General features: G+C 34.3%; 1 long non-coding RNA gene across 1 annotated transcript; it reads right to left on the bottom strand.

Annotated features, from left to right (window-relative positions):
- Positions 1-34,034: 34,034 nt before the first annotated feature.
- Positions 34,035-61,471, bottom strand: LOC141545533 (uncharacterized). Its single transcript, XR_012483056.1, has 3 exons — positions 61,387-61,471; positions 34,498-34,558; positions 34,035-34,379 (listed from the first exon to the last, which is right to left on the bottom strand). It is a non-coding gene; the product is annotated as an uncharacterized LOC141545533 (long non-coding RNA).
- Positions 61,472-72,089: the final 10,618 nt, after the last annotated feature.

Below are 72,089 nucleotides of genomic sequence, written 5' to 3'. Positions count from 1 at the left end.
CTGGTCATATTTTGCCTAAAATTAAGTATATTACATACCTTATAAGGGAGAATGGTAACTTGGAAAGGATCCTGATCAATCAGGATCCTGAAGGAAGAAGTAGGGCTAACTGAACCCCATAAAAAGGTGTGACCTTCTGTGTTCCCTTCTGTACAATTGGTGTACATTCATGCTTGGAAGAATGTATTCTTCATTCATTAGTAAGTCTTTGGAGTTCTTGATAAGACATTTTGTTTCTTACATTAAAGAGACATCTCCTACCATCTACTTATTTATATGCTGTCTCTGCTATTAGAATGTGAGCTCCTGGAGGGAAGGATCTGTGATTTGGGGTTTGTTTATTTGGGGATTCTTTAAATTCTAGCACTTATCACTGAGCCTGCACATCAGGCTTTTTTCAGTCACGTTCACTCTTAACCATTCTATTTGGGGTTTTCTTGGCAAAGAAACTAGAGTACTTCATCATTTCCTTCTCCATCTCATTTTACAAATGTGGAAACTGAGGCAAACTGGATTAAATGACGTGCCTAGAGACACACAACTAGTTGGAGGCTGAGGCCAGACTTGAACTTTAGAAGGTGAATCTTGCTGACTGCACTCTATCCACTGCACTATCTAGTAAGTGCATAATAATCACTTATTGATAAAGACGAACAAGTACATATTTCTTATTGGCTGAGTAATTCTGCTAATAAATGCCAGGGAGAGAGCAAGAAGAATTCCCTCTTCTGCTTACCAATTCCAAGGCTCTGTAATAAGTGAAGTGGTTTCCGCTGCAATACTGTTCTCAGCTTGGAGTTCCTTGACCTTGCTGAGCTATATTCGCTGACCCCAAGGATGGCGGGTTTAGCTGTTTGATAGGCCTCCAGGAAAGTGCCACATTTCCATTTCCTCTTTAGAATTAATCAAAGACCTCGTACCAACTTCATAAAAAATCCGTTTGTCTTAGTTTAGCACCCCTTTGCCATATTTATTTTGATTCGATTATCTGCCCTTTGGTTTCTATAACTATCAGCTAAGCTGGGAAAACAGAGAGACCGGGCAAAAATCAGCTAACCTGCAAAAATAATAGTGACTCACTGAAGTGAAATTTTAATTTTGAAATTAAATTTTGATATTGAGAAACTTTCCTTGGCATCTTTCTCTCTGTAACTTCAGAGTTGGGGAAAATCAGATGCACTTCCCTCTAAAACACCTGAGTTGCCCCACACTCTTGACATCAATGCTGCCCTGATTCTTAGATCTACCCTTAGACACAGTGAAGATGAGAACAAGAGTTGCAGAGAGAGCTGTGTACAATGTCGCACTGCCGAATCCTGGGAGCAGTCTGTCACAAGACCAGAATGGGTTTCTGCCTCCGCCACAGTTTCTGGGGCTGTTCCTTTGAGTCAGCTCCAATGTAAAATCATGGGTTACCCTGGAACCCTTCACTTATTTCGTGAGTGCCCCTTTGGGAACCCTTGAGTATCTTCAGTTAAGTTGTGGTACTTTTTTTTTAAGATGCCCATTAAAAGAACCTATTTCTTTCATTATTGATCACTTCCTCTAAGGTTTTGTTTGTTTGTTTGGTTTTGATCCTAACACAGATCCCCAGGACACAATGATCCAGTGACTGTCAGCAATGACTGCTATCAGTTTTTATCCCCCCCCAAAAAAAAGTCTCTCAGACTTCTTACCTAAACTCTTCATTCTTTTGGCAAGTTTTATTTTATTCTGATTTTGAGAATTTGGCATGTTTTCCTTCAGATTACTTGATTTTTTCCTCATATTTACGTGTTCTTTCTCAATGCTACCTTTGAATGATCTCTGCCACTTATCTCCACAGTTTTCAAGATACACCGATAGCGAGGTGACTTTCTCTCTCTCAGAACTTGTCCAATTTTTCCTCAGCACCAACCTTCAGGTCTGCCATTGTTCTTTAAGCCATGGGTATACTTTATAAGGTAACATATGACTAGCTCCACATTGTATTCAAGATGAGATGTAACCTGAACCTTGTAGAGAAACTATTGATTATATTCCAGTCCTCCTACAATAAAACTCAGGAATCTGTCAGTCTCTATTCTTGCAAAAGCAGAGCTGTCTAAAAGGCCTTTATAATTTTTTTCCTTTTCCCCTACAATAACAAGCATATCTTTCTTGGTGGGAATACCCTATAATACTCTCTTCTTTGGGAATACTTATTTTTTCCTTCAATCCCATGATCTACCATCCTCACTTTCCTTCATTAAACTTTCTTTATAAAGTAGTAGCCTTTTTATTTGCTCAAAATAATCCTTGAAGTGAATATTCTTTTGTTAGTTGTTTAATAAGTTTTTTTTTTCTTAGAACTGTTTCTCATAATTGATTTTCATGTGTAGCTATTCAACTGCAATTATTTTTTATAATAATCATTATCTCTTTAACAAATCACCTACTTCTGGGTATTTTGAAGATAAAATACATTATTGATAATTAAATGATATTGTTATCTGCATATATAACTATCTACCTGATTAATTTAATATTTTAACTGGGTTTAGGTAGAGAATCTTGGGACTATTGGATATGCTGGCATTATCCATTGATATTTAATGTTCTAAAGAGATCAAATAGCCCAGATGGATCAGGCATGTATGGAAGAAATGACTCTACAGCTTGAAGGCACCAAAACTTTGATATACAGTGTGTCCAAAGGAGCAAAGGACATGGGAAAAGGCATGGGAAAAGCTCAATTAATATTCAGTAATCAATCACATCTTTGCCATCTTAACAACAATCAAAAGGGTTACAAGGCACATGGATTGATAAAATGCTTATTTTTTGTTAATGATAAAAAACATTTGACAAAGTAGAATAAAATGCCAATGTATAAGTTATATTACAACGGGGTATTTCCATCATCTATAAATTAAGATCATTCAGGATTCTTTGAAATAAATAACAATAGACTTGATCATTTTAATAACCTTCTGGTAATAAACATCAGGATAGGCATAAAACAGTACTATATGTTCACCAAGAGTATTTGCCCTTAAGATAAAAGAGAGCAAATAGTGAATTCAGATTAAAAAAAAAAGATTCCCTTAGATGGGAAAGAAGAAGAGAAACAGGGAGGAGGGTGAAAATTGGGAGGAAAAGGTGAAAGTGGAGACAAAAGTTATACTCCTTTTATATTTACAAAGAACTTTACATTGCTCCCTAATTTATTCCTCACAACAGTCCTTTGAGGTAAGTATTGTTATTATTCCCATTTTACAGATGAGGTAAAAAGTTGAAAAAGGTTAAGTGATTTGTCCATTATCACTGCATAATGATCAAGAACTCAGGTCTTTCTGATTGTAAGTTCAACAGAATGGTCATTGTGTCAGCTGGCTGCCCTAGAGTGGTGAAGTTTTTCAGAGGCTCTCATTTGTGGATAGCATTGTATTAATTGCTTCAAGCCCCAAGAAGATGAAGAACCTCTGAGAAGAGATTACAATCCAAAAGAATGCAACTATTCTATTCACATAGGAAAGCACAATATATGAAGAATATTTATTGCCCATATTTCAATGTGGATCTGAACTGAAGTTCTATATAGGTTGTCCGACAGTATGTGTATCAGACACAGACAATATGGATGGAAAATGAGTTTGGCCCATGGTTTAAAAGGATCAGACGTGTCTGGATTGATCTGGGGAAACTGCAAAGCACTTTTCCTAACCCCAAGTTCCCTTAACAACAAAGGTCCAATGTTTTCAATAAAAACATTTTATTCATATTGTTGTATAGAGGTGAGATTTGAAACACCACTGCATCCAAAGAATTCAACGGAAACATTCACACAGAAGGCCATAGAAAAGTGCGTGATATGCTAAGTTATGAGTAAATTCCAAAGAATAACAAGAGTAAGGATGGCATCAAAGAATTATACGGCAGAAAGGAAAGAAAGATGGATCATAGGACAAAAGTTACAGATGAGAGGAGGATGGGCAGACTAGGACCTCATAATATTAGGAGGAAGCAAGGAAGATCTCTAATTAGCCCATGTCAGCCAGTTGGTTTTATCCCATATAAAGCTAGGTACAGAGGTGGTGGGCTTTTCATTGCTACTCATTTGCTTGTCTCTGCTGTTTAGCACATTTTAAAATAACTGCGCCAATTGGCCAGATACCTGTCTAAAATTAATCGCCAATATAAATCATCTTTTTGTGCATTATATTTGCTTCCCCGTATGTTTAATGTAGAATTTCTTTCAGAAAATAGAGGTATTGTTCTCTGCCATTTAAGGAAACAACAAACAAATGAATAATACTTTCTTTTCTGGGAGTTTTAATCCCAGTAGATTCTTTATGGCTTTCCCCTCAAGCTTAACTGAAGTTATACTTGTGTAATTTTGTGGACTATGGAAATTAGATATGTGGAGAAATGATTCAGACACGCACACAGGGTCCACTGGAAAGAGAGATGGATACCTATGGGGATATGGTTTGGCTTCTACCAAAATCAGGGACAAAATCCATTCTTCTGCCCTGGCAACAAAAGTGATAAGACAACTGAGAGGGCTTCTGATAAATGTCTGCCTTGCTCCCCTTCCCATTCTTTTCCAATCTACAGCCATTGTAGTTGTCTATGGCGATGAGGAAGCATGGTCTCAAATAAAAAAAGGCTATAAAAATTCTTCAGGGAAAGCTTTATTTCACAATTCTTAGAGGAGCTGGTGGGGAAGAAATCAACTCCATATATCTGCAAACGCTCCCTCTGCAAGCTCCAGGTATCTTGGCTCTAGAGAGCTATTTGGAATTTCAAGAGAAAGGAAGGAAGATGAAAAATACACAGAGGCAAGGTTTTTCTGAAGGTGGAAGAAGGATTTCCTGCCTGGGATCTTTCAGACCATAGCCTCAGCAGCTCCTCTTAGGTGAAAGGAACAAAAGCACAGCGGAGAATTTTCTGCTGTCTTGGGACAGATGTTTCATTTTGCTGTGTCACATTAAACATTGCAAACACAGCTGGATGTTACATCCCCCCTCCCCACCATTCTCCCATTCTCCAGTACTCCCTATCTCGGTTCAGTCTTTTCTTTGTTCACTGAACAGAATGTGAAAAAAATATTTGTAAAACACTGAATATAAATCACCTTAGAGAGTCCACTTCCTATTCTAACTTAGGTTCCTTTACTATTTTAACAGAATCCCAAATTGAATCAACAGTTGTGGGGGTTACTGCGGGATTGTGGAAAGGCTGGGGATTCAGTGCGTTTCATCTCTTGGTCCCAGAGATCGATGTTACTTCAAAGTTGCAGCCTTTTGCTGACCTAAGTGAGATTCTGTCAGTTAATGTGCTAACAGAGGGAAATTTGCTTTACACCTCTTCTCCCTCGGTCTGGGGAAGAAATATTCTTGTAGCTTCCTTTTCTAGGCCTACCCACTCACAGGGAAATGAGCAAGTACAAGTTACCAGGTGAGTTTGGGATGCTGAAAAATATGGGCAACCCAAATAATTGAGTACTTAAGTTCTTTTCAACTTCTATCTCTTCATCCACAACAGAAAACTGCACACACACACACACACACACACACACACACACACACACACACACACACTACTTTGAACAAATCTAGACTGATGTGAATAGATGAATTAATCAACCCTTTTTGTTAATCATGATCTTTTTTTTTTGTCACAAATATTTTTCTGGATGGCCCAATTAAATGAGATTCCAAATATATACACACAAGATACAGTGACTAGGACTCAAGAAGACCTGAATTCAAATCCAGCCTCAGACACTTATTTTCTTGAACAAATCACTTAATCTCCATTCCTCAATCTCCTCATCTGTAAAGTAGGGATAATAATAACATGTAGCTTACAGAGTTGTTTTAAAGATCAACTGAGATAATAATTGTAAAATTCTTATCACAATACCTGGCACATGGTGAGTACTGTAAAATTGTTTTTATTATTATCATCATCACTATTATGATATGTAAAGTCCGGGCTAGCTCCCTGAAGGGTTCAGAATCAGCCAGAGTCAGGTTAAGCAAAAGTCCTTGCCCCACATTGGATGCCAAAATGTGAAGCCCAGCCAGCTCAGCTGAAAGAGCATGAGACTCTTAATCTCAGGTCTTGGGTTCAAGCCCCACGGCTAGAGAATTGTCAAGTATCAGACAATCGACTTAGCACCTAGCAATAATCCTAACAATGATATGCATATGTCTCTACATATATACACTTAATATATATATGGAAATGTATTATGTTTGGAAACATATATAGATAGATAGATAGATAGATAGATAGATAGATAGATAGATAGATAGATAGATGGGATGGGGAAAAGAATTCCTTTGATTGATGAAACACCTGACATGCAGCTCACTCTACTGATGAAATACCTGAGTTCATGATCATTATGCAATCATAGACAAGTCATTTAATTTTTTTCAACCTTAGCTTCCTTATCTGTAAAATGGGAATAATAATACCTACCTCACAGGATTGTTGTGAGGAATAAATTATGGGACAATACAAAGCTCTTTGTAAATATCAAAGGAATATACAAAAATCTCTTTTGTCTCCTCTTTCAACTTTTCCTCCCAATTTTCACCCTCCTCCTTGTTTCCCTTCTTCTTTCCCCTCTTAGGGAATCTTTCCTTAATCTGAACTCAATATTTGATCCCTTGCATCTCAAGGGCAAATACTCTTGGTGAACATATAGTACTGCTTTATGCTTATCCTGATATTTATTATCAGAAGGTTATTAAAAGGATCATTTCTATTGCTATTTATTTCAAACAATTCTGAATGATCTTGACTTACAGATGGAAACCCCCCATTGTAATAGAATCTATACAATGGCATTTTATTCTACTTTGTCAAATGTTTTTTTCAATCATTAACAAAAAATAATCATCATATCAATCATGTATCTTGTACCACTTTTAATTGTGGTTAAGATGGTAAAGATATAATTGGTTACTGAATATTAATTGAGTTTTTCCCGTTACTTCTATGTCCTTTGCTCCTTTGGACACACTGAATATCAAAGTTTTTGGTGCCTTCAAGCTGTAGCGTCATTTCTTCTATACATGCCTGATCCATCTGGGCTATTTGATCTCTTTAGAACATTAAATGTCAATGGATAATATGAGCATATCAACTACTCCCAAGATTCTCTGTCCAAACCCAGTCAAAAATATGAAATTAGTCAGGTAAGGATGATCATAGTATAATAGTTATATTTGCAGATAGCAATGCCATTTAAATTGTCAATAATATATTTTACTTTCAAAATTCCCAGAAATAGATGATCTGCTAAAGAGATAATGTTCATTGTAGCAAATAATTACAGTTTAATAGCTACACATGAAAATCAATTATGAGAAAGGTTTAGTACAAGGAAATAAATAGCTTATTAAACAAGTAACAAATGAATATTCATTTAAGGGATTATTTTGAACAAATAAAAAAGCTACTACTTTGTAAAGAAAGTTTAATGAAGGAAAGTGAGGATGATAGACCATGGAATCAAAGGAGAAAATAAGTTCTCACAAAAAGGGGATTATCATAGGGTATTCCCACCAATAGACATGTGCTTGCTATTGTAGGGGAAAAGGAAAAAATATATATATAAAGGCCTTTTAGACAACTCTGCTTTTGCAGGAATAGAGACTGACAAATTCCTGAGTTTTATTGTAAGAGGACTGGAATATAATAAAAAAATAGAACTAGTTAAAAGAGATAAGGAAGGAAACTATATTATGCTAAAGCATACCGTACACATAGGTAATCAAGTAATATCAATACTATATATGTACCAATGTATATATGTACTTGCTTCCAAGTTCCTAAGGGAGAAGTTAAGAGAGCTGCAAGAAGAAACAGACAGCAAAACTATACTAGTAGAGGAATTCAACTTTATTTCATCAGAACTAGATAAAAAAGAAGGTAAGAAAGTAAATAGAATTTTAGAAAAGTTAAAAAAAAATCCAATTCATTCTTTTTAGGATATTCAAAATTGAGAAATTTTCAAAAAGATTTGAACAAGACTTCAGGCACAGAAGTAAACATGTCAATTTAAAGATTATGGAAAAGTTTCAATAGAGAAACTAAAAATAAATTTAGTCCTCAAGATCAATTTATCACGCATCTGCTTCTGTAACAAAACATCAACAAAATGTCCTCTAAAAGAAGGATTTAAATGTGTATGAAACATCAGCTGAATTCCACATGGATGGTACCAGCCAGATGTCACATTTAAAAAAAAAAAAAAAGAATGGCTAGCTGTTTTATATAATTACAGGTAATCCATTAATGAATCTCTCAGTGGAAAAATGTAATTACAATAAAAGTGAATAGGCTAAAGCTAACATTTTCTAAACATGGAATTGAGAAAATATCACAATGCATATGTGATATATGGATTATATATGTTGTATATTATATATAGGTAGGTATACGTATGTATAATTTTATACACATATACTGTTTCAAGCTTTATAAGAACCCTCACAACTTTACATCTATTAGTTTTTGTTTATGGCTTTCCTTTAATGTCAATGGTGTAAGACTTATTTCTCCCTTCAATCTATGAGAAAACTAAGACTCAGAAATGTTTCTCTAATTGATTGCTATATAGTTAGTGAGTGATAGAAGTGGGGCCTGAATCCACTTCTGACTCATGGTACAGTTTCTTATTTCATGTTTATAATGCTTCTTTGCCTAAAAGATTTGCAGAAAATCAGCTACAGATAAAGGCAAGTCATGGCAAGTTTTGGAGCACACACAGTTGTCCTAGAAAAGGTAAATTAAGAGTGGTAATTTATAAATATTTTATAAGGTAGGCGCCGTGGCAACCTCCTATCTCCAAACTTCCCTGAAGTCACAGTTAATTTGTCATCACATGAGAGTAATTTTCTTTCATCCTTTCAGCCTGAAACTTGATCTCAGAGAACTGTTCAACTCCACAGTGGTATGTTAGAGAAACGATTCTTTTCATTCCTACAATATCTCAACCTGTAAGAACTTTCCCAATGCTTAGAGAAGAAAACATTTCCCCATTTTTAAAGCAGGAAGGGGGAAATGGGAACACAGTATCATTATATAAGTCAAGAGTCACACTGTATCCTATCTAAAACTTTTGCTGGTAATTAAGCACAAGAAGTAAAGCCCTGATTTACTGACTTGAGGCTACAGATACTAAAATTCTCACAATTCCTTCATCTCATTTGCCTACATGACATATTCACTTTAACAACCCATACTCACATCTTTTAATCTGCTTGCATCAAAGTCTGCAGAGGGTTACCTAGTATCGGAGTGCTGATGAAGGCTCAGACACAGGAGAACGTGCAGATTATTCAAAAAAAAATTTTTTTTTAAATTTCTGAGCCCCAGTGGCACTGTGGTCGAACAGAAAGACGTAAAAATACTGAGTTCGTGCAGCATCCCACACAAAGATCTTTTAGGTTTTGTAAGGTACTGTAACAGGTCACCGTGCTGATTGCTACAAAGAGATACATAGGGAGGGAAGCTCAGAGCCTTCCCTCAAGGACATACGTAGGAGGATGTATATACAGCATGTTAAAGAACTATCCAAGGTTCAACAATAGTACAAGGCAACAAAGGACATGCCACAAGACATCAGATGATCTTTATAAACATGGAACACGTTCTGCTGTTCTACCACAAGGATATTCTCAAGGTATCTCTTGGGAACTTTAGACTTGATTGTATGACATGGAAAACATTAGCACAGGACCGCCCAGCATGGCGTGCCCCCATCAGAGAAGGTATTGGACTCTGTGGGCAAAGCAAAATTGAATTAGTCCAAAAGAAACACAAGATGTGCAAAGTTACCCAAGATATTCATGTGGACTGTTTGTGTCTGACCCGTGGCAGAGCACTATGAGCTTGTGTTGGTCTAATCAACCACAATCAGACACACTCGAACTCAACTCTAATGTAATGATATAATTTTGGTCCTCTGAAAATGAAGAGCAATAACCAACCAACTCAGAGAAAGTAGAGCTCTGCTGGCATTAGAGTGGACATGGAAGTCTTTATCACTAAAATGGGAGCTGAGTTATATAAAGCCCAATCAGTTTACTTACAACACCTTATGTCCACTCCACTTCTCATTTTTTCATGAGTTTTCACAAGCTGTCCCTCAAGCCAAAAATGAATTCCCTCTTCGCTTCTTCCTTATAGAATCCCCATGTTTCAGCAAATTTCAGCTCAAAAGAATCCTCATATAAGAATCTACCTGGATATACCATCTCCAGTTGTTCATTCTCTTCCCAGAATATTACTGTCATGTATATTTTGTATTTGTTTTTATGATTTACTATTTATACTGTGCTTCACTCCAATAGAAGGTAAGATTCTTGAGAACAAACACTGTTTTACTTTTGTTGTGGTATAATTATAGCTGTCATTCACACAGTACATCAAGGTTTGCAGAGTTCTTTACAAATTGCCTCACTTTCACTACAACACCATGAAGTAGATGCAATTGTTGTACCCATTTTCTAAGAAACTGAAGCAGAAAATAGTTTTACTAATGTTGCACAACTAGTTAAGTGTCTAAAGCAGAATTTGAAAGTACTTCCTGCTAACTTCCAAGTCCAACATTCTATCCAAACGTCCCGGCTGCTTCACACCTCTCACACTGCTTGGTATATAATGAATACGGACAATTAACAATTATTGAACAATTGTTTAAGAGACGGGAAGTGAAACTATTTGGATAAAATAGAGGAATCGTGTAATAATAAAAGCTTGCTGTTATGTCTGACTCTTCATGACCTCATGGAATCTAGTGTTCATGTTTGTTGGTTCTTTTTTTTTTTTTTTTTTTTTATAAAGATAATAGAGTAAATTTCTATTTCCTTTTCCAGTGGATTAAAGGAAACAAAGGTTTAAATGTAACTCTTGCCCTGGGTAACATAGCTAGTCTGGGGCCAGATTTGAACTTAGGTCTTCCTAACTTCAGACCCACCCCTGATCCACTGAGTCACCCAGTTACCATGTAATAATAAAAGCTAAAATCCAATAGTTCTTCTGGGTTGACAAAATGCTTTTTATATAGTATCTCATTTGGTAATAGAGTACCGGGAAGTTGTACTGGAGAAGTAGATTGCTGATATATCATGGAAGGCTTTGAATTCTAACTAAGATGTTGAAGAATTGATAGATTCCCTTGAGCCTGGCAGTGACTTGAATAAAGCAGTGCTGTAGAAAGATTCATTTGACAATGGGTAAAGGATGAGTTGCATGGGTGAGAAATGGAGACCATAGGGAGAAGACGTATCAGCAGCCTATTTCAGAAAAGTGAAAAGTAAGGTCTGTGTGGGACTGTTCGAAACAGAAATACAAAGGAAGGGATCTGGGAGCAGTGTACAAGAAAAGAAATTGAAGGGTGAGATGGGAGAGGTATAGAGAGAAAAGGGAAGAGAAGCAGTAAAAAAAAAAAAAAAAAAAAAACCACAGCTTTAAAATGGAAAGTAGTCTAGCAATGATCAATTTCTTTGATTTATAGATAAGCACAGGGCCTAACATAGAGTAAGCACTTAAATGCTTTTTGTATCTATGAGTAAACAATCCCAGATAGACTAATTGAGAAACAATGTGATATAGTTGATAGAGTACTGCACTTAGAAGTCAAGCTTATTTGGGCTCTGAAATCAAGTACTTATTAGCTGATGGGTACCAAGCCAGTTAACTACTTCAAGCCTCAATTTCCTTATCTTTAAAAATAGGAATTGTTACATTATCTAATTCATGGCACTGCTGTGATAAAATCATTTCTATATCCATCTATATATGTAATTGTCTATATAGTTATATAAACACAAATGATTATGTATTAATCATATGTGATCATTTAAGCTATTTAAATGCTTACAATTGGTATTATTGTTAATACCACGAATATTAGCATGTCTATTGAATGAAAGAATTTAAATACAAATAGTTTTATGACAAGTTCTATTCTATTCTACACTTTTTCTTTTATGTTTAATGTCCAAGGAATTAATAAACAAGGAAATAAAATGATTCTTTTAGTCAATGATTGAAAGTGTGTAAGTAAGTAAAGTCATTTGTAGACTCACTGAATGCATCTTTAGGACAATTCTAGCAGCATATCAGATGTTAAGTAGAAGTAGGAACAGAATTGTTGTCACATTTGCCTTGCCTAGTCCCATATAGGTAATCAGTAACAGAACAAGTCTAAAGACATAGCTTGATCTTGAGGCCATCATTTTTTCCACTGTATTTCATTGTTTTTCAAAATTTAAAGATTTTGAAATTTTCACTCCAGAGACATAATAACACCTTTAATAGAAATAAAAGAGTCAGAGGTCAAGAGAGAAGAAAGATAGAAGCCTGATTCCTGGGCATAAATAATCAATTTGAAAGCATAAAAGTCATCTGTGTAGAAATGACTAAAAGCCAGAGGAAATATGGAGCAAAGTATGTGAAAGCAATCAAAATGGAAGATGTAGATTTCTGAGTCATTTAAAAGGCAATTCCTTTTAAATTGAAAGCAGAGGATTTACAAGTTTACATGTCCATTCAGAACATCAGTGAATTCTATTGACCATCTAATTATCTAATATATATACATTGTTCATTGAAGAAATAGATAATAAAATTGAGGCTCTTATGTCCTTTTATGATTTGACATTGTAATATTCATCTTTCTTCAAATTTCAGGTTAAATCAAAGTTCTACTCAGAACCTGGACCTTATTTATATATATGAAAAGACTTGGATCTGCCACAGAAACTCTATCCAGTTTCATGAGAAACTACAAACTACAAGTAACAATTTCTAATAATATTAATCAATCAATCCATCCAAAAGTGTATATTAAAGAAAACATGGAAACAGTTCCCTTTCTCAAGGAGCCTGCATTCTTTTGGGAAACATAAATGTTTATGAGTATGTGTGTTATGTATTTGTAATATGCATTTATATATTTATATAAATATATATTTATGTGTGGAACATGTATTTGTATACATATCATATTACTATATAATATATATGTATATATTTCATGTTGAGCTAGAAATTTCAGTAACAATGAATCATTTGATTTCTGCAATGTCAGACACACTGAATTGATTCCCAATCAATGACATTACTTTAATGTGTGTGTATTCTTGGAGAAACATATCACATTCTTCCTATCATGTTCACAAGACCTTACTTTTGTATATAAAAACTTATCACTTTAAATCAAGATTTTAAATGCTATTCTCAAAAAAAAAAAGAAGAAACAAACTGGAGAAAACATAATATACAATTGTCTCTTTTAAAAATCCTAAGAATAAAACTAATGAAGGTCAAAATGGGTATATGATTTAGACATAAAGGGTAATATCATAAGCAAATTAGGAGAGGAAATTAGAAGGGAAAAAGGAAAGTAGTGGTGAAAATAACTGATAAAGACTTAATTTTCTCATATATAGAGAGAAATGAGTCAGTTTTATGAGAATATGTCATTCCCCAATTAATAAATGGTCAAAGGATATTAAAAGGCAGTTTTCAGATATAAAAAATACCAAAGCCATCTATAGGCATATAAAATGCTTTAGTAATTATTCATTAAAGAAATGCAAATGAAAACAACACTGATATATCACCTCACCCAGATCAGATTGGCAAATATAACATAAAAATGGCAAATATTGGAGGCAATATGGAAAAAATAGAGACACAAAGGTATTCTTGACAGAATTGTGAATTGATATATCCATTCTGGAGAGCAATTTGGAACTATAAGCAAAGGGCTATAAAACTATATATATCCTTTAATCCATCAATATCATTATGAGCTCTATACCCCCAAAGAGATCAAAGAAAAAGGACAAATCATGGGATGCTCTGTGCAAAAAAGTATTTATAGCAATTTTTTGTGGTGGCAAAGAACTGGAAATGGAGGGGATGTCTAATAATTGGGGGATAGCTGAACAAATTGTGGCATATGATTTTGATGGAATACTGTTGTAGTATAAGAAAGGACAGAAAGATACTTTCAGAAAAAACCTGGGAAGAATTACATGAACATACATGAAGTAAAATGAACAAAACCAGGATATTGCATACACTGTAACATACAATATGATAATATTGTGATTATAAATTGTGAATGACTTAGTTATTCTCAGAAATACAACGATCCAAGACAATTCTGAAGGATTGATGATAAAAAATGCTACCCATTTCCAGAGAAAGTACTCTATCTGAATACAAACTGAAACACACTTCAAAACTTTATTATTCTTTTTTGGGGTCTATGTTTTATTTTGCAAATTGTCTAGCAAAATTATTTTTGTAAGAATGCACATGTATAATCTCCATAAAACTGTGCACTAAAGGAGGGTTGGGAAGAGAAAGCATTTGGAATTCAAATTTTTTTAAATATTAAAAATTTTTGTTTACAGGTAATTGAGGAAAAAATGAAATGAAAAAAAAATGGGGAGAAGGAAATATGTTTAAGAGCTCATTAATTTCTTTAAGTGGATTCTGATAAACATTTTAACATTTATGACAATAACATATTTATAAATGTAAAGTGGTTTTCTTTGTGAAACATATGTGCATATGTGTTTTAATAAATTGTGATAATAAAGGACTTGTGATAATAAAATATAGAGAGAATGGTTTTCTTTTAGAAATGTAAGTATGTGCACATTTTTATTGAATATAAATGGTAAGCTCTAGAATTCATTTCCTTTTATAATATTATGCTATAGAGCACATTGTCAGGGGGAAAAAAAGGAAACTGTTGAACATTTTGAGAAATATATCAAAGACCTAACACAAATATATGATGTAATACTGATAGTGATTCAATTATCCACTCAGACACCGAAACCTTCCCTCGGCCAGAAACAGAGGTACTAATAACTTCTTAATTTACCTTAAAGATAATCAGATCCTAAAAAAATTACTCATGTATATATACTGTCAAAAATTTATAAATAAAATTTTAAAAAATGATAATCAGAGCCTTCGAAAAGGAAAAATTTTGGTTTTAACTCATTCTTATTAATTAGGAGAAACTGGCTGTAAGTGTGGCAATGAAGAGAATCTTGAGAAAAGGTAACCATTCCTTCCTGGAATTTGTAATTTTAAAAAAAGCAGAAATCCTGGCATAGAATAATAACACAGACTCTGAATTTTTAGAATGCAAAGTTCAAAGGGTTCATGTTTTATATTTTAGGAAAATTCAGGCTAGAAAAGGTGACAGATTTCCCAAACTTAAATTCTGAGCACTCAAAGCATAATGATTATAGTAAGAAGGGAAGAATGGACTTATGGATATGGATGCCTAGAGAACTCAACCCAATTTACATTTTTCAAAATCAGTGTACAAAAAATAGAAGAGAGCCTAAATAACAGAAGAAGAATATGATTGTGACACAGTCCTATGAACCAAGTCAAGAATGCTAAAATTCACAATGAACTAACGTTCATGGTAAAACCTAAGAAGAAGAAAAAGAAGATCAATAAAAGGATAGGAATTTCATTTTGTATGAATTGAACCATGATAATTAACAACAAAGAAAAAGCAGACTGTTGGATTTTTTTTATTATCACTGCAAAGTAAATTAATTCTAACGTGTTAATTTCAAGACAGGAGTAAACATTCTTTCTACATATATTTTTAGTCTACTTTGCACAGTGCCTTGTACCTGTAGTAAGTGGACATAAAGGCCTTGACTAGACCAGATATGATGAAGACTTGTTACAAAGTTATACACAGCAAATCAGAATAGCCAGACTAACTTATTATAGAATGTGTAATGAAGAAGATATGAAGAATAAATCCAAACAGCATCTAGATCCACAAACCACAGGAAAGATAAGGACTATGCTGGGAAAAGCACTATTGTCTAGGTCTTGATCTTTGAATATTGCTCTGTACACCAAGACCATGATTTCCAGCAATACTAGGATTCGAGCACAAAGAATATAGAACAGGCAGAGTAATTTTGTTGTTGTTGTTCCTGGCATTGTGAGGTTATTTTTTGGGGGGGAAAGGAGGATGAAAATAATTGGGGGGAAAAAAAAGAAAAAAAAACTTTGCAAGTTATTATTTTAAATGCTTGCTTTTCAAATTCAGAGAGAAAAAGACTCACTTGGAAGGTTTTACATATGCCTTGAAAGATGCTGAAAACTTCAGATTCCATTTTAAGCCGCCTTTCCTTCTCCAGATGAAATCTGTCTTGTGACATTTTCTTTCCCTATAATGTCTGACCATTCCCCTGAGACTTATCAAATACTCTAAAAGAAGCTCTGATCTTCCCACAAAATAGCTGATCTAAGCACTACCACTTTGGTCTCCCATCTGTTGCATCTTTTTGTATTTACTTCCTATCACCCTATGTTAAGACCCCTTCAGCCTAATCTACTGAAGTGATTTCCTACCTGATCTCCCAGCTTCTATTCTGCTCCTTTTCTGATTTCTCCTATAGACTCATAGAAGTGAATTTTCGTAATATATGGGTTGCTGTACATTAAATGAGAACTTCATTTTCTTCTTCAAAAACCATCAATTTATTTAAATTAAACTTAATTTGAAAAGAAATGCCCAGCCCTATATTCAAGTATAACCCCACCAATCCCACAAATAACTCTATAATATTATATTTCATTAATAATCTAGAGAGAACATAGAAGATGAGAATGGAGAAATTTGTTGAGATCATGGAGATGTGGGGTCATATGAGAGCTGACTGCCAGTTTGTAAATTTTATAGAAGAGAGATTAGGCTGTCACACTTGGTCCTGGACAACAGCAGTATAAGCATTTGGCAGCAGTTGAAAAGGAAAAATCAGGATCAATGTAAGAAAATGTTTTAATAATTAGAGCTATTTAAAAGTATAATGAAAAACAATTGCAAGACAGAAATCTGCATGGAAATCCTTAAATTAATGCTAATAAGACTATTTCCAGGTATATTCTAGAAGACATTTTGTTCATTTTTGCAGTAGATGAGATGGTTTCTGCAGCTATTTCTAACTCATCGATACCACTATGGAATATTGTACCCCTCATGAGGAACACTATAAAGAATCTCTACGTTTTCTCTGTCAACATCCTGCTTATTTGATTCATAGAATCCATAGAATTTTTCTAGAAGAAAATAGAGAGCTATGAGTTGGTCCAACTGTCTCATTTTATAGACAAAGAAACAAACATTGAAAGAAGAATTTCTTTTCAAGGTGATAGAGCTAGTTATTTCTTCAATTGGGTCTAAAACAAGTTTCCTGATTCTAATCCAGTATATTTCTCACTACATTATGGTGCCTATAAAAGACATTTATTATAAGGTATAACTGGAGCACAGTTTATTTTACTAAATAAGTTAATGTATTAGCTACCTATTACATTTCAGACATTGTGATAAGAGCTGGAAACACAAATATCACAAAATAAGACAGTTCTTGTCCTCAAGAAACTTGTGCTATAACAAAAGACAATATATAAAAAGGAGTGGAGTAGAATGGCCAGAGTCCAGGTAGTATGATTTAAAAATGGGAAGCCATTAGCTCTTGAAAAAATAAACTACCAGTTTATCTATATGAATTCAAGGTCCCCAGAGAAAAGTCCAGTTCAGGTTAGAAAATAATAAGTAAAATGGCTAGAAAACCCAGGGATCAGTTTGAAAGTAGCCTAGTATTAGGAAAATTAATGATCTTAACCTATACTTAGTGGGACCAAATGTCATTTTAAAAATTAGAAATCATGTTTCTCTTTTAATTTCTAATCATACCAGCTTTTAGATCTTAACCTAGCAAAAATAAATGCAGCATGTCTTTCTACTTCCTATGAAAACAGTGATTTTTAACACAAATGACTCAATGTTCAACAAATGTTCCCATTTAACATTGAATAGAGAAGATATATTTTTCTTTTCATTCATGTCTCTCCAGCCTTTTAACAAAGAGAGAAAATGTGATAGGAATAAAGGTGAAATGAATCCCAAGTGCACTGCAATTCAGATAATTTACATGGAAGGACCTCCATTAATCAGATCCTATAAATCAATAGACCAGCTTTGGTAGCAAAGTTCCTAAGAGGACAAAGTAGATTCACTGTACTTTTAAAAATACAGTTTCATCTTTGTAACCCTAGGGACTACAGTCTACTTACAAGTTCTGAGTAAGCATTTGGTTTAAAAAGTACTGTTAACAGCACAATTTGCTCTTCTGGACTAGAAGTGGCATTTTAAGAACCATATAAATCCAGGCTAATCAATACTGTAATTCATCAGAGCTATGGAACCACACTTCTTACATCTTCTGCATACACAGACACAGAAAAAAAATAAGCATGGTTTTTCCATTGCTGTTATTGTTGTTTGTATTAATGCTACGGGGAGCAGATCAGAACTTGCCAAGCATGGCTACAATTGTGAGGTTACCAACTATGAAACACATTTTCTAAATGACTGTTCTTTACTTGCCCTTTGGAAAATTATAATTTTTAAGAGTAGCTACATTTTTGAGCATTTTTCACTCTGGGTAGAAATCACAGCTCAAAATTAAGTAGTCTAACACATAAGTACATTAGTAGAGTTCCAAATTTATATCCTGTGGTTTGGCTACTTAGGAAGCTTAATGGCATTTTCTTGGCTTTCAGCAAAATACTTTCCTTTATTAAACATAACATTTGGGAAGATATACCTGCTGGTACAATGTTTACAATGGTGACCAAGAAATGAATAAAAATTCCTACAAATTAATAATGGACTTATTCCTCTCTTCCAAGGAAAAGAAATGTTTTCCTTTAGTGGTGGGAAGTAGAATAATGGTTCCTTCACTCATGTATGAGGCAGAGAAACATGATGAAACATTCCAGGCTTTTGTATATTTTTTTTTCCTGTGGTGAATAGAACATTAGTCAATGGAAGGAAGAAAGCTTTAGAATAAAAAGATTTCACCTGTGAATATTCATCTAGGCTACAATGGATTTACTTTAAAATTGGTTTTAAAATTTTGCTATGTTTTCTAAGTGCAATTTTAAAAAAAAAGATTCTGATAATAACATACACTCTATTCAAAAACTTAAGAGAGCAGTTGGTATTTCATTTTGTATAGAGATGCTGCTAAAGGAAACTGAGCAGTGCCTAAGCTTTAAACCTGGTCATTGCATTTACATTTTAGGGACAGAGTTTAGAAGTTAAAGTTCTGTTTGAACAGATGATACTCTATATCTTTAAATGGAAGACTCAAAAGCTCCTGTCTTCTGATTAAAAAATAATAATCTCACAGCTGTAGAAATACTTGTCTTATTTTTGATAATTGCATATGATTTCATAGGTCTATGAATTGCAGGTGAAAAAATATCTCTCCAACACATTTCAACTACCATTCAGATACTTAGGGTTATCTCTTAAAGATTCTTTGTGCATCTAAATTTATTCTACCTCTGGTCCAATGAAAAGTGCACTCTATTTCTAAATTATAGGACCTGTATGCAAATTCTTCCTATGTCCCTTATATGTGGTCTTAGTCATGTCACTTCAGTGATGTCATTGGATCTCACTTATCTTATCCATGAAATGAAAGCCTGAGGTTAGATGATCTCCAAGGTCATTTTCAGATCTCGGAGGCTAAGAACCTATGAACAGAGCAGCAAAGAAAAGACATGGGAATGGAAAACAAGCATTTTTTGGTCCTGATCTCTGAAAAAAGTTCCTTAGATAGCTAAGCGGAAATAATACAAAAACTGCATTTGTGACTAAAACTCAAAGGATTTTTGACAGTGGTGGAAAGCAGACATACACAAAAGTCCAGAACTTCAGCATGCAATTAAGCAGATAAAACAAAGGAATGAGAATTTGCTTCTCTCTAGACATAAAAGGTAAAATTTAAAAGACTAAGTAGCACTTTGACATTAGCAAGAAAGTGATCAGCGAGTATCTGTATATGTATTTGTTTGAAATACTCCTCTATAAAATATTTTTATGCATTTAAAACAGGTAATATGATTTGCTTTAATGGAGGGTTCCACTTCTGGAGAAAAAGAAAAGAAAATCTCTGCTCTCCTTATCTCAGCTGTTCCATCCATGAGGTGACTGATGTTAAGATAGTGACACTGACAAAGAGGGATAGAGGGGTTGGAGACAAATAGTTTTATATCAATTATTGCCAAGAACAATAGAGAAATGCACCTCCTCTGTCTGAGGGAAAAAAAAACCCACATACACGATTCTTTCAGAAGACAGCCATGAGCTATTTTAAGAGTGAAACATAAAAACTGATAAGTTCTATTCTTGTGGCAAAATACTTCGTAATGTGCAGTACATTAGGCACTTAATGTTGACTGACTAGAATGTATGGAAGACTTCAGCAAGAGTGCGGAATAAAATGAAATCAGGCTCACAATGTGATTTGGGTCCAATTTCTCTGGGTATTATATTGTATAACAAGCAAGATGTACTTTCTATTCACCTCAGAAATTCTGGGACCTTGGTTGGGAAGGACCTCAAAGGCCATTTATTCCTCCCTACAAATCAGCAGGAAACCCTGTTTAATATTTCTGGCAAGTGGTCATCCATTCTCCATGTGAAGACCCTCTCTGGACAGGGTCAACTCATCAATATTGCTCATGAAATGGGGTATGTCATACTGAAGAGTGTTCCAGAGGCAGTCTGAAAAGGACACTACAGAATGAGATTGTCAACTCTCATGATCTCAATCTTGGGGTTTTAAAGACTAAAGTTGGGACTGCTAGGTGGCGCAGTGGAGAGAGCACCACCCTTGAATTTAGGAGAACCCGAGTTCAAATCTGGTCTCAGACACTTAACACTTCCTAGCTGGTGACCCTGGGCAAGTCACTTAACCCCAGCCTCAGGAAAAAAAAAGACTAAAGTTAATATAAAATTGAAATTGTTGATGAAGCCCAAGATAACAATTTTTGTGATCTTCTCTGCCATACCATTGACTCATAAAGCTGGCATTTCACTAGATCCCCAGACCTTTTCTCATGAATTGTTGCATGGTGCCATTTTCCCCATCCTCTGAGACTTGTACATATATTTTAAATGTAAATGAAAGGCTTTGTTTTAAGACCTGAACAATCTCACCTTATCAGGTCAGACTCTTTTTACTAACATACTGAATTTTTTTTATCCTTATTTTTCCCATTAAGTCAGTTGTTCTTTCTAGTTTAATATTAAATTGTAATTTATACAAGTGTAATATACAATTATACTACTGATATCTTTATTCAAATCACTGATAAAAACATTGAACAGGACATGATCAAGGCCAGAATTTCATAACTTTATACTATAGACTTCTCTGTCAGTTGATGTCATCCATTTATCAATACTTTTTTCTTCTGGTCAGTCACTTCCATATTCACCCAAGTTTTCTATTATTTAATCCATATGTCTCTATCTTAATAGAAAACTTAGTGAATATGGAAGTGACTGACCAGAAGAAAAAAGTATTGATAAATGGATGACATCAACTGACAGAGAAGTCTATAGTATAAAGTTATGAAACCACCTAATCCGTATCTTGTCAAGTGCATTGATAAAAAGAAATAATAACTGGAATATTTATATGCTCCTGTACGAAGTGAAATAATAACAGAAAAGGCATTAATAGCTATATTCACATATAATAAGAAATGCAATTTCTGCATGCTGGTGCTAAGAACTAGATCATATCACAGTTCAGTTTTTACATGGCATTTCAAGCAATTGGCTAAATAGCCTAATAGTAGAGCTTTGCAACATTATGGGGTTGTTTGATTCTAACAGATCAGAAAAAGTAAAGTTGTAGACCATTTAATTAAACCCTCTCAATTTAAGGGAGCTATAGAAAAGGCAGCCCCACACCAAAATAGCTTGCCCAATATGCGTGTTTTAAGTAGCTGAGCTGGGTTCTTTGACTCAAAAATTTAGTCCCACTACCCACTGTGTCATATTGTCACTCACAATGAAATTATCTTATCCTTAAAGAAGCCACAGAAAATGAAATAAAATAAATTATAAATTAGGAGTATATGCATTGAATGTCAGTATCTAATTTTACTAGGATATTTTAAATATTGTTCTTTCAGATCTGGACAAATATTAAAGCCATATAAATAAAATATAATAAAAATATTAGGAAATCTCCAGATTGGGTACATTAAAAACCTACCTCATTTCAGTAAGCTCTTACAGAGAGATGTTATAGGAAGAAAAAATATGTTTCCCCCCAAAAAAATTTTGGAGGGGGGAATGTTACTTTGTTAGCACAATTTTTATGTTGCATTGGCTCTACCATGTTCATGTCCAGATTCAGTATGACTGTTGATTGAGTATTCATCTCAGCTACCCTGGGCTGAAATTACTCCCAAGGGTTATGACTTGCTAATCTGGAAACTGTTGCTGAGTGGGCCACAAAACATGGAAACGGGGAAGTTTGGTGTTTATTCTGCTGACATTTCAAAAACCCACAACATCAGAGGCTACAGCCTTTCCTCCTACAATAGGAAATAAAAAATAAAAAAATAAAAATAAAAAAAAAAAATAAAAAAAACAGACACGGAATCCAAGAATTGTTTCTTGGAGTTGCATGTCCCCAATGAGCAGAAGGTTCAAAAGGCCTTTCCCTTTGCAGAATTTTCTTTGAACAGATATCATAAATGAAAGATATCAGCCAATAATAAAGTCACCAAAGGGGATACTACCTTTCTTGTAAAGAAAATTATTTGAAAATAGAATTTGTCAAAGCAGCTTAAATTGTAGCTGTGGTACATCATTTATATAATCAAATAAGCACAAGATAATTTGATGAAGTAAAAAAAAATATTAAAAACTTGGGGGGGTCAAGAAAGTATTCTCTAAAAAAGTGGCACTTGACATGAACCTTGAAAGAAGCTTAGGATTTTACATGATAAAGGTTGGAAGGGAGGTTCTTGCAAACATGATGAATGACAGGTTTGAACAACAAAAAAAATGACTACTTTGGTTAGAAATAAATACATGAGAAAATATTAAATGCGTTTGGAAAATAGGATTTTCCTATTTTCTATATTCCCAAATAGCTAAACTGAGAAATTGAGAAAGTGGTATAGAGGCAACAGGAAACCACAAAATATTTTTCAAGTTAAGGTAATAACATAGAGTTGTACCTTACCATTACGTTAGACAGAATAGTACAAAGATAATTCATTGACCTACCTCTTAAGGTGATTCCCATTGCATTAGGAAGACAAAATGATGGTACAAAAAATGAACTAACTTGATAAGTGCTAAATGAGTTTAAGAAAAGGGTTGATTATTCCTTGCGTTTAGTTGTCCCAGAAGAGATAAGACTTCAAATGGACTTCAGAGGAAGACTAAAAATGTGGATGTCAAAAGGGCTTTGGGGGCCAACTAGTTCAATCAATATGTGAACAAGAATCTTTTCGGCAACATAATAATACTAGAAGCTAATATTAATATTGTACTTTAAAATTTGCAAAATATGTAAGTAGATAAGTTTAGTTGATCCTTATATTCCTATAAAGTCGTTTTATTATTCATATTTTACAGATGAGAAATTGGGAGAAATCAATTGATTTTCCCAGAATCTTACAGATAGCTATATGTCTGAGGCCTATTTTTTTCCTTACAACAATCCCAAAATTCTCTCTACTATGCCATCATCTTCAACAAGTAATTATTTAGCCTCTCCTTTAAGACTTTATTTTGCTAATTGAAAAACAGAAAATAAGCTAGTTTTAGCTACTAAGTTCTCCTTCTATGAGACCAAAATTTCTCTCTACAAACGCTTCCCATAGTTTCTAATTCTGCTGTCTTAGGGTAGGTAGAACATATCTAATCTTCCTTTAACCCTTGAAATCCCTAAATACTTTTAAAATATTCTATGATTTCCCATTATTGTCCAAAAAAAGTCTTCTTTTTTCCAGTTGTTTTTTTTTTTTTTAAACTATCTTTCTGTACATGGCTTTATAACATGGCAGTAATGCTAAAATGCAATATCTATAAATTAACATAACATCAGATATAGTCTGGCCATGTTGGAAAATAGTAATATTATTTTCTTTTAATCATAAATTAAATATTAAATTAAAATATTAAATTAAATAAAAATCTTAAACAGATATTTTCTCTTGATGACAACTAAGATTAAATTAGGCTTTTGAATGCTAGGTGACAATACTTGTTCATAATGTTTAGTATACGAAATAACCTATTATTCAATTATCTTGAATTTCAACTCCCTATTTAGTCATTTACTTTCCATTCCAATGTAATTCTCCTTGTTTTTTAATAGAGAGAAAGGGGAAATAAATTTTAAGGCTTTCTTAAAAGTCAACAGAATATTTTAATGAACACAAGAATTGAAGTAAAAAAAATTAATTCCAGTTATGGTTTTCCCATTTATTCATGATAAAATAAATTTATTTGTGTGTATTATATGTATATATATATGTATATATATATATATGCAGATATATATGTATACATATTACTTTAAGGGTATATAAGTATACATATGTATACATACATATAAAGATAGATAGATAAATTTTAGATACCTGTCATCCTTATCTCAGAAAATATTCTTCTTCCTCTCAGTTAAATGTGGTATATTTCCACATTTATCCCTCACAAGCATAAACCAGCCCAAAGGCAAAGTATCTTTAATTAAAATCTGCACTGTAAAAAGAACCTCAAAACATTAAATCATTAGCCTTTTAGTGTATTTAACAGAAATGCTCTACTCCTTTCCCAATTGATAAATAGTCACAGGATATGAACAATTTTCAGATGAAAAAATTAAAGTTATTTTTAGTCATATGAAAAAAATGCTCTAAATCACTATTGCTTAGAGAAATGCAAATTAAAACAACTGTGAAGTACCACTTCAAACCTCTGAGATTGGCTAAGATGACAGGAAAAAAATAATGATAAATGTTGGAGGGGATGTGGGAAAACTGGGACATTAATGCCTTGTTGGTAGAGTTATGAAATGATCAAACCATTCTAAAGTGCAATCAGGAACTATGACCAAAGGGCTGTAAAACTGTGCATACCATTTGACCCAGCAGTGCTTCTACTGGGCTTATTTCCCCCTCCCCCCAAAAAAGAAGGACTCACATGTACAAAAATGTTTGTAGCAGATCTTTTGATGATAACAAAGAACTGGAAGAGGAGTGATGTCCATCATTTAGGGAATGACTAAACAAGTTGTAGTATATGAAGGTAATGAAATATTATTGTTCTATAAAAATGTTGAACAAGCTGATTATAGAAAGGCCTGAAACCATTTATATGAAGTGGTGCTGAGTGAAACAAGCAGAACCAGTAATACATTGTACACAATAACAGCAAGAATGTGCAATGATCAACTGTGAAAGGCCTGGTTCTATTCAGTGCTGCAGTGATTCAAAGCAATCCCAATAGACTTTGGACAGAAAATGCTATATGCATCCAGAAAAAAATCTAAAGAGACTGAATGTAAATCAACACATGTTATGTTTCTGCTTTTTTATCTCTCTTGTGATCTTTTCCTTTGGCTCAGATTTTTCTCTTCTAATATGATTCATAAAGCAATGTGCATTGAACATAAATAAACTTTAAACAATCTGTCAAACAAAAACAAAAAATATATATAGAAGAAAATGTAAAATACCTCGTCAGAAAAACAACTCACATGGAAAAGAGTGAGACCTAAAAACTATTAGACTACCTGAAAACCATGATAAAATAAAGCTTCTATACAACATCTTTCAAAAAAAAATTATCAAGGAAAACTGCCCTGATGTGCTAGAATCAGAAGGTAAAATAGCCATTGAAAGAATCTATTAATCACCACCTGAAATAGACCCCAAAATAAAAACTACAAGGAATACTGTAGCTAAATTTCATAATTACCAGATAAAGGAGAAAATACTGCAAGCAGCCAGAAAGAAATAGTTCAAACATCAAAGAACCACTATCAGGATTACCCAGGATTTAGCAGCTTCTAATTTAAATGTTCAAAGGCCTGCAATATGATATTCTGAATGGCAAAGGAACTTGGACTTGAGCCGAGAAACAACTGCCTTGCAAAACTAAGCATTATTTTTCAAGGTAAAAGATAGATATTCAATGAAAAAAATGCTCTACTCCAACAATACATCATAAAAGCCTTCTAAAATTGTCAGTTTGTGATGTATATGATTCTAGACACAATTCTATAAAATGACTGGACAAACTGATACCTGCTTATAGAAGCCCTCCCTGGAATAAAATAAGAAACACAAAAATAATGCTATAGGTTTAAAGTCAAATGAACATATCTGTAAAAATAGCTGCTAAAATTGTAACTTCATTATTTGTCTCTACTTTGCAACCCCACCACACATTTAAATTTTCTTCATCAAAATATGTGATACATTACTCAATCAACAATGCTTAATTAAAGTATAGAAGCTAACTTGATGAAACTCAGAGACACAATAAGGAGTTGAAGTGGAAGAAAAATTTAAGGGTAGAAATCATGACCTCAAACAAGCAATGACAATAAATCTAAGTAAAATGGATGATCAGGGAAAATTGAATCATAAACAATGAAGTAATATCAAAATCAATCATATAATTATCAAATGACAAGAATCCAAATTCTTAAAAAAATTAAAATTATAGGTGAAAATAAACAATAAAACTAGACTTTAGAGATCAACTTTCTCCTTTTAAAGCTAGATAATTCTAAACATTAAATGAATTAGGAAAAAAGTCAAGAACATGAATATAATATTAGAAAAGTTAGATATAATAGGTTAGATATAATAGGAGAAAACTGAATGGGAATAGAAAGAAGTATACCTTTCTCTCAGTTGTGCATGTCACTTTCACCAAAAGTCATCATGTACTATAGCATAAAAAATCCTCACGACCAAACGCAAATAGGTAGAAATATTGAATGAATCTTTTTTAATCCATAATGCAATAAAATCATGTTTAACAAAATATGGTGAAAACATAGAATGAAAATTAATTGAAAACCAAAGAATGTAATCTTAATGAATGAGTCAAAGATAGTCTATAATTTCATTAAAGAGAATGACAACAATGAAACAACATTTCAAAATTTGTGAGATATTATCAAAGCCTTACTGGAAGGGGCAGAAATTAACTCTCTAACTGGATACAACAGTAAAAGAATGAAAGAGCCAATCAAAAAATTGAGCATGCAACAGCAGCAGCAACAGCAACAACAACAACAACAACAACAACAACAACAAGAATAAACTACCTAGGAAAAGAACAGATTTGAAATACCCAATTAAACACCAAAATAAAATTCAAAGAATTAATAAAAATGGAAAGTTTAAGAAAAAATGAACTAATAAATGAAACGCAGCTGGCTTTATTTTTAAAAATAATAAAATGGATGAACCATTGATTAATTTGATTATAAAAAGAAAAAATCTAAACTATTACTATCAAAATTGAAAACTATGATTAAACCATCCAAAAATATTAAATTAAAGCAATTGTTAGGAGCCACTTTGTCCAATGTTATGCCAGTAAACTGAAAATTTAAGTGAAATGGATGAATACATAGAAAAATATCAACTTCTCAGATTAGCAGAAGAAGAAATAGAATACCTAAATAATCCTATTTTAGGAAAAAAATTGAACAAACCATTAATGGACTCCCTCAGAAAAAATTCTTAGAACCTTAAAATTTTATAAGTGACTTCTACCTAATATTTAAGGAACAATTCATGCTATATAAATTATCTGAATAAATAGGTAAAGAAGCAATCCTACCTAATTTGTTTTATGGCATAATATAGTTTTTATACCTAAACCAAGGAGAACAAAAGCAGAAAAAGAAAACTATAAGCCAATTTCCTTAATGAATATTGATGTGAAAAATTTAAATAAAATAAAATGCCAGCAAGATTACATCACTATATCACGAAGATCACACACACTGACCAAGTGAGATTTATATCATGAATACAGAGCCGGTTCTATATTACAAACAGTATCAGCATTCTTGACCATATGAGTCACAAAAATAACAAAAATCATATAGTTTTAAATCAGTATATGCAGAAGAAGCCTTTGTCAAAATAGAAAACCCATTCCTATTAAAATATTTGAATATGTAAAAATGGACGGAGTCTTCCTTAAAGTGCAACTAATATGTGTCTAATATGAAAAATCATCATTATTTGTTATGAAAATAAGCTAGAAGACTTCTTGATATAATCAGGATATCCACTATCACCACTATTATTCAATATTGTACTAGAAATTCTAACTCTATAATAGTAGTAAGACAAAAAAATTAAAGGAATAAAAATAAGCCATGAGGGGAAAAACGTATTACTGTTTGCAGATGACATCATGATAAATGTAGAGAATCCCAGAAAATTAACAAAATAAAAAAAAAAACAAAACAAAACAAAACAAAACCTACTTGCAATAGTTAACAATTTTACCAAAGTTGTGAGATATAAAATAGTTATGTAAATCATGAACCTTTCTGGATACTTCAAAAATAAAAAGAAGAGATAGAAAGAGAAATTCAATTTAAAATAACTGCAGACAACATACTTGTGGTCTACCTATCAAGACAAATCTAGGAACCATATTAGCACAGTAACATAACATTCTTCATGTAAATCAAGTCAGATCTAAACAAGAGGAGAAATATTGCTTAGGGATAGGCCGAGTCAATATAACAAAAATTACCATTTTACCTTTTATCTTACTTAGTTGGTTTAATACCAAACAAAATATCAAAAATTATTTTATAAAGCTAAAAAATAATAAAATTTATCTGAAATAGCAAAAGATCAAGAATATCAAGGGAATCAATGAAAAGAAAAAGGATAGTAACCTAGTAGTTCCAGATTTCAAACTATATTATTCAGTGATATCATTAAAAACAGTCTGCTTAATTAAAAAAAAAAAAAAGTCTGGTTTTGAGTAAGAAACAGAGGTATATTAGTGGAATAGATTAACAGATTAAATACACAATACATAATTGTAAATGTACATAATAATCTAGTAGGTGACAAACACCAAATCCCAAGATTTAAGGACAAGTAATCACTATCTTACAAAAATTACTGAGAAAACTGAAAGGCAATTTGGCAAAAAAGTAAAGATAGACCGTATCAAACAGTATATCAAGATAAAGTCAAAATGGATAATTTAGACATGAGGGATTATAAATAAGTTAAGTGAAATGGAAAAATGTATCCATAAGGCTTATGGGTAAGAAATTTATGAACAAATAAGAGATAGAGATAATTATTGAAAGCAAAATAGATTGCTTTGTTTAAATTAAAAAGGCTTTTGTACAAACAAAATTAATGTAATTAGAAAGAAAACAAAACTGGGAAACATTTTTTCTTATTAAGTTCATATATATATAAATAAGATAATTTAAAAAATATATTTTCAGCTGATAAGAGGTTAAGGATATGAGCAGGCAAATTTCAAAAGAAGAAATCAAAACTATTAACAGTTGCATGGAAAAAATCCTCTAAATCACTTGTGATTAGAAATTATTCAAACAACTCAGATATCATCTGACATCTATCGGTTTGACTAATGACAAATTCTAGAGAGACTATGGGGAAATTGGGACAGTAATACACCGTGGCTGGAGATCTGAATTAATCCAACTATTTAGGAGAACAATTTGGAACTACACACAAAGGACTATAAAATTCTTCATAGCCTTTGACTAAGCAATACCATTACTAGGTCTGTATCCCAACAAAATTAGAGAGAAATGGGCCCTATTTGTGCAATAGTATTTGACACAACTCTCTTTTGTGTTGACAAAGATTTTAAAATCAAAAGAATAACCATCCATTGAGGAACAGCTAAATAGAAGTTGTCATTTCAGAGCTCCTTACCCTCATCCTGTTAACTCCTCTAAGATGAGATCTCAAATAAAGGTAGTGGGAAAACATGCTGGAAAATTTTAGGGAAATGAGTTACACATTTTGGTCTCAGAAAATTCATTGTGAAATATTCTATGAGAAAATATCATTTCAAAAATGCTGTTAGAGAAATAACTTCTTTTTTAAAAAAATCTGGATGCTATAAGATTATGAATTGGGCTATTAAAAGAATATGATAAAATAGATATTTGAACATAAATAATTAATATGGTCTATTTTGTTTTTACAATATTATAATAATAATTACAGATCTACCAGAATAAAGAATGAGTTTTTACTTGGAAAAATTGCTGTCACTCCCAAAAATTAAGAAAATGCATCGAGTGGTTTTTAAAACATAACTTCAATATATCAATCAGTCAAGTGAGGTATTTGCTCTATGCCTAAAACACCAGAATGAGGCTAGTTTTAATTTATAAATAAAGGATAGTAAAATATAACTTTTAGGGAAATGAAGAAACAAATAGAATACAAGTTTTCTAAATTTTGAATAGTGAAATTTTATTATTTGAGGTAAAAATTCTTGGGACTGAAATGTCCTATTGTTTTAAGTTTTGATTATATTTTTATTCTGTAATATAACAAATAGAATTTATCATATTCTAAAAATTTAATATATGGCTGATAACTTCCTAAAGGGAGAATTAGACAAAACAATTAGACAAAGATATAATGTAAACATTTTCTAATTAAATGGAATCTTAAAATTTGAGAAAGCAACAAAATTAGATTTTTTTATGTCTAAGAACTATAGGCATATGTGTAAGATTGTCTTCTAAATTTATCTGGTATGGAAATTATGGCTTTGAACATGTTTTAGCAATAAGTTCTCAAAATTTTGTTACGGTCATTACATGTAAAATTACTTTAATTATTGTAAATGAAGAGGATTTTTCTATTTTAAAATAGCTTTCTGGTAAGTTTTAAGAGATGGTAGAGTTTATTTTACAAATTAGACCCTCATGAATTTTTCAGATTCTTATATCCAGTATGGGTGTAAGTAAAGCTAGAAACGCTCTAAGTAGTTTTATCTGTAAACCTGACTGATATAATTCCCTCATGAAAATATGAAAAACTATATAGACTTGATTTATACATATGTGATTCATGGGAGATAGAGTTGCCTACTCTCCCATAAATCCAAAAATGGAAAATTAAGGGAATTGAGGGGAAGAGGATATAGAACTGAGTAGACTACCCTGACTCCAATTTGTGATTCAGGACCTCCCTTAGTTTCTATTCAGTTATGGGTCAAGTCCAACTTCTTTCTTGTGAGAAAATTCCATATAAATGTGAGAATTGAGAGAAAATGTTACTGCATTGTTTAATCACAGCCCTATATGTCTAGGAAGCTGGACCACCTCTCCCTATTGTTTAGAGATTATGCTGACCAGAAGCTCAGGCAGATCCAAAGATTACTATAATTTATCTAATTTCATTTTCATCTATTCCAACTATCCTAAACGCTTCTCCCATGCAAACTTTTCACCTGACAGTTCTGTCTTTTTGGGATTGTTCCTCTTCTCTCACTTATAATGGCCTTACTGTTCTACACTGAAAACCATTCTCTTACAAATTATTTTGAAGATCATGGCCTATAGTAGGAAGCCCTTGTTAAAAGAAATATCCATACAATTCAAATTTATTTCAAATTATTTTATGTAAATCATAAGTGACTGAGTTCATTTAGCACATGAACATATACATATATGTTCATATGTGTGTATCTATGTGTATATATACATATGTTTATATGTATATATACACATGTATATGCTTTCTTGCCATTAATGAGAGACTCCCAATCTGAAAACTTCCTCAACAATACAGACCTGTCACTGTTCTGTAATTCTATTCTAATATTCTAATGTTTTCTGGGACACTAAGAACTAAACAACTTGTTTATCGGCATAATACCAGCAGCTACTAGCTATGATTCACTCTAGAAGGCATAGGGCATAAAGGCAAAAACACTGAGTGTGAGTAAAACAGACCTAGAAAAACACTGACATTTGATTGCCAGATAAAGCTTTTCTTCAACCTAGAGAAAATGTAATCCAATAAAATGGGGAAGTTTTCCAATCTATTAAAAATTCACCAAACTCAGTTCATTAAACCTGCTCTTAAATGATCCTGTTTCATGTTGAGTATAGCCGCATCTGGCTCCAATAATAATGTGTCCCCAAGTTATCCAAGCAATTGAGATTTCAAATTGTGGATGCCTAAAGGTTAAAAGGAGAGCTATTAAATCTATGCTAAAAATGGGGGGGGCAGACTCACTTAAATCAAAGAAGAGACTGTCATGGAAGAAAAAAATAATAGATCCATGAAACAGTTGAAAGTTGGATTATTTTATTTGTGATGAAATAGTGTGATTTTTTTTTAAGGTTCCATGGCTTCTACATTCTACAAGAGTGAATAAGGAAGAGAATAAAATGTGCCACGTAAGTTGTTTCTGAATAACCCAGTTACTGACATTCTATAAGAAGTAGTTTAAAGATAAAGTGATCATCTTGCTATTCTCAGCAATGATACTTCTTTCACAAGAAAATTTGCCAACTCCTAAAAATAAAAATCTACTGAGCCCCTCTCATTGAGAGAAATGATCACCAGAAGGTACAATATTGGTTTTATTTTTAAGAAGTCAATTTCATTTTCAATTCAATTAAAATGCTGCTACTGAAAAAGAACTGTCTTCTCCAGATTCAGGGTAGAATGACTTCACAGCATTGCCTTTCCCCCTTTTTCAATCCATTAATATTTGTGTAACACTGCCATTCTTTTCCAAGAAAAAGTATTCTGAGAAAAGAATATTAAATAAAACCAATGGATATTTAATGCTATCTCCCTTTCATCATATAAACTACTTTGACATCTAAATCAACAGCTTAATGACCTAAGATGACTGAATTTTTCCCAGGAAATATATGTTTCTGCTCCAGAACTAACCATTTCCAACCTGGTCAGCACATTTAATCTAATGATCGCTCAAAAATAGCTGCTTCTTCTCAGCATGGAAGTCATCAGTGTGACCCTAGAAGTCAGTATCTAGTATTAGCGTGCTGGCACTGAGGCAGACAAAGCCATTCCCCCAAAGAAAACATTGTGTGCTTGAAAGCCTGGGAGCCAATTGCCTTAAAGCAGCCCGAGAGTCTGCCTGGCATGGATTCTCTGGCCACATAATAGAAGGGATAGGTGCTGTCAATATCCGCGCTGATATAGGAGAGACATGCAATGCTATAGTCTCCTTGGAAAATAATGACATTTTCTCCTGAAAGCTAGATGAATAGAGCTTCACTAATAAAAGAGCTGCTCTGAAAGGCAGACACCAAATAGGCTCATTGAGAGACTTCCTCCCTACTTCTTACCTTGTGTAGAGAGTCCACTTAATCTTATCTGCCTTTTGTGATTGGATTATAAAGACTGCCTAAATTTTAGCTTCTTTCATTTTGGAAACTGCTATGGTCAGGTCACCCTATGCTCCAAGATTTGTGTCACGATGAGAGAAGAACTTCTAAATTTCTCTCAAAGGAGACCGTTTTAATGCTCCCCATCTCCCTTAACCTGTCATATTCCAAACAATTAACCATGATTTTCATTACCACGCTGCTGTATAATACTAATTTACCAGCTTCTCCTTAAGTTAGACAGACAAATAACCATCCAGAAGTGTGAGATAGGCTCAGTCCAAGCTTTGGAAATCGATATTTGGCTAGGATGAAAATTTCATATGCACACCTAACACATGACAATTAAAAAAGTAAGGGTGCAGATGACCGGAGCTGGGCAGTTCCACCCCAAAGAACGCAAATTACATGTGCATGAAATGCAGATTCAAGTTTGATCTTCCTTGAGTACTTTTTTTTCATGTCAATTTTGGCAACCCCAACACCAAATTGTAAAAAGACTTGCTTCAATGGGAGATTTTGAAGACTCTAAATAATAGTCTCTGCAACTAGCTGGGTCACCTCCAGTTTAGAAAGTCAGTGGTAGCTTACATTTATATTTATTTAATTTATATAATTATATTTATATAATTATTTATATTATTTATATTGGACTTTTGGCCCTTCCAAGGCCTTTTATATCTATTATCTCATTTGATCCCCACAATAATCCCATGATGTGGATACTATTATATTTTAGAGATGGAAAGGCATTTAAGGATACAGAGCTTGCCTCAGAACCAGTGACCTAATTTCAAGTCCCCCATCAGACATATAATGACTCTATGACTTTAAGAAAAAGTCTCCAGTCATTTAAACTCTTAGCAGAAAATTGAGTCAAGGTTCTAATACTGTAAATTGTTGAGTAAGTTCCAATCTCCCTTGGTTGAAGTAATCTTCTCATTCAGAAGTTCCCTTTGTCAGTCAAATCACAGTTCTTGTCACTATCAGGTACAGATGAACAAATGGTCCAGAAGAGAAGATAAGTCATTAATCCAAAGCTATGAAGCCAGCAAAAGCCTGAGAGGAAAGGTAAACAGAGATTTTCCCAGGAATTAATCCACTGTGCCACATTCTCCAGAGAGGCATTTTGCTGATCAAATATTTTTTCAAACTTACATATTTTAGCCATTCTCACCTTATACCATGAAATCTTCTTAGAGAATTTTTTTTTTTTAACATTTAGGTCACTCCATCATCTATTAAAAATGGAAAAGAGAAGGGGAAAGTAATTATTCCTTTCCAATAATTTGTCTAACATGATCCTTGACTGAGAAAGTTTTATTTCCCAGTTCACAAGAGGAAGCATTATTGAGCATAATAAAGCTCATGGAGAGATTCTCATATTATCTTTAAGGCCATCCTACTTTCCTATCCCAGACATTCAGTCCCAAGGCAAGATAAATATGAAATGCTTGGATAGACATATAATACCAGATTATCCTTCCAAATATAAGGCTATTTTTATTGAAGACCTGCAGATATATGAGTAAACCTGTGGACATATATATCTGCAAGACAGACACCACTCAGATATTGAGGTTTGTTCTCTTCCTGCAAATCCTAGAGAAAAGTTCACCACTCTCAGTTCCAAGACTATTTTACATGGACTTTCAAAATGTTAACTTCTTAACCAGGGTGGAAACTTTTATAGATTCTGTTTTATTTTATTGTGTTTGCTGTTTTGCTGCAATGATCATTTGGTAGTTTGGGAGCAATGACAGGGGAGTTTGGTTTTGAGCAATTTTAGAAAAATGTTAATAATAAATATATTTTCAGAAATTGTTCAATATTCTGAGAACTAGAGGCAAGGACAGAGTTTGGAAAACATTGAATAACTAATATAATTCATGCATGTATCAGCAACAAAGATGTTCCAAGGCAAAAACAAGAAAAAAGAATGTCAGAGGGAGCTACAATTTATATGTCAGAAAGTTTGAAATACCAGTTTTGTAGCACCCACAGCCGAGAGTAACTGGGCTTCAGGGACAGCATGTTTTCTTTTGTTAGAAAAATGCAATGAGCTAAACCTGAATTGTTCTGTGGAATTCCTTTAATGAGCAGTATGTTCAGTCACAAGTTGCATTTGAAGATAGTTAATAATTGTATCTTAGTATCTCCCCTAGCTGTGTAAACCACCTGGCAGAAAATATGTTTGTAGAAATGCAAAATTACTTTTTGGGGAGAAATGACTGTATGTCTCATTAAGTCTACACACTCTAATAACTGCACAGGCCCCATTTGCAACAAAGCAAGGGAACATCTAACAAGTACAAAAGAAAGAGTTCAAATCCATCAAGTTCTTCTTATGCACCCCACTCATTGAGTCTAGTCATTTTACAATTATTTTTAATAACTAATATTGCTGAGAAATTCAAGGGGATCTTGCGATGTCAGCTTTCGTTTTTGACCCAGTTCCTTAACCTTCTTAGAAGGTTAAGACCTCAAGTGAAGCTTCTTCATCTATTGCTCTAAGCAGGACAATTTGATCCACACATTTTCAGATACTCAAGGATAGCATACTGACACACTCAATATGGCCAGGAATCCTAATTTCTTCAATATGACTGCTGTGATCTGAGACATTACCAATCACAGCACATTCATGTCTCCTATCCTTGTGAAATTTGATCCTTCCTCTAAAAACACAGGAGAGGACCCTCCCGAAATACTCTTGGTTTATCTCTAACTTTTCATATTTCATTGATACAAACACAACATCGAGTTATCCATCTGTTATCCTTTGCTATAGCTAATCACTGAAGGACTGATTTTTCCTAGTCATACAGATCGAATGATCCTCAAGGGTATCATTCACAAAACCTCTTGCACTTTAGCTGATTTATACTCTTCATATATTTTCCACTGTTAGTAGAGACACAGTTAAACATATAGTGAATAGAAGACAGGGTCTGGAATGAGCAAAATATAAATTTACATAACAAATGTGTGATCCTGGACATTCTGCAGTTTTATCTTAATAGCTGGGCTCTTCTTCCCATTAAGGCAAATGTTCTCCAGGATTGTGTCCTTATCCCTCTTCTCTTCCCTCATTACAATCTTTCCATGGCAATCTGTTGCCTCACTTTGGGTCACTTCCATATTTTATCTTCCCCACTGACTTCTTGACTAAGTTCCAGGTGTTTATCTTCTGGACTATTCCATTGCCACTTCAAATTTAACACATCCAAAATTAAGATTCTCTCTCAAGACCTGCTACTTCTTCTGACAAACATGTGTTTGTTAGATATATCATGATTCATCCAATGGTCCAGATTCAAGCCTTTGCTATTCTTTTATTATTCCTTTTCTTTCACTTCTCAAGCCAAAATCATCACCAAATTCGGCCAATTCTACAGTCATAATAAGCTTCCTACATTGGGGATTTGGGCCACATATGGGGTTTCATAGCTGAATGTGGGTATTATAAAATTTTGATTTATTATCAATAAATATTTGACTTTTATACCTATTTATATGCCTATATATCTGGGGTTGCATAACACTTCTTGGGCAAAAAAGGAGTGATGAACAGAAAAAGTTTAAAAAGCTCTTATATAGCTCACATTTTTGTCCCTTTCTTTTTTCCTATTTGTAAAGCCCTTAATCATCACTCCACTACACTAATATAAAAGCCTCCTAACAGGGAATTCTATCTCCATTTTTTCCTTCTCCAAATTCCTCTTCACACTCCTTTCTTATGTGTGATATTTTTATTCTTCTATTCAGATCTCTGTAGCTTCCATATAAATTCTGAACTGTTCAAGGCACTCTAACTTTTCTTCTTTTTCTACTGTTCTCCTCCAAATGAATTGCACTGTTTGGAAATAGATGATTGGTTTTAGAGAGCAAGAATATTAAGGGTCATGTGGTCCAATCCCTCTCTCCCTTATATCTTGCTCTTTGTCTCAACCATACCTTTGCTCACATTTTTCTCTAGGAATATCTTCTTTCCATTCCCATTGATGAATACCAGTCTATTATGTCACCTCCTTCAAGATGTCTTAACAGAAGCCCCTTGAACATAACAACTTTTTTCCTCTTGTCCTTCACAAAATTTTTGTTTATCTCTTCTGGATTTATGCATTGATTTTAATTGCATTCAACTAAGTATACATCATATTCTCCTACTAATCTATAAATTACATCACTAAACTTTACAATGAGTAGAAATTGTCTTAGCTAAATTTTGCAATACTCTCATTTCTCAACTAACATGCAGTCATTTCTTTTTTTTTTATTTTATTTTTTATTATAGCTTTTTATAGACAAAACATATGTATGGGTAATTTTTTAACATTGACCCTTGCAAAACCTTCTATTCCAACTTTTCCCTTCCTTCCCCCCATCTTAGATGGCAGGTAGCCCTATGTTAAATATGTTAAAGTATATGTTAAACACAATATATGTATACATATTTATACAGCTATTTTGATGCACAGGAAAGATCAGATTTAGAACGAAGGTAAAAATAACCTGAAAAAAAATGCAAGCAAACAGTAACAGAAAGAGTGGAAATGTTATGTTGTGATCCATACTCATTTCCCAGTGTTCTTTCTCTGAGTGTAGCTGGTTCTGTTCATTACAGATGAATTGAAACTAATTTGGATCCTCTCATTGTTGAAGAGAGCCTCGTCCATCAGAATATATCCTCATCCAGTATCGTTGTTGAGAGATTTGACCACATGACTTAATATTCTTGCTCTCTAAAACCAATCATCTATTTCCAAACAGTGCAATTCATTTGGAAGGGAACAATAGAAAAAGAAGAAAAGTTAGAGTGCCTTGAACAGTCCAGAATTTATATGGAAGCTACAGAGATCTGAACAGAAAAATAAAAATATCACACATAAGAAATATAATGATCCCCTAGTTCTGCTCATTTCACTCAGCATCAGTTGATGTAAGTCTCTCCAGGCCTCTCTGTATTCCTCCTGTTGGTCATTTCTTACAGAGCAATAATATTCCATAACCTTCATATACCATAATTTACCCAACCATTCTCCAATTGGTGGGCATATATGTAGTCATTTCCTAAGAAATGTCTTTTGAAAATCCAAAATTGGATTTCATCAATGAATTTTGAATTGAAGATTACAACTCATCAGTCATATATACTTTTAGGAAGCAGTTTCCTGGAGTTTCCCTTAGTTGTACAACTAGCATGTACATATAAACATATATATATATATATATATGTATATATATACATATATATATGTGTGTGTGTATGTATATATGTATATATATATATATACATGTTGTAGATAGATATAGATATGTAAGTAAATCTATGTAGATATACCTACATATCTATATTTATACATATCCACATGTGTATATGGGTGTAATTCTTGAAGCAGACCTTCTTGACTCCAAAGCTGTTTCTATCCAGTATGTCAGGGGTTCTCAAACTACAGTCCGCTGGCCAGATGCAGCCCGCTGAGGACGTTTATGGGTCCCTTTGGGTTATGGCAAATGGGCTGGGGGCGAAGACAGAGTGTGAGCTTTTGTTTTTACTATAGTCTGGCCCTCCCACAGTCTGAGGGACAGGGAACTGGCCCCCTATTTAAAAAGTTTGAGGACCACTGCAGTATGTCATGTGCCCTTTCCTAGTGATTTGTTGAATGTAAATTATTTTTCATCACCCAAAACCTCATAGTACCATAGTAATTTGTGGGGAGTAGGGAATTAAGTGGTTTCAGCTGAAGTGGAGCATATTTATTCTATATTTTTATTAAACTATAAGGCCACAGAGTTAGTATTATCCATGTAGTCTAGAATTATCAGACTAAAAGGCCCCCTGATAGATTATCTAATCTTTGGTTCTCCCCATTATTATTCTTTGTTTCTACAAATCATTATAGAAGGCTAGAAAAAGCATCAATTTTTCTCTCAAAGACCGCCAAGGAGTCATTTTCCTAGATTACTTCAGTAAAACTCCACTATTGCACAGTATAACAAAAGCCTAACTTCCTCATACTTCATTCATACTAAACATACTTTTTTTCTGTGCCACAAAGAATAGAGATCATAGGACCACTGATCTAGAACTGAAATGAATGTGAAAAGTTGGGTTACAGATGGAAAAATTGAGGTCAAGGTTTGGGTAAGATAAACCTTGCATATAATTGCATTTTCTAAGATGAAATTTGCCCTCTCACTGTTTCCAAAATATCTAATAATTCACCATAGAAACACCTTGTATCCCATTTCTCACTTGTCACTCTGCTCCACTCATTTTTCTAGATTTTTCTCCAATACCATTAAAACCCAAGGATTGGCCTGAAGGATAAACAATTTTAGTGGCTAGAATAACATTCCCATCACTATTTGAAGTCTTGGGTCAATGTCCTAAAAGAGACATTTTACTTCCTCCTGCAAACTCAAACTATACTTACCTCTGGTTACTGCCTGAAGACCTGTACTCTAAGGTGATACAGGCAAACCACAGGGGTGAGGAATTAAATAGCATCCAGGACTAGAAAATGTTATGTTCCCAAAAAAAAAAAAGAGAGAGAGAGAGAATCCTACTTATATTTTTAAAATATTAGTAATAATTTAAAATGTGATATACTTCATTCACTTTTCAAATATAAATAAACTAATTAATGGCAAAACCCTCAATATAGAGAGAAGAAAAGAGGAGAGAACAGTACAGGAAAGGAGAATTTAAGACTATTCCAAGTATAAGCATTACCACACATAACGTAAGAGGAACACTGACACTAGAGGATCTGGCTTGGGTTCAAATCCCACTTCTGGTGTTCACTCTGTGTACAATCTTGGACAAGACACAATCTCCATAGGTATCAATTTCTCCTAGATGACTCTAGACTATGATCCTGTGATAACTTGAAGTTTCCCACTCATGAAGTAATCGATCCATTTTTTCACTTGTTTTAAGCAGGTCAAATTACTATTTATAGAGTGTTATTAATGTTATTTTGCTAGACGTTATCTAGATGAAAATCATACTATTAGTCAATCAACAAGCATTATGAGCATTTGTGCCAGGACACTGTTTAGTGTTTGGGATACACATAGAGCTTATGTTCTAATGGAGACACCAGTGCACAGATTAGTGGTTTTCATTTCATTTCTATTTGATTTTTACATCATTTTTGTAAAGGAAGAGAGGGACTTGAGGAGGCAGAGGGAATGAGGAAATGTACTCTAGATATATAAGAGGGCCATTTTAAAGTGACAGGGCCAGGTGATATGGTTCTGATGGAAGGAAAAGAGAAAAGGTAGCCTTAGATAGATAATAGTGTGTGTGTGTGTGTGTGTGTGTGTGTGTGTGTGTGATGTTAGTAATCAAGGTCCAATGAGGTTGGTGAGATAGGTTGGATTTAGATTATGTAGAACATTAAGGGCTGACAGATTAAATCATCTTCAACAGCTAAATCTATCTGGCCCTTAAATAATTAGCACAACACGCCCACTGTTCTCATTCCACTTGGTTCTTTTCTCCAAAGCAGCCTCTCAGCTGAACATTCTAAAGCATTCATTCTTTTCTGAGACATCTCTAACTTTTCTGATGGGTCATATGAAGGTCTTGGATCTATATGAGTCCTTCCCAATTAATCACCGCTGCTCCGGTGTCTGATTGACTCAGAAAATGATTTCTGCAAAAGTTACATTCACATGCCCTGAAATCTCTTTCATAAAAATGTTAAAACTATTTACCAAAATGTAAATTACAAATTGTCAATTTTTTCATTGGTTATTTCTTAATTCCTCATTTGCAAAACTAAAAAAGACTCAACTAAATGGCCTCTAAGGTACTAGCTACTCAAAAATACAGTTAATTAATCCAATTCAATAAATCAGTAATTAAAAAAATAAATAAATAAAAGCCAGAGAGCCAACTGTGTTCTAGGTACTGTCCTCGGTACTGGGGACACTGATAGCTCTCAAGGATCTTTAGACAGTATACATGAAAATGAGATGTAGGATAGGGAGTATTATGAAGGAACAAAACCAAGCAGACCAATTTGGTTGGTTCACAAAGTACTGTAATATGTAAGCAGTATGGCTAAAAAAAAAAAAAAAAAAAAAAAAAAAAAAAGTTAAAAAAAAAAAGAAAGAAAGAAAAAGAAAAAAAAAAAAAAAGAAAAGAAAGGAAAAGGAAAAACCGACTATTAACTAACTGCTAGAAATTCTAGACATAAAGGTGCAAACTAACTGGTTTGGGTCTAAATTTAAACCAACTGCAGAAAAATAATCAGATGACAAACCAGTTAATTAATTTGTTTTCCTTCCTACAATGCTATCTGTGCCTGCTGAGTTTGCTGTATACAAACTACTTATAAGGCTCTCTTTTGATTTAAACAGAGCTAACATTTCTGCATTTACTGCAATAATACTGTTTGCACCATAACATTGTGGAGTAAGACATAAAGGCAATTTGCTCTTTCTATGATATTGATTTTTAAATAAATGAGCAAGGTTTGTGCTTATCCCATGCAAACAAGAAGGAGAAAAACTAGAATTAATAAAACTACACAGCTTAGTGTCACTAAACTGAGCTCACATCCCCATTTCTGAAACAATAAACAGATTTTGAAGACAGTGTTAAATGCTTCAGAAAAATCACAGCAGATAAAGATTTATGACTTTTTTCCCCCTCTTTTTTAAAATAAGCTTTCAGATTAAATGCCCATAAAAATGACAGAGCTCTTGTATTTAGACACAGGGGCTGATCAAAGGCAAGGTTTAAGCACACTCACTTTCACTCCAAGCTTACTGTGGGACAGACATATAAGACTCAGATGTAGAGAGCTAAAAAGTCCATCCGGCCTTAATGATGCCTATAATAACCAATTCAAAGGCTGTGGGAACCAGGGAATCCCTAAATAAAAAGGTTGTTGGTGTCTGGTGTTCCATTTAAATTTTAGCTTCAGTTGTAATCGGCATGAAATACTGGAGCTCACAAGGAATATTTCAATCAAAAAAAAAAAAAAAATGGAATCTAAAGCCACAGCCACCTGCAAACAGGAGGGTAATAAAGGGCAAGAAGTTAAGCAGAGACTGAAGCCAAATTTTGGGAAGCATCCTAGTTTTTATATCATTTTGCTCACACACACAAAAGAAAGAAAAACGGGGGTTTATAATATGTGTAACTATTGTAATTGAAATATGAAAACAAGTGAAGCATTAAGAGTAGCTTCCAGATAGATCCCAAAGGTTTTTTGATGGAGATTTTTTGGGGGGAGGTGGGAAAGCTGTGTGTATGTGAGCATGCAAAGGTCCATGTTTTGAAATGCTTTCATTATTACATCTTATTTTCTTTGTTACAAAACCAATGCCATGGCCCACTTCTACCTCGAGTCTCTTCCAATTCTCAATAAGTCATTTCAAAAATTGCCATAATTATCTGTATGAATTCCCAAAAGAATGTCAGCCCCTTGTGTCAAGAGACTTTCATTTTTTGTTTTTGTTTCTTCTGTATCCTGGGCAGCCCCTACACCACAATTAACACTTTAAAAAGAAAAAGAGGAAAGAAGGGGAAAAGGAAGGAAAGAAGTGAAAGAGAAAAGGAAGGAAGGTGGAAGGAAGGGAGGGAGGAAATAAACATTTGTTAATTTTGTATGGGCCAAGCAGTTTACATTGGACACCCTCAATAACCTTTGGGGGCAAGTGCTATTCTTCCTATTTGAGGAACTGAGGAAAGTGAGGGTGACAGTAGTTAAACATCTTGTCCTGGGTCACTCAGTAAGTATCTGAGGCCAGATTTGAACTGAGAGCTTTCTGACTTCAAACCCTGCACTCTCTCCATGGGGTTGCCAACACGTTTTGCATAATGGTTTGCTGAATGAATTGCTAATTCATGATGATGCTAAAGGAAGAAATTGGAACTAGAACTGAAGGGGTTCTGTTTTCGCTAGTTCAATTATCTGACTGCTATAGAAACTTGACCAAATCATGTCATATCCTTGGGCCTTAGTTTCTTCATCTGCAAAATGAGAAGGCTGGAAAATAATTTTTGAGAACCCTCTATGTCTAAATTTCTGAACCAATAAATGAATGGATCTAATCAAATAATTCCTCTTCTTAAAAATCTCTAATGCCTTATTGGCTCTTGAATAAAGCCTAAATGGCCTAAATTTTATCTGTTTTTATTTCAGACAGTGTACACAATGCTTTTCACCCGGGAGGACATCCTGAGTAAATGTTTGTTAAATGAAATTAAACTTGCAGAGCCTCACGCAGTCTGCGGCTACTCTACTAAATCAACCCCACTGTGTATTCTTCCAGTCCTTTCCTTCTACACTAGGAAGGAACTTGGCTGGTCTCTGAACTAACCCAAATAGGACTCATGCTTCTCTACACCTATGTTTCTCTTTCCACCTTCTCTATCCTTGGGGTGCCTTCTCTCTCCCTTTTCTCCGGGTGACTTCCAACCCAACCTTTAAAGCTCAATTCACATGGCATTTCCCCCACCATAAAGCACTTCTACTAAGAATATCCCCCTCAGATCTTATACAGAATTTTTTTCATCTCTCTGTAGTTACTTATTATGAATTTATATGCATTAGCTTTAAATTATCAGTGTTTTTCAACACACTTTAAATATTTCTTCATTAGGACTAATGTGTAAGTTCCATGAGTCCATGGATCATGTTTTAAGTAAATCTAATATTCCCCTAGTAGCCAGCATATTATTCTATGCACACATTAAGTACTTAATGTATTTACTTAATGAATAATGTAGAATTTACAATTATTCAAATGATAAAAAATCAAGGTCAAGATTGAAGGTCAACACTGTTAAGGCTGATTAAATCTTTTTAGTCATTAAGCTTAGACTTTGAGTAGCTGCTACCAATAAGAAAAAAAAAATGGTACTCCTTTACAGATAGCCAAACTAAATGGTTAGTCTTTATACTGGTATTAATAACAGGAGGAAATAAAAATAACGGAAACTATTTACTCATTGGTGTATTTTTCTACAAAAATATAAATCTAAATTAACAAAATATATATATAATTTATACAGATACAGTTTACCTAAGCATTAAAAAAGTTAACATTCCCAGGTAAAACAGAGAGTTATTTTTTAAATGATGGCACTAGCATATTTTATTTAATATAAAGAAATATGTTGCAGTGGAAAAGACAATTGCATTAGGCCTGACAATCTGAGTTTGAATCCTGATTTTTCTATTGCTACATAGGTAACCTTGACCAAGGAGCTTCAGTTTACTCTACTATAATATAGGTGGGCTAGTTTGATTATACTGTAAATTCTATCACTACCTTACAAGGCTACCTTCCAATACTACAGAACACAAAGATAGAGCTTCCCAAGCAAAGTCTATAGTGATAGCAGATTTTTAGGGAAAGCTTTAATGGGTGAAATGGATTTCAATTTGATGTATTGTGGAATGAATGGACAATAGAAAGAATAATAGGAGGTGATCTGACTGTATAAAACCTTAATAAAAGATTAGAAGTGAGAAAGGTTAAGACTCAAAATCCTGAGTGGTTTGATTGGCTTTATTGACAGAATGCAAAGAAGGAGATTATGGGAGATAAATACATTCAGCAAGAACAGCAGAATTTGGTAAAGTATCCTGAAGACTACTGATCAGAATTGATATTTTATTTAGACAACAGGAAAGCTATGAAATGACTACATATGATGCAATTGGTATTAAAGATATACTCCTTGCGAGAAAATCAGGCAAAATAGAAAAATCTAAAAAATGAATTCAGCTATAAGGTAACACAGAATTCAACCATGAGCTAATTGCCAAAGTTGTTTCTATTAATAATAAAATAGCAAATGAACAGGGAGCATTTCATGAACCATCTTAAAGTTTTCCATACAACTTAACCAAGCACTCAAGGACTTACAAAATCTTGCCCCAAACTCTCTTCCCAAAATCTAATGATTGACAGGATAATTAAACAATCTTCTGCAATTTCAAGTTATCAAATCTTAAAACTTCATGAGACTTTTGGGATACCCTGTATTCATTAACTCATCAATTACTTCAAATCTATTACTACTTTATTACTACATATCCCCTCCAAAATATAATCAAATCTATGCTCACCATTTCTCAGTTTTCCTTAATACAGAGAGCACTGACCTATTCTATCATATTTTTCTGAATATAATTTTTAGGCCAGACTTTCTTTCAGTGCTTCCCTGTAGAGGGCTAGAACGCTGGAGAATACTTGAAACAAGGACACTTACAACAAGGTGTTAACTCAGTGTGATTGATGAGGTAATGGTTCTGTAGTTCACACATACTCAGTGTGCTATAATGATGTAATTGTAATAGGGTATTTAAGGGCTGAAAGAACTGGGGACACAGTCAGTCAGAGTGAACAGAGTGTAAGAAGACAGACTGTAAAGGAGACAATAAAGATTTTAGACTCTATTACTGACCATTCTTGTGGTGACTATCCTGATGAGACTGAAGCCCATCTGGAGGACCTCCAGAAAGCTAGCCCGCACATTACCCTTCCCTGATACCTGCTCTATCTTACAATTCTCCTGTTAGAACTAATTTGGCATCCAATAAAAGGAATTATCATATCTATGTTATTATTTTTTCTGTAAAGAAATATTCCCAATATTTAGTGCTTCCCCATTATTGAGGCCAGTTATTATTTCTTCCTCTTCATTTTTGGCTTTTTGGGTGGAAAATATCACTTCTATATCTGGAATAAGCCATAATAATGTAGATATACAATGCTCATTCCTTAAGTATCTGAGCTTTTGAAGTGTATCTTAATTTTCCAATTAATTCCAATATGGGTCATGAAGTTTGCTTCCAACTTTTATTATTTGTCATTTGTTACTTTACTAACTAAAGATTTCCTTTTTATACTTGTCTTCCAGTTATATTGTTTTCTTCACTGATTTACTCATTAACCATTTCAAAGTTCATAAATAATACTTAGAAAAATCTCACTTACCCCTCTCTTTTCACTCTGCCCCAATCTCTAGACTATATTTCTCTATAATTAACCTAATTCATCTTTATAAGCTAGAATTAAAACGTAATTAAAAGCAATGGGAGTCTACACACACACACACACACACACACACACACACACACATCCCTAGCTGATCCCAATGATCTTTTCAAAACTGATATGATTCATTCCTATTTCACATTAATTATTTCAGTCCATACGCTAACATTTCTTTTTTGGCCAGCACCATGGATACCAGTCTCCTATTTCTCAAAACTGTTTAATATCCTTCATTTAAGATAAACCATAGTTTGTTTTTTTTTTTCAAAGATACTTGACAGTAACATATTATATTTATAAAGGGAAGCACCTCTTCAAAACACATTTCTTGTAAATGTTTGCCTTCTCTATGAATTCATTAACTCCTCTGTTATAGTTTTACTCCTAGATAAAAACACAGCTCTAAGAAATTTTGGCTAAATTTAATATATGAAAAGAAAAATGTTTGATTGTAAGTAGGGCATATTTAAGATTTAGGTGCTTTTGACAGAATTATTAATGTATTTATAAAATATATTCTTAGCTGTTAAAGATGTATTGATAATAGCAGTTTTTCACAAGGAATCCTCTCATAAATCTACCTCAGTGAGTGTTAAAGTCTGACCTTTTATAATTGACAAATATATTCAATAATACTTCCTTGAAATATGCAATTTAATTTATATAATTTTTTAAAGTGCTATTTGGAAAACTAGTTATAAATTTCAAGAAAATATCATGACAAATTATGCATTTATTTCTTATTTCTCTTTAAAAATGAAACATATAAATAGACTGTTTTAAATTATTTATTTCTCTACTTCCATTAGTGCTGTTGATTTTTTGAATATAATTCATATCAGCAAAAAGACTTACATTTTCATAACTCCAAGAGAAAGTTAAAGGCTCATTCTACTTCTCAAGGACTGATGGCATTTAAGGCGGTTAATACTTCTGTTACAATTTAATTGTCACAATGGCAAGAGTTACATCACATCCATGGTAGTCACATGTCACACTGTCAATCCAGAATCAGAAAGACTTGAGTTCAAATTTGTCCTCAGATGTTTACAAGTTGTGAAATTCTAAGGCAATTGACTTTTATTTGACTTGGTTTCATTTATAAAATTAGGATATTGATTAGCAAATACCTTTTGGGACTTTTATGAAGACAAAATGAGATAATGTGTATAAGGTGCTTTATAAAGCTCAATGTGCTATGTAAATATTATTCATTATTATTATAGAGTAGCCTTGACATATCAACTATAGACAAAAAATGAAAGTTTACTGTATAATAATCTTTGTTATTTCGGATTATAGGATAATATAGAAAAAGAAGCAATATTTTACTAGGTATTTTATAAGGGGTAATCTACAAAATATTCCTCTGAACCTCACTCAGGCTAAGTATATCATTGTGAGTCTAAACAAAGAGTATTTCTGAGGCAAAGAATAATAGGACTGGTTGGACTATACTTTATTTATATAGGATATATATATATATATATGATATATATATATATGTATTTTATATTATATATGATACTATTATGTACTATAATATATATAGCATATATTATAATAATGAGATCCTTTCTCATTAGTAAATTCTATGATTCTGTGGTTTGCAGAAAAGTTTCAAACTTTTATGAGTTTTTTATTCAACATGGTCAGAAAGAATAATTATTCTACCATAACTAGATGAAATGTGAAAAATTCTGGTGCTGATCATGGTCTTTGGTCAACAGAGCACCAAATATATGTTCATCTAAATCAATGGCGGGTGTTAAACAAATAGAAATGAGAACCAAGATTCCATACATAAGGATCCCCACAGACCCCACATTAATTTAGAGAAGCACGTGTTAAATGCATTACCTATTTTCTATTCTTTATTTTGTTAAATATTTCCCTTAACATTTTAATCTGGTTTGGAGCTTATTTATGTGTGCTATAGGGTTGTATGCTTAACACCTCTATCTGATATCAATTTTGGTGGGAGGAAGGCAAGAAAATGAAACACAAATTATCAGATTTTTATAAGTCATCTAGATTAGGGTCATCAAATAGCTATAACTTACTGTGATGTCTGAAACTTAAGAAAGCCTGTTCACAGTGAATGAGACATCTAGATGATAATGATGAGGAGGAGGACATTTCTATCTTTTAAATTTGGATGTTTATTGATGAGAAAATTCCAAGATGTAAAATCAGAAACTCTTGTATTTTAGAGGATTTAGGGCCAGAGACAGGATTAAGATCAGTTTGTATCTAAATCCTCACTTTTCAAATGAGAAAAGTGATGTTAATTGTTTTTAGTAGCAAAGCTGAGACTAAAAGCTGGGTCTGTTGTCTTCCCATGAACTGATTTCATGAGGAAAATTTAAATTTAAATTGGAGAAGGAAGAAGGGGTGATGATTACAATATAACCTAAAATTGAGTCCTTGTTCTAAAGAAACTTCAAGGTACAAATATATATATATATATATATATATATATATATATATATATATATATATATATATATATATAGTGTGTATATATGTATATATATATATATATACATATATATGTGTGTGTATGTATATATATGTACATATATATACATATATACATGTGTGTACGTATATATATATATGTACATATATATACATACATATATATATCCTCAGTGATACATTGAAGCCCACATTTTTCCAAGCTCTGAGTGGATCCTCACCAGTGTCTAACTTTAATCCTGGTCCTGTAAAATAGCTTGATCTCAACATAAAAGACATTTTTCAGTAATGGTCCCAATTCAGAGATGATGTAAAAGCACTTTTGTGGTTGTATTTTCCTCTCACTTTCAGAAACAGGTGAACCAGAAAACTTGTACTCCCTAAATCTCTCCCCTAGGGTAAGCTCAGCTTGCAGAGAAGAGTACTAACTCTACAATGGTAGAAGGGCACTATTGTAAAACTCCAAATAAATGTGAGCTAATGATGTTGTAGCAAAAAATTGCTGTTGTTATTATTTAGAATTTATTTTTTTTCCATTTGCATTTACCCTGTGCTTTAATGATCGATCCCCCCTGGTTGTTTCTTGCCACTAACCTTTCAGGTAGTTCAGTTTAATTATACTTTGCTCTTCCCAATGGCTAAGCACTGGCTAAATTATCCCTCGATGGGCCAAAAGAGTTACCATGTTTCCCTAAGCACCCACCTCACTACTAGGTAGTGACTTAGGCCCTAGGGAGAAGAAAGTCCAATAACTTTCTGAATTAAGTGCAGATTAAGCACACTGTTGGAATCTAGCCTAGAGATAATGGTAATGAGCACTTAGCTCCTTGTGATGAGATCTTCATTTTAGAGGAAAAGGGGAGGGGAAGGTATTTCTGACCAACCAAGCATTCCTTGTAATGGCTTCAATCGGAAAGACAAAAAGTTGTAGTGAATTCAGCAGACCCTGAGATTATCTACTGCTTTGACATCCTGTGAGCAATCCCTTCAATTGAGGGTCACATTGGGCTTCCTGCCAGTACTTCAAATACCTTCCCTAACAATTAGAATCATCTTGTTTTTATGTTAGTTGATTCTAAGCCAGCTGAATTATATCCAGTGTTCTACTTCTATTATGAAATGAGACCACTGGACACCTGTACAACAGTGTTTATCAAGGTGATAGTTCAATGGAATATAAATTCAAGATGGCAGTACAAGCCAAAAGGTATCATTTGTATTTGGAGATCAATAATTATTTAAAGGGGAGCAAAAAACATATAAGATTTCTGTGATATTTTTTACCCAAAGTCAAAGTAGTCAAAATTCTGGAAATCATTCAAGTAAGGTTTTATTACCATTGTGTATGCTAACCTGGATATTAAAAAGAATTTTAAGGATTAATTTTTGTAAGTAGGATAAACTCCAATAATTTTGTTATTCCTATCATTTTTATTAAAGTGAAAGTAGAGATTCTGTTGACCTACTTCATGCACTGTCACATTCCAAGTATAACAATTTACAATGTTTTAATACTTAGAACAATCCATTATTTATTTCAATTTTTTTTTTTCTTGCAGACTCCTACAACAGGACTCATATCCCCTTGGGAAATGATGGTCATTTCATGATCTAGTTTATAAATTCTAATTAGTATGAAAAATCAATGATATTTCTGTCACATAACAAAGATATTACAATATTAAAGAACTGGTATAGTTATACCAAGTGGGGGAACAGTAAGGCCATGATCAGCAAATTAATTAATTCTCTCTTGAGAGAGCCCTATATACAGACTACTAATATCAATGTGTTTGACAGGGAAGGAGATTAGTATTAGTATTACTTTGCATTTCTATTCCTCCAAAGAGATAAGAAGCTTTGCAAAATCTTAGCTATCACATACTGATCCTGATACCTATGCAAGAGGTAAAAGGCATTCCAGACTAAGATAATCTTCACATTCTGAACTGCTTCCCCAGCAGGGAAAATTATATATATATATATGTGTGTGTGTGTGTGTGTGTGTGTGTGTGTGTGTGTGTGTGTGTGTGTGTGTGTGTGTGTGTGTGTGTAAGTATATAGAAAGAGATGGAAAGAGGGAAGAGGGAGGGAAAAAAGGGAAAGAGAAAGGAGAAAAGAGAGAGAAGCAAAGAGAAAGGCTAAGTAGAGAGGGAAGGAAGGAGGGAGGTAGAAGAGGAAGGGATGAAAGGAAATGAAGGAGTGAAAGCACAGGCTTGAATTGTATTTATGAAGAAAACAGCTCTTCATCCAGATAGATATCAGAAACATGGCCACTGTCCTTGGTGCTGACAATGATTATAATTTACATAGGAATTATTTCTTCTTACTTTTTTGCCTGAGCCCTTCTTCAAATAGCTACAAAGATGATTTTTCATGATTGACAGTTCTACACTATCTATTGCCAAGATCAATTTTCCAAGATACTCCTTGAGATGACACCCCATTCTGACCACTAATTTTGACAAAAACCTTCTTTTCATCACTTCTATTTGCCAGTAAAAGAGTAGCATGAGTGGTTTTCTTTGAAGTCCTTAGGACTTAGAACCATTGTTCTGTGAGGAGACCCATTTTCACAAGAATATTCCTTCAAAATAGTGAAGAGTATTTGCTTTCTCCTTATTTTAAATAGCTCACATATTTTAAATAATTCTCATCTCTCATTTGTATCTCATCTACTAAAAATATAGTTAATTTTGGTGTTTGAAACTTAATTTTCCACTAAAATATTAAGGCAAGTATTTTTAAAATTTCCTTTGCCTAAATAAACACATTGTAAATGATACAGAAGGGTACTTTAAACTTAACCAATCTAGCAAACAGGCAGGCACAGGAAATGAGTTCTAGTCCTGGATCTACATCATAATAAGGTGGGCAACTATGAACAAATGACTGCACCTCCTGACATGTGTCCACATATAGTAAAATAAAAATAATATTGTACCATTTACAGTACAATGTTGTGAAGAATGGGCATCATAAAACTCAAAATGCCATATAAATGACAGATGTTTTTTTATAAAAGTTACCAGTTTTCCCCTTTAGAGTAATTGAGGGCTAACTCTTTTAAAAGCCTAATTGTTTTCAAGAAATGAGACCTACTTTTGGATACCCACACAAACACGTATATGTCAGAAGTTAAAAGGCAAAGAAACACTCCAAATAAGATTTAATTTAATCAAAACTTAGTTCCTCTTTACTTGAGAATCATTTAGATCATTTTCTACAAGATTACAAGTAACTTTGTAACATTTGACACTTTGAGCTGGCAAAATCCAACAATGATATATAAATAATTATATGTATATTGACTATGGCTTTTTTCCCCCTTTGCTCTCTGATCTACATGAAACGAATCAATATGTAGAAAATAACATTGGACTTCATGTGCTTGATTACCTCAAGTTTTCAATCTTCCCTAAGGAAAATAATAATAAATAAGATAGATGAAATAAAAAGATGAAAATAAATTATGAAAATAAGATCTAGAATCACAGAGGTATTCTCAGAAATCAACTAGGCAACAGGTAGTATAAGAGACTCAAACAATGAATTTGTGTCTGTGTTCTTGAGAGCCTTTTTTTGTTGTGTATATCACTTTTCATAACTAGAGCACCAAATATCTATTTTAAGATGGATTTATCTGTAACGTGCTGTCGTCTCTAGAAGCTGCTGGATCGCTCTCTGGGAAGAGATCTGCTGTGTCTACTCAAATCTTTCAGACAGATTCTTCTTCCTGTAGTGAACCGTTGTCTCCAGGTAGTTGCTGTTAACTCTTGTCCAAAGAAGTGACTTCCCTTCCTGCAGAGAGCCCCGTCAAGCCTGATGCAATTCAGAGTCTTCTCTTTCTCTGAGAGTCCTCTTCTTTTATTCTCCCAGAGAATGGGCATGGGATAATGCAAGGGCTTCTGGGAAGAACCACCCCAGCCAATGAGCTTGCCCCCTCTATCAAGTCAACCTGAGTTCTCACCTTGTAATTGTCCAGAAAACCTAAATTCTCACCTTGTCACCATCCAGACAACCTCAGTTCTCACCTAGTAATCCTAACATCTCCCCCTTTCTTTTGATTTAGAACATAGGACAGTCATGACCTTGAAACATAAATCCATCAATATGGGAAGTATTACAGATAATTACATAAATTACATAGTAACATAACACATGCTAGAAGTATATAACATAATCATAATCAAATAATCATAAATTGAAAATTTATAAATGTCCATAAGTCCATTGTCCATTAGTCTCATCTTGTGTGAGGAAGTCCAATGATTCCTGCTGGTTTTAAAGTTCTTTAATAGTCTTCTTATTATCCATGCTCTTTCAGTGTCAGATGTTTCTTAGATCTTCTCCTTTATTTTGAGGTCTTTCTCTTTTTCTGTCTCTCTCTGGTGGACAAGGCGAATATGACTCGTTGGCACCCATCTGATTCCTTCTCCTGCTGAAGAAATACAAGCAAACCCTCTCCCCCAGGCAGTTAACCTATCTGGTCCCTTCCATTCACCACTTTCTGGATCTCTCCACATCACCTGGCGATTATCTAAGGACAGTGGAGCTGCTCGCACTGGACACTGCCCTTCTGGTGGGTTATAAAACCTGTCTGCTGGAGCCAGTGCATCTTTGTCAAAAATTAGAAAATTAATGGTATAGAGAACTAAATTTAGAAGTTCTCTAGGGTTACCTGTGGCTCCCCCTTTCTTTTGTTTTTGGAGGAGTGTCTTAATATCTCTGTTTCTTCTCTCTACTATTGCCTGCCCTTGAGGATTAAAGGGTATGCCCGTGGTATGTAAAATCTTATACTGTGCACAAAAGTGTGTAAAATGTTTGGACGTATATGCAGGTCCATTGTCTGTTTTTATTGCTTGTGGCACACCCATAATTGCAAAAGCTTGTATAAGGAATTCAGTGACCACTCGGGCTGTCTCTTTTGCTGCTGGCATTGTGATTTCAAGAGATTCTGAGATCATCAGATGGAACTGAGCAGATTCTAGAAGAATTTCTTCATTGGAGAAAACAACCTCAAATAAGAGAGTGGGCCCAAGATTGTCAGAACAAAATGATGAAAACTTGTTGAGTGATACAGAACCAAAGTGCAATATAAATAGTCCTAATTGGCAATCTTACAAACCGCCACCTGTTCTAATGTTTATGATTCAGTCATCCTAGGTGTTACATGAAGACTTGAATTCAAATCCTGCTTCCGACATTTACTAGCTATGTGACCCTAGTCACTAGGGATAGTCTGTTCCAAATCCTCAGGAAACTTTAGGAAACACCACAATGAAACTTCTACTGACTTCTAAGAGCTTAGGTAGACAGTGGAGAAAGAGCTTTTACTTCAGTTTCCTCATCTGCAAAATGGGAATAATACTATCATCTACTTCTTAGGGTCACTGTGAGAACAGAAAGACATAATTCCAAAGTGCTTTGCAAATTTTAAAGTATTAACAAATGCTAGCTATTATATTTATTATCAATAAGTTATCCATGAAGAAGAATTATACATATTTAAACTATATTGGATTTTTTGCTGTCTAGGGCAGATGGGGGAAAGGTGGGGAGACACAGAGTTTAGCAGGCAGAAATGTAGAGAACTATCTTTGCATGTGTTTTGAGAATAAAAAAGCTATTATTTTATTAAAAATAAAAATCTAAAAAAATAAATTAGTCTATGCTAAAAACAAAAAAAATCAAGTTATACACTAGTGATTTCTTAAATCTTATCAAAATAAGCTTGTATTTCTTTTTCATGTAGAAAATAAAATATCTCTTCCATAACTAATTCACATTGAAATTTGAGAATATTTCTATTTCCCCTTTGGAGGAAAACTTAGATAAGAGCCAAAACTTAAATGCTGAACAAATTTTCACCACAGTCCAGGATGAGGGTCACAACAAGTTAAAGATTTTTGGGAAAGAGATATTTACTCATCTTATTAAAGGTTAGACTGTTCCAGGACTAAAACTGATTTTAATTTTGTTCATGGTCCTAAAGTAGAGGAGCTCCTTAAACAGAGGAAGTGAGTATAATGACCTAATCCTTTTGGAACCAAATAGTAGTCATTAATATTAACTATGTTATATTTTAGGATATATATATTATATGAATATGTGTTTACTTATTTATTCATTTATTTGTTTGTTAGTTTATTTATTTGCTTATTCATTCATCTGTCTATCTGTCTGTCTGTCTATCTATCTATCTATCTATCTATCTATCTATCTATCTATCTATCTATCTATATGGCAAGACAAGGTGATGGCCCAGGAGTTCAAGGATACCTCCATTGTCTATCTTTATAAAGGTAAAGGGAATAGATCATCCTGTGACAACCATGGAGATGGTGGGGAAGAAGGGGAAGTCTCCTTCCTACTCATTGCTAGCAACATTCTTGGAAAAGTCCTTAACAGGATGATTCTACACCTGAAAAACAATCCTCTACACACATACATTATTACTTAAAATAATAAAAGTAAAAAATCTTTTCAAAAGCCTCTTCTTTGCAACCACAAAACACAAAATGAGGTTTGGGAGGGCACCTTCTCTGAAGTTCCTAATTGTGATGTAGGGCAAGCACTGATTAAAGACAAAGGGACCCTCCCCAGGACAGCCAACCAAAAAACATGGACACAGTTGCCACTGGGATGATTTCAGCAGAAATCCAGCTGGGCCAAAGGAATGACTTAAGGAACTGGACAGAACGGAGAAGATCAATACTTGATTTGCAGAAGAGGACTAGATATGGAGAAGGGAAAAGACTTTAAAAGTAGGAAGTTGCAGAACTAGATCTCTTGAATGTAAAGTCCCAACTCCACTCCACTGACTTCTTACCAGGGCTTTCTCATCTTAGAAGTCAATGAACACTTCATTGTGGTGTTTCCTAAAGTTTCTGGATGATTTGAAGCAGAATTTCCTTAGTGAATAACTTTTTCAATGCTGTAGATTCCACACCAGGGGAAGAGTCTCCTTCTGTGATTTTTTTTTTTTCTGTTTGTAATGATATCAATTGAGTAGTATAGGAAATATTTAAGCTAAATTTAACTAGCATATGTGAAGCACCTAGTATACACACATCACTGTGCTAGAGGTTAAAGCTGGAAATGGCGATGTTTTTGATTTGCCTGAAACTTGGCCAAAATAGTGAAATGGATCACAGTTACTGGGCATGTTTCCTTTCATATTAAGGCTATTCCCATCATATCCTCATCTCTCTCCAGAAATTAATGAGCAAAAATTACCTGATAACTGTCACAATTCAACAGTTATTAGTTGAAAGTAATCTCTGCAAACTACAGAATGTCCCAAAAGCCTCAGTGCTATATTAAGCTATTAAATTTTAAGCCATTAAAGCTTAAAACTGCACCAAGACTTTTGGGATACTTTGTCTCATGGGTATGCTATATTAAGTGGTGACTACCTAAGATTCGATAGCCAACATAAGCAGAATATTTATAAAAATAAATCTTGGGTTGCTGTTAATTTTTTTCTCCCTCATGGGGAGTAAATGAAGAAAGTCACATGGAATGGAAGCAAGTGCTTCTGGATCCTTCTCTGTATTTTGCTTTCTGATTTCAAAAAGAAAAATAGCAAGGACTAGAGGAGGAAGAAATCCAACCCCAAATAAGCATAATCATGGAGGGCACAGAGTGAATCTGAAAAGCTGCTAATAATTTTAAAATGTATAGCTGTTAATAAAGATTTAAAAATAGAAAAAATTGAGGGCACAGCACAGGCATTAACTATGAAAGCTATAGACATTATTTATGACTTTCTTCAGTGTAGGCAAGGGCTGCTTAGAATACTTGAAGTTACATCAGTGACCAGTTTTGTCATTTGAAATTAGCATTTTATTTAATTATTTTCCATCAAATAATCCAGGATTCAGGATTTGTTGTTCTTTTTTTTCCTCAAATTAAAAAAAAGAAAAAGAAAAATAGTAGGAACTTTATAGGAAGAGTAGAGGCAACCATTTTGAAAATCTCAAAGTAAAAACATTGGCTGAAAAGCAATTAGATATAGTTAGTTCATACTTTTATTCCCTCTCACCTACATTATTACAATGGCCTCCTAAAAGGTCTTCCTGCTGCCCCATTTCTCCTCACCCCAGTCCACCCTCCATACAACTGCTGAAATAATCATCTATAAGCAAAGCTGCTACCAGGACAGCCTTCTTTTCAATAAGCTTCAGAGACTCCCTTCAATGGCTCAAAGATAAAATTTTCTGTTGAGCTTTTAAAGCCTTTCAGAACTTGATTCCAACCTATATTACCATTCTCTTTAGACATTACTGATCCTCCAGAAATCTCAGATCCAGACCAAATGGATTTATTTTTGGTTCTCATAGGCAATACTCCATGATGCATCTACATATTTAAAGAGACCATCCCACAGGCCTGGAATGTCCTCTCTCCTTATTTCTACTCTCTCTTCCTTTAAGACACAGCTTCTTCTGCATAAAGTTTTTCCTAAGGGCCCTAACTGCCAGTGCTTCCAACTCCCAAATACCTTATATATATGTCTACTTATATATTTTATGTTTATGCCAAAAAATATTTACATACTTCTTGTCTCCCCCACTAAAATGAAAGTTTTTTTTTTGTGAGTCAAAATTGTTTCATTCTTCATATATATATATATATATATATATATATATATATATGTATATATATATGTATGTATATGTGTATATATATATATATCTGTATATGTATATATATGTATGTATATGTATATATATGTATATGTATATGTATATATATGTATGTATATGTGTATATATATAGGTATGTATATGTATATATATGTATGTATATGTGTATATATATATATATATATATATATATATATTTGAAAAATGTAGATATTCCTCTCTATATATCTATCTATATCTATATATAGATATCCATAGGGCTAGCTCAGATCTGGCATAGAATAGGTGCATAATAAATACTTGTTTATTGATTCCCTTCCCATGGATGAAGAACAGTGGCAGTCAGAGATAAAGTTCAGTCCACAAACACTTATTAAGCAGCTACTATGTGCAAGGCATTAGGCTAAACCAACAGAGATGCAAAGAAAAGCAAAAGAGAGTCCCCTTACTAAAAAAGAATTGGGATGATCTACATTCAAGTCCTTCCACTGATAGATGCTGCCTGTGTGACATTAGGCAAGTCCCTTAACCTCAGTGTTCAGAGCAGTTGTTTAAGACTGTAAATTGGAGAGAAGTTGCTGGCCTGCTTCAGTGGATCAAACTTCTCCCACTTCTCCTCTATCCCCTTCAAAAATATATATTTGAATGCACAATCCATTGTTATGATGGAAAAATGCCAAAGTAAGAGGACTAAAGTAATTGTCCTTCCTAGCCCTCACTCTATTACATAGGTTTTCTTTCTGTATCATCCTTTTCTGTATTAGAAGCCTTTGGAGGTAAGGGCTACCTTTCCATTTATATTTTTATATTTAGCATTTACCATAGCACTTGGCACATGAGTATGGCTTAATAAATGAATGAACAATAAAATGTGTAAGTAGAATATGTGGAACCACTCATTATTGAAAGAAAATCATATCCAAGTCCCAACAAGAAGTCTTTCTTAAATGTCAAGACTCCTGTTAGTTCTCCTCATGGGCATTAGCTATTTCAGCACTTGGATATATACTCTTGGTTTTCTTGCTTGGTTCAGTCTTAACGCCAACTATGAATTCCCTTGAAAATAACAAGGCATAGATAAACAAGGAATTTTTTATCTCTGTGGCTCTTTGGGACTCTAAACTCATTTCCTTCACAACAACCTTCTGAAGTTCCTTGTGAGGGGTTAAAGAGGAACCTCCATTTCAGTTTTATCTCAGTGCCTGTTAACTTCAGAAATTCATTCACCCCTTGGTCAAACCCTGAATTCTAGGAGGTCTCTGAGTCAAATGGCTTCCAGCCTGCCTGGGACCTCCACCACCATGGGTCAAAAAGACAAATCTTAGGGCTATGTCATCTTCACCACAACTTTTGGTCCTCTGCTCATTTTCTTCCAGGTCAGAGAAAGAAACTTCAAGTCCCTGCCTTGTAATAAATACTAGCTGCATTGATTTGAATTGGATTGGATTAAATGACTCATGGCTTGGGGCCTGGGGCCTGGGGACATAGCTGCAGCTGTGGCAAATTGCCCAGCACCTGGAGGCATCTAAAGAGTCTGGGTTTTTTCCTTGTAAATTTAACTAGGAATGTCAACTGTGTGTTACCAAGGACAAAAAGTCCTTGGTAACTAAATAATCAAATCTCTTCTGCCTAATGAAAAAAAGCCAAGCTAACAATAATAATATATCAACACTTTGCAGGTGTTATTTGACAAAGAAAAAAAAAAAAAAGAAAGAAACTTTCTGTAGCAAATAATTCTGATAATAGCCTAGAAAAGGAAGAAGATACAGAAGAGTGATCACATAGAATTGGGGGTTTATTGGGGAAATATCCATTGCTTGAAGTTTAAAAAAAAAAAGATAAGGGCCTTTTGCATTGAGCAAAGAAAAGAAAATGTTATGTAAGTAAAAGATTAAAATGATGTTAAACTAAGTTCAATAAACAGCAGAATATAGAAAGGGAAATACATGGTGATTAGATGGAGAAATAATAGAAATAGGAAGTTATCATATAGAAGTTTAGTGAGTATGTTCATAACTTTCTCTAGGTAAGTATCAAAAGTTATTGATTAACTCCCTGTATACCTATATTCTTAAAAAGAGAAAGAGTTTAGCTAACTATGGCCCAGAAAAAGACAATGAAAGTTTGTAAGGATGTAGTTCCCACAAAACAAGGGAAGGGAATTGTAAGGGTCCTTTAAATGGGCGGGCACAGAGCAACAGGAGATTGAGTTATCTAGAAGTAATTTCTGTAGATATAGGACTTCCCTGTGGGTGGGATCCTGGCCATATTGAGATATCTTCATAATGGGTAATGGCTCTCTCACTGATTGGCTGTGTGTGTGACCTCACAGGCCCTTTATAAGCCCACTGCAGACAGCAGTCCCTCTCTTTAACCTGGCGCTTTTTAACCTGGCTCCCTACCCTGGGGTAACCTAGCCAAGACAAGCTGATGGATAGCCAAGAGGGAAGGAGTTTGGTAGTGAACACATGGGTCTTCAGACCAGGTGTTCACTAGGGAGCTAACAAGTTAGGCATTAAGTCAGGGTACTATGTGAGTAGGTATAATAAAGGCTTTTAAGATTATATGTGCCTGTTCTTGAGCGTGCTACTGGTTATTCAAATATAGATTCAAGAGATCGTGGCCAGAGACCTTTGAAGGCCTCAGAGGAGGCGAGCCGGGTAGAGTTCACACTACAAAGGACAGTGGTCAAAGGTGCTCTGTTGGGCCTTGGACATACTGGTAATAGTAACTGCCAGGAGGGCATGTTACAAATGTTCCTATCACACAAGAACATATCCAACATTTACTTTCAAAAGGTCCTTGCTGCCCACAATGAACGTACAAGTCAAGTAGGAGTGCTCCAACTACTGATTTGGGTTAAAGACCAATTATGTCTTTAACTAAGGCTGTGAGATAGAAAATATCATACCCTGCTGTTAGGCTTAGTTTTCTCTTTTCCTCCAAGCACACTACCTTTAATGGAGACATAACCATGAAAAGCCAATGCATGACTCCCTAGATTACTGGTTCTACCTGGCCAGAATGCAAAAAATCTTCCCTCAAACTTCTAGCACACACTCTCTTCTCCCCTTCCAGACTGATTTGATAGATTTCCTTGTATGAACCATATACCTTGAGGACAAATTATCTTAAGGTTAATTTAACTTGTATTTTATTTAACACCGGTATCTTTTATATATATATATATATATATATATATATATATATATATATATATATATATATATATATATATATATATATATATATATATATATATATATATATATATATATATATATATATATATATATGCAGAGAGAGAGAGAGAGAGAGAGAGAGAGAGATAGTCAGAGAACCTGATTTTTGTACTTAGTAGCTACATAACTTTGAAAAATATTAACTCCTTTGGGCCTTTATTTCTTCATCTGTAAAATAAAAAATGGTTCACCTAAAATCAAAGAATTTTACCTTTTTGTTTTTGTTTTTGTTTTTTATTTTTAAATCATGGACCCATCAGCAGTCTGATGACATCTATGGATCTTTTCTCAGAATATTTTAAATGCATAAAACAAAATATACAGGATTACTATGAAAAGTAATTTTTAAATCATTATTTTAATTGATTATAAAAATACTTTAAAAACAAAGTGAAACCCAAATGAAGACCTCCTGTAGTAGATTTCTAAGTTTTATTCTAGAACCTACGATCTACCCTTGAGTACAAGGGTGTTATATACTTTTATTTTATCATTCCATAGTGCTTTTAAATTTAAAAAAAAAAAAAAAAAAAGGGTAACCTAGAAAGTACTGAATACAGAATGGTTGATTTGAATTCAGCTAAGTATAGTGCTCTCAGTGTACACTACCAAGTCTTCCCAGTCTACTTCTAGACTATTATGAAATATCTCTATTACCTGCATCTACTTGTCTTCAGATCTCTCCTCTCCATCTCTTATAACCAGAATTTAAGTCAGCAGCCTACTATTACCTGTTAGGATTACTAGGTGAGAACTCAGGTTGTCTGGACAGTGACAAGGTGAGAATTCAGGTTGTCTGGACAATTACAAGGTGAGAACTCAGGTTGACTTGATAGAAGGAGCAAGCTCATTGGCTGAAGTGGTTCTTCCCAGAAGCCCTTGCATTATCCCACGCCCATTCTCTGAGAGGATAAAAGAGACAACAGTGGGCCTGGAAAGTCAGTCTGCCTGGAGAAGGATAAGAGCTGGAGGAGATTTAGAGCCAGGATTCAAGGAGAATTCTCTGCATTACATCAGGCCTGACGGGGCTATCTGCAGGAAGAGAAGTCACTTCTCTGGACAAGAGTTAACAGCAACTGCCTGGAGACAACAGTTCACTACATGAAGAAGAATCTGTCCAAGAGATGTGAGTTGACACAGCAGATCTCTTCCCAGAGAGCGATCCAGCAGCTTCTGGAGACGACAGCACACTACAATTACCAGTACTCATCCTACCACCAAAACCAGTTTCTCAAAGGAAAGCCAATTGAGCTAACTTGTGAGGAAGGAAAGTCAGAAGGTGGGATGAGCCAGTCAGGAGAGACTTCTACCACCCTGACTACCTGTGCACCTTAGTGTCAGTGGAGATGATCCCACAAGCTCCCCCTAAGAACTATGAAAGTAACTTCAATCCCCATCCTCAGAGCTATTGTACAGAAGACCAAACCCTATACATATACTAGCTAACATTTAAACGGATTTAGTTTCATAACATGCAACTATACTAAAGCAATTGGATTGGTCTTATCTGCCTTCTCTAGTCCAGCCAAACCAGATAATTTTTCAATGAGACCATCAAACCTCATAATCTCCCCTCCTGCTGCACCTGTAGCTCTGGCCATTCTATCCATACTCTTGCTACTGAATTTTCTCATAAGTGGTGTCTCTCCTAATGAGAATATGACCTCCTTGAGGGCAGAAACGTGCTTGCTCTTTAATTTGTAGCCACAGAATTTATCACGCTTCATTCGTTCATTCATTCATCTATTCATTCGCTCACTAACTCATAAGTGAGGCAAGAAAGTGGAATGATTGAAAAATGCTTCCATGTATAGTTATGCCATTCTACTTCCTATCAAAAAAGTGAATGTACTACTACCCTGTTTAATACTCACTTGGGCCCTCTTACTTACACACACACACACACACACTCTCTCTCTCTCTCTCTCTCTCTCTCTCTCTCTCTCTCTCTCTCTCTCTCTCTCTCTCTCTGTTTCTCTGTCTCTCTGTCTCTCTGTCTCTCTCTCTCTCTGTCTCTCTGTTTCTCTGTCTCTCTCTCTGTCTCTCTGTCTCTCTCTGTGTCTCTCATATCTTTATATGTGTATGTATATAATTTATACATATATAAGGAATCTACATATATATATATATGTATGTATGTATATAGCCCCCTAACCAGATACATGATACCAAGAATTGCTTTGCAAACCAATATTAAACAGATTGATTTTTTTCCCTGAGCCACTAACACTATTACTACTCTATGAGATGGTAAGTTTCTGTTTTATATAAGCTTTCTAACCACTTGCTGTCCTGGAGAGTGACCAAAAATATCAGCTAGGGCAGGGCAAATTGGAAGAAGTAAGTTATTTTAGGACTCACTCTCCAATTCTATGTTGTATATCTGAAATCATCTCGATACAGTTATTGAGCAGTCATTGATGAATGGGTTTCATAGATGGATGATATACCTCAGTGTGATTCCCATTATAAATCCCTTTCAGGAGGTACTAACCATATATTAAGAGATAACTGAGACCATTCCTGAAAGGAAAGCAAAATAACTCAGGTGGAAAGGCAGACAATTTGTTATAGGAGATGCTACAGCAAGTGAAGTTTTGAAATGACTTTATCCTGTAGGGTATGAGTCTTTTATTTTTAAATTAAATTTTCTTTTGTGTTAAGCATCAGCTCAAACACTTCAATATACAAATAGAATAATAGAGGAAAATGTATATTAAATTACAAACTCCTATAATGTAATTTATTTTAAGTGTATGTTAAAAATAATGAGATAGTTTAAAAATGACATTTGTATGTAATCCTTTTAGAATTTTTGTGGAATTTTAAATGTTCTTCTAGAAGCTCTTCTTTTCTTTTTAGTTTTCATTTTTATTACTACAATCCAATGACTTCCTTCCCCCAAAATGGAAACCCTCCTTGATTGTAGTGGATCTTTTCTCAGGTATATCATTTCATAGTAAAGCCAATCATTTAATGGAGAATGAGGGAAGGTTAACATCAAATTCCCATTCTCCAACTCATAAATGGGATTCTTTTTTTCTCTCTTTATAATCTGTATTCCTGGCTTTGGTTTAAATAAGATCTCATTTGGCACTATGAGCAAGAATTCCTGTAGCTTTACTTAGCAAACTTTGATCTCAGTTTAATTAAGTTTATTGGCTTTCTTTTTGAATGTGTTTCCTTCAAAATGCCATGTACGTGGGCAAAATGTGGCCCCACTGTTTATACTCCAGCCAAATCGAATTTTTAATTTTTTTTTCCCAGGAAGATTCTTGCTGCTGAGTTTGGTAAGGCTGAGTCACATATATACCCACATCCTTGTTTATTTTCCCTTCTCCACCTTGGCTCAGACCATCTGGAAGAAGGGTTAATTGTTTAGTGTTCACCAGAATGTTTTAGGGAGAATAATTCTGTTTTATTGCAAAACGAAAACATTTTTTCTCCCGAATTTCACCCTGGTGCTGCAAAGATTGCCATTATGTTGAGCATTCAGTGGTAAATGTATCTCAGTGGAAGAAAGGAAGAAAGTACATAAAATCAATATACTGTCATGCCAAATTTCTTCCCAAGGTAGGATAGCTTGCCAAATCCTCTTAAGCAAATCTCAAAGGGAATTAAATTATATACTTTGCTCCCTTTAAGTCCCTAAATTCAGGTAAAAACTGGCTTGACGAGGAACAGCGCTGGCAAGTTTATCCAGGATTGTAACTTACTACACCTGGGTCTGGCTTTCCCCTCTTCTAATAGCCACAGTAAGTCAAGAAGAAGCTGAGGTGAAAAAAAAAGAAAAGAAAAGAAAAGAAAAAGACCAAAAAGTCTGAGGAATAAGCAAGAATGGATTAGCAATGTCAAAATATTGTTGAGAGGAGACATTCACATTTAATTTCCAATCCCATATCCAAAATGGGCACAAAAAAGGTCTCCATTGTGAGTGCTTAAAAAAAAATGCAGAAAACAATAGTTCTCTCTTTATGGTGTCCTATGAAAAGAGAATGTGAGATTTTCACTTTAATTTAAAAATAGAAAAATATCCTTATTCCTTTCCTACAGATAGGACTATGAAGGTACAGGAATGATGAAATTGGGGCACTGATAAGAGTGCTTCTTACCTGTTTTAATTTATTTATTTCATTGGAGTTGTGACTTGCCTAGGGTTACACAACTAGTTAGTGTTGTTTCTCAGGCTGCATTTGGACTCAGAGCCTCCTGATTCCAGGGCAGGTGCTCTATCCATCTTACATGTTTTTAGTTCAAGGCATTCAGTGTTAAAACTTGAAAACAAGACCAAAGGAACACAATCAGAATTCTGAGGGAACTCAAAGCTCTGTCATATGAGCAAAGATTGAGATACTTTTAACCTGGAAAACATTGATGGAGGATCTTAATAGTTATCTCTTAATATTGCCTTGGACCTGCAAACTTCCTGACACATAATGAGCAATTAAAGAATGATTTTTTTGAATGACTGAAGGACTATGGGTTAGAAGAGGGCTTGGTTCTCTTTTCAATAGATAAAATCAAATACCTCAGAAGTAGAAATAATGGATGGGAAGGAGGTGGGTCAGGGTATAGGGTGTGACACTTGGAGTCAAGAAGACAAGTTCAAATCTTACTCTAGACTAACTTACCTTAGATTTACTTCTCTCAGCCTTTATTTTCTGCCATGTAAAATGGGGATAAAATAGCATTCGCCTCCCATAACTGTTCTTATGAGGTTCAAATAAGATAGCATTCTGTCAAACCTTACTCTAGCTATTATTTTTATTATGTCCCCTGACTCTAGATCCATTATTCTTTCCACTATACCATGACATAAAGTTGTCTAAAAGTGGAAATTGGCTGCCTTGTAAAGCAGTACCTCTCTATCATTTCATGTGTATTAAGTGAAGGCTGACTATTTGCTTGTAGAAAGGATTCATATTTAAGGTGAGAGATGATCACTGAGGCTCTTTCGAACTCTGGCTTTCCATAATTGCTTGGGAAGTCGGCATTCACAGCCAAAGATGTGACACAAGATTTGTGAAGGAGAAAATCCTATCGATGCCCTGTGCAAGAACTATAGCATCACTGCCTGTCTTGTCAGCAGGGTAGGGGTACTGATTATCTTAGCAGTAGAATAGGTTTTGTTAAGCCAGCCATCATGTCCCACCCCCAACCTGACCAGTGACACAGCTGGCCAGCTGCTCTTATTAAAGCCACAGATGTGGCAAAGAGACAACCCAAAACAAACAATTCCTACAAGGATCAAACCAATTACCTCTTCCCTAGTACGCATCTCACCGAACAAAAAAAAAAAAAATCAAAAAATAAAATCAACAAGAGAATTAGGCTCCAATCTGTTAGCCAGTAACCTTGGAAATCTTTATGTTTAAAAGACTTGACATGAGCTCCCACTGCTCAATGAAAGAACCAGTAATTGCAGATTTCTGATGCCGAGAGGAAGGATGACATACTAGAAAAAACACTCGTGCAATTAGAGGTGTGGGGGGAAAATTCCAACTCCATGGACAAAATAGGAAACTGTCCCCAATCTCTCTGATCCTCAGTTTCCTCACCTGTAAAATGGGAAATAATGAAACATTTCCCTCACAGGATTATTGTTGCTTAATTGCTTAGGTACTTTTTAATCTACAAAGCACTCTAGAAACTGTTGAACTATGATCAGTTTGCTTTTTTATTTTAAAAATGTCTGTTTTTCAATCTCAAAATTGAGACACTCCAACTGTAGCTGACAAAGGGGGGAATTCTGCAGGGAATTTTGTGCTAGAAGGTGGATTTTTAAGCACTTGTAGCTAGCTGTCCCCTTACATCAGAACATTTTTAAGGCATAAAAGAAAATCTTCACATGTGGGGGCAAAATGGAAATTTGGAAAAAAAATAAAAACTTCTCGGAAAGGATAAAAGCTTTTGGAAATATCAGCTGCACTAGCGGGGCCAAGAAATCCATTCTTATTCTGAGTGGGAGGCGCCATAAATTTCAGAGTGCTCATAATTTGGGATCTGCCGCTCTCCCCATTCCATTTCTGAAACTCCCTTTGAAGCCACAATATTAGTGGCAAGAGTGGATTATTTTGAGTGTGCCAAATGGAAGGTGGCCCAGCCTTGGGAATTTGACATTTGCAATTTCCAGCCTCCCCAAGGTGTAAGTGGGAATATTAGGAGCAAAGGCATCCTCCTGGCTTCCATGGGGAGGAATGTGGGATTCCTCTCCCACCCCCCACCCCCATCTCTAGCCCAGTTGCCGGCTTCTCATCCTGTGGGTACATCGCCTGGACCCAGGGAAGCAGCGGGACTTGGGGAGGACGCCAGGTATTATCCAGAGTTCCTGCAGATGGCACGTGCACAGAGCAACCCGAAGTCAGGGGAGGCTTTGGCTTCTCTCTCTTACAGGTAGAGAAACCGAGACAAGGAACAGCGGAGCACAAGGGACTTCTGCTTGGAAACAAAGATGGGCAGGCTCAAATGGAACAGTGGTTCTCAAAGCTCCAGACTATAATTTGGTGCCCTCAGTCAAGAAAACTTTAATTCAGGAAAGAATCATAGGATCAGAATGTGGGGGAAAAGGAAAGGAAAGAAGATTAAAAGGAGGGAAAGGATGGATGAAGAAGGAAGGAAGGAAGGAAGGAAGGAAGGAAGGAAGGAAGGAAGGAAGGAAGGAAGGAAGGAAGGAAGGAAGGAAGGAAGGAAGGAAGGAAGGAAGGAAGGAAGGAAGGAAGGAAGGAAGGAAGGAAGGAAGGGAGGAAGGAGAGGGAGGAAGGGAGGGAGGAAGGAGAAGGGAGGAAGAAGGAGGGGAAGGAAGGAGGAAAGAATTAGGAAGGAGGAAAGAATTAGGAAGAAAGGAAGGAAAGAGGGAGAGACAGAAGGAACTAAAAAGGGAAAGTGGGAAGGAGGGAAGGAGAGGGGGGAGTGAAAGAAGGTAATGGGGGGAAGGAAGGAGAGAAAGAAGGGAGGAAAGAAGGAGCAAAAGAGGGAAGGAGGAAGGGATGAAGGGAGAAATAAACAAAGTAGGAGATTGGGAGAGAGAGAGGAAGGAAAGGAAGATGTATTCCATCAATTTGCAAAAAAGCAGTCCAAGGCCCCTGGGTATAACACAGAATAATAAATAACATCATTTTAAAAAACACTTTAAAGTAGAATCAAATCAAACTCCTGAGGAAGAGAATGAGTTTTGCATTGTACCAGGCAGATTTGACTACCCAAATGCTACTTCGTTTCATTCACAATTCTCAAATCTCTGCAAAAGCAACCTAATTACCTTGTGAAATATCCCCTTGGAACTGACTTTTAAATATCATTTTACATGGATTAAATTAGTTTAAACTTTTTTGTAAGTCTTCCTATTGGATTTTTATGTCTCTCATGTTCTCTTGTAGTCTCCTCCGATAACTAGAAAGAAGACAAGTTTTGGATTCTGCACACTGAGATGTGTCTGCTCTGTCACTGGCCTAAGGCTCTACTGCTTAAGGGGAAATCAAAGGGACTCAATTACTTAATCTGTAAAATAGGAACAATAATACTTTTCATTACCCATATATCAATCTTATAATGACGGTAAAGTAGAATTGTTACAACAAAAATCATAAATACCTTATAGGGTTCACAGGATCATAAATTTAGCCCTATAAGGGACTTAAGATCATGAGTATGATAAAATAACACTAATAACAGCATTTGCAAAATACTTGAAAATGTGTAAGAATATTACCTATATTAATATTCGAAATTCTGGCTGGTTAAATGTTATCATTATCCCCATTTGGCAGGGAAGAAGACTGAGGCAGAGAAAGTTTAAGGTCATCCAACTACTTAGTGTTTGAGGCACAAATTGAACTTGGCTTCTTCTTAACTCCAGACCCTTATATCACTGAGCTGTCTAGAAGCCTAAGCAGCAACATGCAGCCCAACCAACTCATTATACACAGGAGAAAATTGAAATATAAAGAGTTCACATGATTTGACCACAGTCACAGATCCAATAAGTGTTTGGGGAAAAATCTGAAATCTGGTCTTCTTCAGGTCATGCTAGAAAATTCTTGCTCAAAACAAAAAAGAGAATGAATGTAAAGTACTTTGCAAACTTTAGGGCTAAAAATATGGACTTCCCTTATTATTGTATTATCATGGATTTTCGGTTCTTAAGCCCAGACTCAAGCTTTTCTCCTAAAGGCCAGGTTAGGGCTGACCTCATTTTCAGCATAGGGATTATCTTTTAATTTTTTAAATTAATAATTGTTTTTTCTGATTATACATGTATATTTAATTTTTAAAATTCTTTATGAATGATATTGGGAGATAAAAATCAGAAGAAAAGGGAAAAGCCATGAGAGAAAAAAAGAGAGAAAGAAGTTATCATAGCATGTGGTGATTCATGTTCAACCTCCTTAAGTTCTTTTTCTGGATGCAGATGGTATTTTCCAACCAAAGTTTCAAGATTGCTTTGGATCACTGAAGCACTGAAAAGAACCACGTTTTTCAAAGTTGATCATCCCACAATCTTGCATCTACTGTATATAATGTATTCCTGGTTCTGCTTGTTTCACTCAGTGTCAGTTCATGTAAATCTTTCCAAGACTTTTAATAATCAGTTTCTTCATCATTTTTGTAGAACAATAATATTCTATTATCTTCATATACCACAACTTGTTCAGCCATTCCACTTTTGATGGCCATCTACTCATTTTCCAATTCTTTGCCATTACAAAAAGAACTGCTAAAAACATTTTTGCACATATAGGTCCTTTTCCCTCCTTTCTGATCTCTTTGGGATACAGACCCAGCAGAGATATTGCTGCCTCAAAGGGTGTGAAGAGTTTGATAGCCCTCTGGGCATAATTCCAAATTGCTCTCCAGAATGGGTGGATCAATTCACAACTCTACCAACAATACAATACAAGTGTTTTCCCACATCCTCTCCAACAGTTACCATTATCTTTTGTACCATCCATAATCTGTGATGACTCACTTCATTAAGGGTGTGACCTTTTCAGATTTAGGCACAGTATTTAATAAGGTTTTTGTTCTTTTTCCTCCTTTTATTTATTCCTTTATTCATTCACTTAAAAGATAGCAATTACTTGGCTCAATGGATTGGATGATGGTTTGGAGACCGGAACTTCTGAATTCAAAGACATTTACTTACTGTGGGCCCTGATTAAGTCTCTTAGCCTATTTAACTCAGTTTCCTTATCTGTACAATGAGGATAATATTGCTGCTTATCTTACCTTACTAGAACTCTACCAACCTTAAGGTGCTAAAGTACTGTTAATTATTATTATTTATGTTGTTTCATTTTTGTCCAACTCTTTGTGACTTCATTTGAGGTTTTCTTGGCAGAGATACCAGACTGGTTTGACATTTCATTGTCCTGCTCATTTTACAATGAGGAAACTGAGACAAATTGGGTTAAGTTACTTTCCCAAGGATTGCAGAGCTAATAAGTATCTGAGACTAGATTTGAACTCAGAAGACAAGTCTTCTTGACTTCCAGCACTCCATCCAATTTGGCAGCAAACAGATTTCTTTCTGTACCTCTCCTCCCTTCCAGAGAGCCATTTTTATAAATAATAATTTTTAAAGAGAAAAAAAAAAATTCGTTACATCCAATAGTCCATACCTAAAGAACTTGCAGTTCTGCAAAGGAGCAGGGGTTAGGTGTCTTTTCCTAATTCTTTTTTTTGGGACAAAGCTTCTACTTTTAATTTCAAACATCTATTTTAAGTTCTTTTTGTGATTGTCCTTTTTTACTTACAATGTTGTGGGGATTTCATACACTGGTTTTGTTTTGTTTTGTTTTGTTTTGCTTTTTGACTCCACGTATTTCATTTGTATTACTTCATGTCTTTTTCATTTGTATTACTTCATATTTTTCTGAATTCATATTCACTGTTTCTCTAGGTGTAGAAAAACATCTCATACCATCTAACAAGATAAGGTCAAAGTAGGTACATGATTTAGACAAAAAGGGTGACATCTTTTTGAAAAAAAAATTAGGGAACTATGGGATATTTTACCTATCAAATCTATGAACAAGGAAAGAATTTATGACCAAATAAGACACACAAAAAAATAAAGAATGTCAAATAGAGAATTTTGATTATATCATGTTTTAAAGGTTCTGTGTAAACAAAACCAGTATAACCAAGGAAGAAACTAGAAAACCACCAATTTATTTAATACAGGACTCATTTCTCAAATATGTAGAAAACTGATTTAAATTAGTAAGAAAACAAGTCATTCCCCAATTGATAAATGATCTAGGTATATGAACGGGTGGTTTTCAGAAGAAATTTAAGCCATAATAATCAGATGAAAAAGACTCCAAATCATTATTGATTAGAGAAATGCAAATTGAAACAATACTGATGGAATAATTTCACAACTATTAAATTAGCTAATATTACAAAAAGATGATAAAGGTTGGAGGGACTGTGGGAAAATGGACACACTAATATACTGGTGGGTGGTTTTGAATTGATTCCAAAGAGGAATTATGAACTAAGTCCAAAAGGCTATAAAATTATGCATACGTTTGAATCCAACAGTGCCTGCACTACAAAAAGAGGGAAAATGACCCACCTGTACAAATATATTTACAGCAGCTCTTTTTGTGATGACTCAGAATTGAAAGTTGAGGAGATGCCCATCAAATGAGAAATGGCTGAAAAAATATGGTATGTGATTTTGATGAAATACTGTTGAACTATAAAAAAAAAGACCAGCAGGAAACTTTCAGAAAAACCTAGAAAGACTTACATGAACTGATGCAAAATGAAATCAGTAAAACCAGGAGAATATTGTACAATCACTTTATTTAAAAATGAGAAAACCGAGACCAGAGAAAGGAACTGATTTGCCCTATATTCCAGTATCTCTACTATTTGATCCCTCTTTTCTAATAATACTACAATCATCCTGGCCCCAGTGTTCACTACTTGTATTTGTAGGATTGCATGAGCTTCTGAAGTGGTCTCCTTGTTTCTCACTTCTCCCATCCCCAATCTAGCCCCTACACAACAACAATCAGTAAATAAGCATTTATCAAGCACTTGTTTTGAGGCAGGCACTGTTCCAAATAATAGAGATGCAAAAAAAGGCAAAAAACAATCCCTCTTCTCAAAGAACTCACCATCTGATAGGAGACATTATGAAAACAGCTATGTACAAAGTATATGTACCATAAATGTGAGATAGGCCATAGACATTTGATGTGAGTTAATAAGTGAGCAGAATTTGAGAGAGAATCAAAAAAGATTTCTTTTAGAAAATGAGATTTTAGCTGAGTCTTGAAGGGAGCCAAGGAAGCCTGGAGGCAGAGATGGGGAGGAAGAATATTTCAGCCATAGGCAATAGCAATGAA

This window comes from Sminthopsis crassicaudata, chromosome 6 (assembly GCF_048593235.1).
Source record: "Sminthopsis crassicaudata isolate SCR6 chromosome 6, ASM4859323v1, whole genome shotgun sequence".
Lineage (NCBI taxonomy): Eukaryota > Metazoa > Chordata > Mammalia > Dasyuromorphia > Dasyuridae > Sminthopsis > Sminthopsis crassicaudata.
This window is presented reverse-complemented; position numbering and strand designations above follow the sequence as displayed.